The following is a 72089-nucleotide window of genomic DNA, read 5'->3' as shown; positions in this document are numbered from 1 at the left end:
CCCGTCTATTGCTCTTGCTACGGCTTGGAAATTGCAGTTTCAAAAGTTGGTCTTTGATTATGAATATGGTACACATCCTTATTATTAGCCAACCGTAAAGAATAAGAAGAATCTCTGACTGCACAGAATTCTTTTTTTAAGCTCTGATAGGTCTATGGGAAATTAGGAGCTAGTATCCTTAACTACAACGCTTACGGAGGCAGCAGAAAAGGTCTATGCAAGTCTACTCATGCTACAATATTAAACTGAGGTTTTCTGTTACAACCTGAGTCTCTTGTATTCTATAATGAAAACATAGAACCAATTTTCATCAAAGAAATTACAACTAAAATATTTATCAATTGGACAGAAAAGTTCAATTATAATCTAGTGGCTGGTAAGTAAAGGTAAACAGTGCCTGAAGCTTTAAAAAAAAATTATAATTTCTTTAGCATGAATCTTGCACATGAATCTTACACAAATAATAGTCATGTAATTGCAGCTTTAACGGAAAATTATTTAATTGTTAGTGAAATCACTTACCTCCAGTGCATGTTTTAAAATAATTGATTTAAAATAAATAATAAATATGTTGCTTTATTTGAAATGTAGTTTCCATATAATTTGTCACATGAGATAAATTGAAGACTTACAATTATTCACTGAAAAAATACAAAACAAATAATAGGGCTTATACATTTTTAAACTATTATTTGGAAGCACTTTGGTTCTCCCATAAAAAAGTATTTTGGCTTTTTTATACAACAGCCTCTATTTTGTTTCAGGCAGCAAACCTGAAAATGAAGGGTTGCTGCTTTAAGAAGTCCATCCATGATCTGACTTTCAAATCAACTGCAACTTTTTTTTGAGGCTCAAGTGGAATTTGTGTCCCACATAAACACTTCTGAATAATTTCTGAAGCACTCAGAGCCCTGACAAATAAATGCCCAAATTAGAAAAGCATCATTAAACCTCCTGTCACTCCAAAATCAGACGTTTCCCTTCCAGAGTTCTTTAACATTTTGTTGCCAGATACAAAGCCCATTGTTATACCTTCTGAACTTGGAAACCAAGATGTCACTGCAGCAAATTAAAACTTTGAAGGAAAAGTTCTTTGTTGCTTTGAATAGGGAGCCTCCATCATACTATTTATGGATGTAGTTTGTTCATTCTTCCACATCAACATAAGTTTTATCTGAAATAAAATCATAAACAGCTATTCTATTTCTATTCCCACATTTTGAAAAGAAATTACTAAGCATCATGTAATAACTACATTATCTGAAATGGAGCATATTATAAAATTAGGCTTACACCCTATGTAAATAAAATCACACTAAATTAAAATTAAAATAACAATATGTAGGTAGAGTTTTAAAAGTAACATAGGCTACTCCTGGATTTAAAACCATTTTTTTACTGACCATTTGAAGTTACAATGGCACTGGAAAAAAGTGAAATGACAATTTCTCACACAACATCCCCATAGTCCAGGGGTGGGCAAACTTGCCTCTTCTGTGACTTATGGTCTTCAAATCCCAGAATTCCTGAGCCAATCATGCTAACTCAGGAATTCTGGGAGTTTAAGTCCACATATCATAGAAGGGCCAAGTTTGCCTACCCCTACCATAGTCAACTGATCAAAATTTGGATGCCTGGCAACTGGAAGAGCCAATTTGGTCTAGCAGTTAAGGCACAGGCTAAACAGCAGGAGATTCTTAACTTCAAATCCTGCCTTAATGCATGAAAGTCAGCTGGGTGACTGAGCCAGTCTGTCAGTCCAACTCATCTCACAGGATTGTTGTTGTGGAGAAAATAGGGAGGATGAGGATGTGTTGGTTATGTTTGCTGCCTTGAGTTATGTCTAAAAATAATAAAGGCAGAATCCACACAAACAGGCATGTATTTATGAAATTGCAGTGTATTGGGGTCATGTGATCACCCTTTTGTAAATTTCTGGCAACAAAAGTCTGATTCACTTAACCATGTTACTAACTTAGCAATAACTCTTAATATAGTATACTGCTTCACTGGCAGTCAGCAGAACTAGCATGAAATACTGCATTCTAATCACTGCACCACCATGGCTCTTACTGTAATAACTACAGTAATTCACTTAACAACTATGGCTAGAAAGGTCATAAAATGAGGCACAACTCACTTGACAACTGTCATGTTTAGTAATGTAAATTTTAGATTCAACTGTGGTCGTAGGTTGAGGACAACCTATACTCGGAATATATAGTTTTACCTTTACTTATGAAAAAGCCTGCTTATTCTACATTGTACTGTATTCTATAAATCCAGAAAATAGAGGAAACACATCTAAAAAGCAAGGCAAATTTAAAAAAAGGACTACAGAGAAAGCCAGTGGTGCCTCCTTTTAAATTTTTTTTCAACAACTTCACAAAAACATCCATACACATGCCATATATCATATATATATATATAATTATGCATTACTATCCAATATACCATAAGCAAACTTCCTAATTTTACACATTTTGTACTTTTTGCCAGTGTTTTCTCTCAATATTTCATACTATTCCCTTCCCCTTTTCACCCTTTATATCTCTCTTCTCTCTTCTTCTCTCCCTCTTTCTTACTTCTCTCCACTCCTCCTCTCCCCTTGTGCTTCCTCTTTCTTTCTCTTGCCCCTTCCTTGAGTACATCTAATCATAATCCATTTTATGGTAAACAGACAGGTAACTCAAATCCCCAACTTCATTCCATCATTGGTGCTACTCTTAAACTTGTGTTTATATATAAACTTATATATATATATACATATATATACATATACATATATATATATATATATATATATAATATTCTTCTAGGTATATTTACTATTATTCTAATGTTGCCTCCTTGCCACCTCTTTTTGTTGCCTAGGTCTACCACCTTTAATTTTCAATTTTCTCCCAATTAATCGCTATAGTTTATCTTCCATACATATTGTCTCTCGTACTTCCTTATTTATCCTTCAAATCTATCTAGTTTTATATTTTTTTCATTTTTGACATTACTCCTCCCTTTCCTCAATTTATATCTTTATTCATTTTACTTCTATCATTTCTAAATGCCCTAAATTTCTAATCTCTTTTATCTTTTCAGAACTCCCTTTCACCTTTTTACTCAATTTCTTATTTTAACTCATCCTCAATATTTAAACAAAATCAAATCTTATCACTACACATCCATTGATTGGTTGGTTAAATTACCACCTTCCCAATATACAAAATCTAAAATCTGTTCAACATTTATAAATTATAGAATCTTATATTAAGAACCTTTTAAGAATAATAGTTATTCAGATCTCATATCATTCTGACAATTTCAATAATTGCCAAAATTCTTTTCAACATTAAATCAGATTTATAAATTATACAGATTTTATATAAAAACCTTTTAACAATGATTATTCAATTTTTATAACCTTCCAACAATTCACTTATTGTCTAATTTATTTCCATCACTAAAATTTAAAACCTTATTTAAAACTGCATATTTTATCACATTCCAACAATTTCAGTTACTATAATATAGCTTTATCGATATTCATAAATATGTCATCAAACACTCTCACAAAAAACCCTTATACCATAATTAATTATACACAAGTAATGCCATTAATACAAATAAAACTCTTTAACCCATGCCATCCCTCTTCCATTCCATTAACCTCCCCATTTCATCCATTCTCCTTTGGTCTCTCAGAAACTCCATTCCTTGTGAGTTTTTTCCCCTTTCCCCCCCTTTTTCTTTCTTTTATTTATATATATATAAATTCTTTTTTTCTGAATTCATTTTCTTCCATTTAAGTAAATTATTTGTTGAACTTCCCTGACAGTTCTACCTAGTTTCTTATTACTTCCTCCATCTTTGGATTTGTTCTTTGATACTCTGATACTCGCCCCCCTTTAATCTTATCATTGTAAATGCCAGTGAAATCATCTTGTTTTTTATTAGCAATCTTTTTTCTTCAATATGCTATTTGTTTCTCATTATTTTCCAGTACTATTGATTTTAAATGTTCTATATTTTCCATCTTCATTTGTTTTATTACCTGTAATTTCCAAGATATGTTTTTATATCTTCATGAATATAGTTTAATAGTCCAATCAATTCTTTGAACACACTCTTCCATAGTTAAATCTCTCTTAATTAAAGTTTAAATCACATAGTCTCCTTATATTTCAATATTCTGATATCCTCTTTTAATGTTTTTCATTCCAGTTCACAGTCTTGTTATCTTCCATCACCATAAGTTAAGATCAAACATCAATGCTCAGGGTACACTTCTCTCAAATTCTCACTGTTCCAACGTTATCTTTTGTTGTAAACAAAATCAATCCTCACAGCTGTTGGTTTCTTTATCTTCTCCACAAGTTGTTGCACCATTTCTTCCAACCAGCAGATGGCATTACCGGATTTCCAACGCAATACAATTATTTTACAAAACTCTCCAAAACATTTTAAATCCACATATGGGATATTTTCTTCAAATTCTTTATTCTTTTTCAATCGCTTTAACTTCCACCAAATCCAATTATAGAAATATCCTCAAATTTCTTGGGCTTTTAAAACTCTGTTCCTCTAAGTCTCTCTATGGTATTTCCAATTTCTAGATAGCCGCTAGCTCCCCTCTAGAATAGCTTTTAGTCTCCTTTTATATTTCTTCGTTTAATCATTACATTGGTCAAATACTGACCCAGCTTCAATACTTTGACTTCTTTACTGCTTAGATCTTGTCTCCCTAGCAATCAAACCATCTCTCGGTTCCTACCATTCCGAATCATGGCCATCCCAGCTAATGGTGAAAGAGTTGTCTTCTACAAACTCCCTGGGGGGGTTGCCAGATCTCCAGTACCACCGAGTGGTGCTTTTCCTCATCACCCCTCCAGTGCGGCTCCAACCAGTTCCCAGTCCGGTTTCAAGTCCCCAAGCAGCTGGGACTCAGTTTCCCTCACAGCGAGGAAATACCCATGTCGCTGCAACTTTTGGCCATGCCCCTCTCCCTTCTTTCATTATTTTATTATTTTATTTATTTAATTGGATTTGTATGCCGCCCCTCTCCGAGGACTCGGGGCGGCTCACAGCATGTACAAAAAAACAAGAAACAATAATAGCAATCCAATTAATACATTAAAAAACAGTGTTTAAAATTCTAATTAAAAAAAGAAAAACCATCAATATTCATTCAACAATCAAACTAAAGCATTCATTGGTCAGGGGAAAAGATATAAGGAACCCCAGGCCTGGCGGCAAAGATGAGTTTTTAAACTCTTCCGGAAGGTGAGGAGGGTGGGGGCAATGCGAATCTCCGGAGGGAGCTGATTCCAGAGGGCCGGGGCCCCCAAAGAGAAGGCTCTTCCGCCAGCTGACAATGTTTGGTCGACGGGACCCTAAGGAGACCAACTCTGTGGGAGCTCACCGGTCGCTGGGATTCGTGCGGCAGAAGGCAGTCTCAGAGATAGTCTGGTCCTGTGCCATGTAGGGCTTTATAGGTTTTATTATTCTTAATCATTTCATTATTCTTTTTCAGTGGAATGTTGAGTATTGTTTCTCATGCTGAACACTTGTCAAAAATAAATGTAGTTGCCTAGTTTACACTCACCAGACAACTGGCATTCTTAAACCACTCTGGCCAAAGCCACACAGGCTGTACATTTTGGACAGTGGTTTTGCTGTAGAGCTCTTGGTTCTCTCTGAGCTGGCTTGTTTGCAGACATTTTATTTCCTGATAAGATAACATCCTAAATGCTAGTGGGTGTGGGGTTTGCTCCCTGTTTATAGAAGTTTGTCCTGCTTTAGTCACTGTCGGTGGAGTGTGTGTTTTTTCTTTCTTTAGTGTATCCTTGATTAGTGTACACTTTTCTGCTTGATTGACTAGTGTTAACCCCTGCCTATCCGGATGTTGGCAGATGGAGAGGATGTGTGTCTAGCCTTTGTTTGCTTCTTAGCTTTTGTTTTGTTTCACCATTTTTTATCTGATTCACTTGGTTAAAGGAGTTGGGGAGAGAATTGATGTTTTGCCAATTCACAAGGTAGAATATTCTACATGGCCTTAGCATGAGATTCAGGAAGATATACTTCAACAAAAAAAAATTGTATTATTTAATATCCACCCTTCCCAGTATCCTTTCCCTCTTGCTTACTCAGATGTATCTTTGTGCACCACAGTTTCTTGAACATCACAATGCTTCCTCAAGCTTTCATCAAGGGCATATATTGCTGCTAAAATAGATTCATACAATCGTTCAGCATGTCTTTTAAGCATATCCGAATGTTTTGCAATCAAGCCAAGAGTTTTCTGTAAAACTATTAAGCAAAGAGTAGGGTACAAGTTATACCATGAAACAGCTGAGTCGCAGGATATAAGCAAGCTTTTCTAAATGCGTATAATAGGGTTACAAGAATGGTTCATTTCTGTGTCGCGCTTTAGATCATATCACTAATCTGTTTATCAAAATTTGTGTAACGCAAGATTGAAATCCTGTATCAAATTACTAGAAATAAGTCATACTGACAAATACCCTAAGTCAGTGAGGGCGAACCTATGGCACGGGTGCCACAGGTGGCACGTGGAGTCATATCTGCTGGCTCACGAGCCATTGCCCTAGCTCAGCTCCAATGTGCATGTGTGTGCCGGCCAGCTGATTTTTGGCTCGCACAGAGGCTCTGGGAGGGCATTTTTGGCTTCCAGAGAGCCTCCTGGGGAATGGGGGAGGGTGTTTTTACCTTCCCCCGGCTCCAGGGAAGCCTTTGGAGTCTAGGGAGGGTGAAACACGAAACTACTGGGCCCACCAGAAGTTGGAAAATAGGCTATTTCTGGTCTCCGGAGGGCCTCTGGGGGATGGGGAAAGCTGTTTTGCCCTCCCCAGGCATTGAATTATGGGTGTGAGAACCCACGCATGCACAATTGTGTGTGTGTGTGTGTGTGTGCATACTCTTTTGGCACCTGAGGATAAAAAGGTTCGCCATCACTGCCCTAAGTCTAAAATCCAACTTGCCACTTTCAGGCTTTTCTAAATGCCTATACTAGGGTCATTATTTCCAAAACAAGAGAACTAGAAATTCTAGTGTTTTAAAATATATCTATATAACCGTTTTCCTTAACAATGACTCATTCAGCATTCACATTTGAATTTATGATGGCATTTGAATGAGCACTACTATCAATCTTTGAAATTCTGGCTACTGTAGCATCCCTACGGAATGACAAATGCACCCAGATAACAAATGCAGCTCATAGCATCCAACAGTCATGTGATCACTATTTGTTCCTTTCTGGGGAAGCCAATAAGAAGTCAAAAATGGTGACTACATGCAATCCTTCCTTAGCAAACCTTAATGATAGCAATTGGAATGGCTGGAATTTCGGTAACTAAACTACTTGCTTAGCAACAGAAATTCCAGCCCCACTTACAGTTGTTTAGTGAAGTCTACTTATATTTTCAAACTCCTATATGTAATTGTTTCCTTACCTGGTGAATTTGTTGACATGCATTTAAGAAGATTTTCACCCTCATGCAGCACACTTTCAGTCAGTGCCTGGTGCTCATCTAAATCTTGTTTGAATTCCTGTCAAGAAATGTTGTGAAATGTAATGCACAAAGCATGAAATATCATAGTAATATGGATGCTTACCTACATCAGGTTCCATTCACAAGAATTAACTGACTTGTTTAACAGAATTTATGTGGCAATGGATCTTTTTTAAAAAGATCTAACAAATTATTCAAACTAGAAGATACTTAAGTTCAAAAAAAGTGAGTGAAACCCACTGGGAGCTTTAAATGAAATAGATTTATTTTGTCATACAACTCTCACAATCTTCTCTGAAGAGCCAGAAAATGCACTAATGCAGGTTTGGTGAATGACATTGGACAGAGCAAAGGAAAGAGCAAAGGTCACTGTATAGATTTCTTAAGAATTTTAGATAACAGTGACTGTTAGCCATATACATTTGTAAGTTATAACATGGGCTTCATAAAAATGCGCTAAACATTAATTTTTGATATTTCAGTGTATTAATGAAGATTAATAAAAACCCTACTTTTGCTAGCAAGTACAGTGATCCCTCGAGTATCGCGAGGGTTACGTTCCAAGACCCCTCGCGATACTCGATTTTTCACGATATAGTGGTGCGGAAGTAAAAACACCATCTGCGCATGCGTGCCCTTTTTCCATGGCCGCGCATGCGCAGATGGTGGAGTTTGCGTGGGCGGCGGGGAAGACCCAGGGAAGGTTTCTTCGGCCGCCCAGCAGCTGATCTGCTCGGCAGCGCCGCAGCAGCGAGGAGCCGAAGATCGGGGTTTCCCCTTTGCGTGGGCGGCGGGGAAGACCCAGGGAAGGTTTCTTCGGCCGCCCAGCAGCTGATCTGCTTGGCAGCGCCGCAGCAGTGAGGAGCCGAAGATCGGGTTTTCCCCGCCGCCCACGCAAAGGGGAAACCCCGATCTTTGGCTCCTCGCTGCTGCCCACCCGCCGCTCGCCCGCCCACCGCCCGAGAGCAAGAGGGGGAGAGATAGAGAAAGAGAGAGAAGGAAAGAAAGAGATGAGAGAGGGAGGAAGAGAGTGTGAGAGAGGAAGAAGCAAGAGAGAGAAAGAGAGAGAGAAAGAAAGATGAGAAAGGAAGAGAGTGACGTCATCGGGTGGGAAAAATCGCGATATAGCGTTTCGCAAAGATCGAGATCGCGAAAATCGAGGGATCACTGTATGTCCTCTTGAAATGAAAGAACCCTCTCAATCTGTATAGGATTGCACTGCGCAAGCTTGCTTGCTTATTTATTTACTTGTTTGATTGTTTGTTTGTTTGTTATTTCAATTTCTAAGCTGCCCTTCTTCGGAGACTCAGGGCAGCTTACAAATATTCCCCACACCACAACCTAGTACTGTAGTTAGCAGTCAGAACAATTAGCAACTTAGTTCAGCATAGTTATCCTTCAGTTAAGTACAAAGGGCCGGACATTCAAGAACTACAACACAGATTCCTTTGCTGGTTTACATTTTGAGGTACAGTACTCCATGTTTATTTGGGAGAACTTATAAACTTCAGGCAAAACATAAAATAAGTAGCTCATTTGAACTGAAATACTGGCCTGGCTCACAAAAAAGAAGAAGGAAAGAATGGGAAAATAATGAAAAATAATCAGGGTGTGCCTATACCTAAGTTTTTGCTATTTCTACCCAAAGACACTTCGGAGCCTTTATGTAAAATGAAGAAGAAAAAAAGTCAAATTCATGCTTTTAGTAATCTTGTTGCTTAATTAGTGAAAGTTTCTTAAGGGAATTTTTTTCTCTGTGCAAGTCACCAAGAGTTGTTTTGATTAAGTTAGTACAGTGGTACCTCAAGATACGAACCCCTCGTCTTACGAACAACTCAAGATACGAACCCGGGGTTCAGAAAAAATTTGCCTCTTCTTACGAACTTTTTTCGTATTACGAACGCCAAACCCGAACTTCCGGGTTCGGCGTTCGGGAGGCTGCTGGGAAGCCGCCCGGCTGTTTTAAAAGGTGACAGCTGGGCTGGGGGGCTTCCCAGCAACACCCCGAACCCGGAGGTTCAGCAAAAGTTCGGGGTTCGGGAGGCTGCTGGGAAGCCCCCCAGCCCGGCTGTCACCTTTTAAAACAGCCGGGCGGCTTCCCAGCAGCCTCCCAAAGCCGAACGCCAAACCCGAACTTCCGCGTTCGGAGGCTGCTGGGAAGCCCCACCACCCAGCTGTCACCTTTTTAAAAAGCCTGGGGGCTTCTCGGCGGCCTCCCGAACGCCGAACCCGGAAGTTCGGGTTTGGTGTTCGGGAGGTCGCTGAGAAGCCCCCAGGCTGTTTTAAAAGGTGACAGCCGGGCGGCAGCGGTTTTTTTGCGGGGGGTTTTTTTTTGGTTGCACGGATTAATTGACTTTACATTGTTTCCTATGGGAAACAATGTTTCGTCTTACGAACCTTTCGTCTTACGAACCTCCCCCTGGAACCAATTAGGTTCGTAAGACGAGGTATGACTGTATAGGAATAGGTGTAATATATGATGAAAGTAAACCTCTTCAAAATTTATAGTCAGAGAGCAGTAGTTTTGTCCAGTTACTGTCTAAACGCTAAGTGGCTTCATGTTATAGAATGAAGTAGTTTTGCACATTTTGTTTATATTTTAATTCGTTCAACAACTATTGTTCTCTCTGTAGACACATCTAGAATTAGAACCAGCATCTAAAATAATGTATGTAACAGATCAATAAAACATTATCATCATTGGCAGTAAGATTCCGCAAAGGAATTCCATTATTTACTTATTTTTATTTTGTGTATGTGCCTCTCAGTCAGTGGAACCCTGGTGTCTTGCTCAGACTGGTCTTTACAATTTTCTTGACAAGGTTTTCAGAACTGGTTTGTCCTTGCCTCCCCAAAAATCATTCATTTGTTTTGTGCCTAAAGCAGAACTAGAACTCATGGTCTCTAAGTTTCTAGTCTAGTACCAAATTCTAGTCTGCAACAAATTGACTCTTACAAATTCCATACAGGGCATTAAAGGAGACCAGTATTTATCTATGTGGATTAAGAACTTAACTGAAGACATTTAATTCAAATCATTTTACAGCTATCACTCTGCCACTTTCAAGCATCAATTCTGTCCATGCCCAGCCAACGAAGCGGTGGAAGTGATGTGCCGGTGCCTGGAGGCTGTTGGGGCCTGGATGGGTGTCAACAGACTCAAGCTCAACCCGGATAAGACGGAGTGGCTGTGGGTTTTGCCTCCCAAGGACAACTCCATCTGTCCGTCCATCACCCTGGGGGGGGGGGGGAATTATTGACCCCCTCAGAGAGGGTCCGCAACTTGGGCGTCCTCCTCGATCCACAGCTCACATTAGAAAAACATCTCTCAGCTGTGGCGAGGGGGGCGTTTGCCCAGGTTCGCCTGGTGCACCAGTTGCGGCCCTATCTGGACTGGGACTCATTGCTCACAGTCACTCATGCCCTCATCACCTCGAGGTTCGACTACTGTAATGCTCTCTACATGGGGCTACCTTTGAAAAGTGTTCGGAAACTTCAGATCGAGGTTCGAGGTTCGACTACTGTAATGCTCTCTACATGGGGCTACCTTTGAAAAGTGTTCGGAAACTTCAGATCGTGCAGAATGCAGCTGCGAGAGCAGTCATGGGCTTACCTAGGTATGCCCATGTTTCACCATCACTCCGCAGTCTGCATTGGCTGCCGATCAGTTTCCGGTCACAATTCAAAGTGTTGGTTATGACCTTTAAAGCCCTTCATGGCATTGGACCAGAATATCTCCGAGACCGCCTCCTGCCGCACGAATCCCAGCGACCGATTAGGTCCCACAGAGTGGGCCTTCTCCGGGTCCCGTCAACTAAACAATGTCGGTTGGCGGGCCCCAGGGGAATAGCCTTCTCTGTGGCGGCACCAGCCCTCTGGAACCAACTCCCCCCGGAGATTAGAACTGCCCCTACTCTTCCTGCCTTCCGTAAACTCCTTAAAACCCACCTTTGCCGTCAGGCATGGGGGAACTGAAACATCTTCCCCTGGGCATGTCTAATTTATGTATGGTATGCCTGTGTGTATGTCTGTTAGTATATGGGGTCTTTTTTAAATCTTTTAATATTTTAAATTGTCAGATTATTTATGATTTGTTTCCACGTGTTGTGAGCCGCCCCGAGTCTTCGGAGAGGGGCGGCATACAAATCTAAGCAATAAATAAATAAATAAATAAATAAATAAATAAATAAATACATGTGGTGACTTAGCATGTCTTTCCAATGTCTTCTACAAAGGGCTGCAAGAAAAGATTAGCAATTATATGGCTGCATATTATCCAGGCTGCATAAATATATAAGTATTACAAGTGTAATAAAAATGAACTCCACTATTGAAATTCAAGAAGAGAATGCAGTTAGTTACCAGGTAGTTTTGAAACGATGATTTAACACTTTCAATGTCTGGCTTGGGAGGAATCCACTGATCTATAACTTCTGCCACTTTATGCAACCAACGAATGAGCTCTTCCAACTGACAGCAAAACACCTATACAGATAATTCAGAAAAAAAATATTCATTAAGATACATTCAGATTTGGAACCAGTGGATTTGATCGGCTTAAACTGCACTATTGCAGATTATTTTATGTATCAATTGCAAGGAAATATAATATTTACCAAGGGTATTACAAAGTTTGCAAGACTCTAGAGTGCTAGCGGGGGCTATTTCAAATTTCTGTCAAGAACTCTTTTTACTGAAAAACCATAAGGGAAATTATGGGGAAACATCAGTGGATTCCTAATTACAGCTGAAAGCATTGAAGTTGGCTGCCCTTCATACATTCAAAGTTCAGAAATGAGGCATACTGGTAGGATCAAATGGTACAAAGTGAAAATGGTTGGTGACAAACAAGAGAACCACAAAATTATTCAGGGCAGGGTAACAAGAGTGTCATTTTGTAAATGTTATCAGCAGGACTGGGCAATTCATTCAAAGCAATATTTTGTACAGGGTATTGATGCAGAGAACTTCTTTGAAGGCTTGGGAGCTTGGAAGTTCAATGCAGCTACTTGGCACTCTGCACATTTATCAACAATGTTCTGTGATATTACCTCCAAAATACATACCGTATTTTTCAGATTATAAGACACACCAAGATTTTGAAGAAATAGGAGCACTCTGCAGGCCTCCCAAACCCTCTGCGTGCTCTGATTTTCGCTAGATGGGTGAAAAACTGGTCCATTTTGCATAAAAATTGGGTGCACAGAAGGTTTGGGAAGCCTGCAGAGTGCTTCTGGGAGCTGGGGAAAGGTAAAAACACCCCCATTCTCCATTGTAGGTGGAGCCGGCATTCAGGATGGGTTGTCCTCATCCACTCAGAATGAGGACCCAAGTCTGTTACTTTTTGCAGGATCTGCCCTCCTAGGACCCAGCCTCAACTCGGTCCTCAGACTGGACGGACGTGGTTACTTGGTTCTACCTTCCTGAATGTGTACTTTCCTCTCTCCTCTGTATACAATTTGGGTTGTTTCTTCGTATCGTGAGTCTTTGCCAAGGCCTCAGCGACATTCAAGGTGCTTGGGCATTTCGCCAGTTGAGCTTCGGCTCCTGCCTTGACAGCAGCAGCCGAGCCTTTTGACATAGACCGTGCACTGTGTACAGAAAATATGCTACCTTTTCATGATTCCTTACACAGCTCTGTTTATTATATTGTCATATTAATTTGTGGTAAACTAAGGATATAGAAGATTCCAAAATTTATCAATGGAGAAAATCCTCAAATTAAAAGAACAGGATTTGGACAGAATGTAATAAACACTTGAACTTCTTGCTAGAATCCATGAATTTATATCCCTGGGAACTCAAAAGGTATTACAATACTGAATAGTAAAATGTTCCTATTTAAACTAAAGGTAAAAGAATATATGAAGGTCAAAGAAGTAAAGGGTTTGTTGCCCAGCAGACAAGGTGAGATGTTAATGTATAGTAGTATGAAAATTTATTTATTTATTTATTTTATTCAATTTTTATGCTGCCCTTCTCCTTAGACTCAGGGCGGCTTACAACATGTTAGCAATAGCACTTTTTTAACAGAGCTAGGCTATTGCCCCCACAATCCGGATCCTCATTTTACCCACCTCGGAAGGATGGAAGGCTGAGTCAACCTTGAGCCAGTGATGAGATTTGAACCGCTGACCTTCAGATCTACAAGTCAGCTTCAGTGGCCTGCAGTACAGCACTCTACCTGCTGCGCCACCCTGGCTCTTATTAAAAGAGCTTATTAATTCTTCTGAACTATCTATATTCATGCAATTTGGTGATAGACAGTATGATTTGAGCTTCCACAAAGACAATAAACCCCAATGAAAACTTTAAATTATACATAGCATGTTCGATTTTTAAAAAATTACCTTAATACACTGCGCAAGAGAGTAATGGTCCTTCTTTTCCTTGATAGAAAGGAACTCTGGGCATCCCACTTCAAGAAAATCAGTGCTAGCAGTTTCTCTTGGCTCATCTTCCTGATGCTTGCTGGTCCGATCCCTTAGAACGTCCATCTCATCAGATTCTTGGAAATTACATGTATGGAAAGAGTCAGAATACAATTCCCACTGGCTCTCATTGCCATCGCTATCTCCTTGAACCTCTGGCAGATGCTGCTCCCCATTCACACTGATGCAGGGGAAGTTATCTTGTTCAGGTTTCTTTATAGTCAATGAAAGATCAGTTAGTTGCTGCGCCAACGTCTCTAACTCCTTGAGTCTTGGTGGCAAGGCGAGATATTCATCATCACTGGCACATTCTTTCTGTAAGAACAGTACACTTGTGGAGCGCAAGAAGTTTCCGCTAGCAGCTTTGCTCCTCAAAAGGCAGCTGTCTCTCTTTTTGTGGCATTGCTCTTCAATTACGAAAGTGGAATTAGATGGCTCAGGGCACCCGGGAGATAAACTAGGTGACATCCCTCCAGAAGTGCCAATTCCATCATCCGCCAGGGCCATTTTCCCATGGGGTGATATTCTGCAGTGAGAAACTGGAACAGAGCATTCAAGCTTTTTCAAGAAAGGACTTGAAAGTCTCTGTGCGGTAGGGCTCTCCCTAGTTTGGTGTTCTTGGTCCCACATACTCACAGACTTAAAGGTACCCTCGGGGGAAATGGAGAGGCTATCGAGATCAATTCCAGAATCATGGACAGTGGAATCTTTGAGATTTTTTGAAAGCTTGTATTTTGGTCGTAAAGGGTAAGTATAATCAAGCAAGTCTTCATATTCTTTATTAGGATTCCAAAGGGGGGACTGACGATCTGGCGACGGTGGTAGAGAATCAGGTATCGCACACGCCCAGTAATCAGCCTGAAAGGTAGACATCTTTCTCATTTGCCCCGCTACAGAACCGTTTCTTGCAGGTATTAGTTTCTGCATGCCCAGTTTGGGATTTTCTTCATAGTCAATCAGATTGCTTTGATACAAAGGAACAGGCATTTCATATAATGGACGGACCCCAGGAGCTGAAACATTTCTTGATTTTTTCAGTTCCTGGGGTTCAAAACCAGTGTCCTCCAGAGGTTGTAAGGAACTGAAACTTCTAGGCAATACAGACATTTTGGCACTGAAATGTGGGCTTTTTTTACCTGATGAATGCCTTGGAGTGGATGAATAAGGGATAACTAGTGCTTGTCTCCTACAGTCAGTATCAAGATTGCCAACAGATCTGGCGGCAGGACTAAGAAATGTAGCACCTGGAGTTTTTGTTGGGAGAACTGGAAATTCCAGCATACCGTGAAATGGCTTAGTTCCATCAAAGCATTTCATCATATCCCTCTGAACAGTTTGTTTCATAAAGGAGAAAACAAAAAAGAAATGTCATATTCTAGGACATTTAATTCAGAGTAGCTAACTGCTTTAGTTTAACTCACAAGAATTAAGTTGATGTTTACATGGATTTAAGCAGCGAGCTATGACAGCTATATCCATCAGTAGATGGGGTTTTATTTTATTTTATTAAACATATATGTCATCCAAACTCCAGAGATTCATAAGGTTTCATGTAAAATCTGCATTATTTTATCCTTCCTTATGATTTAAACACAGCACCAGTCTGCATATCATGTATGACAGAAAGCTAAGAAAATGCAAATATACCCACTCAAATCCTGTTTGACAAACCAGCTGCAGGAGTCATGCAACAAGGGACAAATTATTCTAAAGGACAAAGCATGATGCGCTTTCCTTAGCTAATGGCTTCCTTCTCTGGTACTTTCATGAAAAGGAAGTCTAGATCTGACACTTTCACACCATGCTTGGCTAATCAAAGCTTGTCAGCCATTCGGTCTCATTCAGAGCCATTCAACGCATTCTGGAACAGCATAGCTGTCTCCAAGGTGTCTTAGACCTGCAATAGTCTTGTAATCAAGGGCATTCTGGAGAAGGCTAATATCTTTTATTAAAACAGGAAATGGTACTTCTTCCATTTAAACATAAATTGAGATATTTTTTGTTATATTTCTGCATGCAACAGAAAACCCAAGAAGAAATAACCCTTGAAGAATCTAAAAGGATGACAGAAGGAGGGAGGCAAGGACAACCTGTGCTTTATATTAATTAAGCTTTCTTCATACAATGCGTCATTTAACCAAAGATTCAACTTGTCACAGGGAGGAGATATAAAATATACATGGCCATAACTATTACTTCAACTATTTACTCCAGGTATTCTATCAGGGAGTTTAGTGTTTGCTGTGATGGCAAACCTATGGCACACATGTTGAAAGTGGCACACAGAGCCATCTCTCCGGGTAGGCGGAACCATCGCCCGTAGCTCTTGCAAGTTCCGGCGCATCAGCCAGCTGGTTTTCATGCAAGTGGGAGTGCCAAAAACCGAAAGAGCAGTCACCTGGGTACAGATGCGTGCGGAGGAAAATGATCTTCCTGTTTCCAGCCTACAAATGCGCACTAGCCACTTGGCCTATTATCTGGTCAGCATGCATGCGCGAAAAACAATTCACAGGCCCAAAGATGGGTAGACAGGATCCTGGTGGTCACTTTCTAAGGGAGCAGAGTTATCAACCAGGGCCGGCCGGCTGGGGCTTCCTTCCCTCCCTGCCCAAGTGGTCTTCTTGTGTGGCCCCAGCCGTCCAGCCCACAGCGACATAGTCTGTTCGTAGTCCAGAGTGTTTGGCCGGCTCAGGCACCCCAGGAGAGACGCAGCAGCAGCGCTGCTTGTTCTTGTTCAGTTCTCCTCCAGAATCCCAGCCGCAAGCAGCAGGGGGAGAACTGCAGCAGTTCTCCTCCAGAACCTTTGCCACCATTGGCAGGGCGAGAACCGCTGCACAGCCCCTGCTGCTCTCCTGGGGTGGCGGGGCTCCACACAATTCTCACCTTGCTGCTTATGGCCGGGAGGAGAAATCCTGCCCTCTTCCAGCCACTGAGAACAAGCAGCCCTGCCACAGGAGAGGAGTCCATGCCAAAGGAACATCTGTAAGAGACGGGCCAGCTCCCTCGGAAGAAAGGGTAGGAGCGGGAGCTGCACTGGCATGTTCTCAGTGGCAAGCTGCGGGGGGGGGGGGGGGCACTTCATTGACACTCTTCGGGGGTTCCAGCAGCACTCCCCACCCACAGCCAGTTTTTGGTCCCAGGAGGCTTCAAGGAGGCTCGTCAGGCCCAAAATGGATGGTGAGGATGTGTGGTACACATGCATGTGGGGGAGTGCAGGAGGAGTCGCACACGCTTTCACGGGGTGAGCTCAGGGGGTTCATGCACGCGTGTGTGGGGAGCAATGGGATCACACACACAAGTGCAAGGAGGCAAGGGGAGCAAAGGGGAGTTGCACACGCATATGCGGGGGGCATTGCATTATGGGTATGGGCACACACGCAACCCCTTCCCCGCTCCTCTTGCTTTTGGCACGTAAAGGCAGAAAGGTTAGCCCTCACTGCTCTATACATTATACCAGTAGCAATAACATTTAATTTTTTTAATCCATGTTCTTTTGCAGTAATTTGATTAACATAATTAAAAGAAAAAAAAATACTCTTACCTGCTGCTTTTCAGAGTATGAATCACTTCTGCTACAATGCCGCATGTCACTGCCATTAAGGATTTTGTCAATCACTAGCTTTCTATGTTTCCTTCTGTACAATCTGTTAAAAGGTATCAAAAATAGTTATGCTTTTGATTCCTTACAAAAACACCAGAAAATAGTGCAGTTTCTTCTATAGCTATGGAGTTTTTGTACTCCATTCTTTTACAGGTAGCTCTTGCTTAATCATTCAAGCTTCTGACAGATTTCCCCCCTCGTTCCCTCCCAGAAAAGTTACTTATGATCTGGTTCTGGAGTTCTGATAAGATCCCTCCACGGACACATGATTGCATTTTGGGCTCTTGGCAATTGGCTTACATTTACAGCATCTGTTGGCAGCATCCCACAATCATTTGACTGCAATGTCTGGCATTTACCTCGTGTGCCTGGCAAAAAAGTGCTCATCAGATAAAATAGATCCATTTAAAGACCATAGCATTTGTTAAGGGCCACTGCAAAAAAGCTTGTAAAACTAGTCACGGTCTCATGGTGACTTGCGAGGCCTAATTATTCCAGGCCTAATTAAGAGTTATAAATTGGGGAAATACTTTTGCATCCAAGAGTTAATGACTTTTCCTAATGAACTGAAGACAACACAAGTCTAGTCCCGCATGAGGGACATCACACCTAACCCTCATACAGCCTCTAAAGGAGGCTTTTAAACCTCTGAAGTCAACGATAAAACAGATCGGTTTAATTTCAGTACCTAAATCAGAAATTTGAAACAATGACATAAAAGTCAAAATAAATTATTTCCCAAGCACAAAGCTTGTATTGTTATGCCCTCTCCTAGGTGCTATCTTCAGTGGGACTGAACTTCATGTGATGACCCAGCTTGATTTTAAACTGGATGCATGTTCACATGGGATGAAGTTCTGGATGGACAGGAGAGAGAGGGGTGGAAGGAGAGAGAGAGAAAAGAGAGAGGAAAAGGAAGTTGTTATGGAGGAGCATGAATTGATTATTTTAGAGCTGATTTCACCAATTTTTAACTAATGCTGTTAAGGCCTGGCTTAGCACAAACATCCCTTTGAAACAGAGACCAAAATCTGATGAACCTTGTGCTAGTCACATAAGGATTTTATCAGACATTCACTGAATCCAGCATATGTGAAAGTCCTCGGAGAGGGTGGCATACAAATCTAATAATAATAATAATAATAATAATAATAATAATAATAATAATAAATCATAACTATTCTAAATACATAGTGTAAATATAATGCGTGGTTTAGTATAGTGATGGTGAACCTATGGCATGCATGCCACAGGTGGCACACAGAGCCATATCTGAAGGTATGTGAGGCGTTGCCCTATGTCAGCTCCAACTGATTTTTGCCCTTCTTTTCGGACTTCTGGGATGGTGAAAAACAGCCCAACCAGAAGTCTGGAGGCTTCAGTGAGGCCTGTGCGCATGTGCAGAAGGGGGCAGCGTGTGTGTGTGTGTGTTGTGCACATATGGGGTTTCTACAATGCACCAGGGGTGAGGAAATTGCATTATAGCTGTGGGCACATGCATGCGCAGTATCGTACACATGCGCACCCTTTTGGCACCTGAGCCAAAAAAGCTTCACCATCACTGGTTTAATGCAAAGGCTGATCACAGATTATTCCTTAAAAATTACCTGTGTTAACACCAGTTCCAAGCTGACTAATGTTTTCTCTGAGCTGATGTCCATATCACCACCACACTGGTGCCAAAAACCACACCAGCAGCCTTCAAACCTTTTCCATGCTTCCGCTTCCAAGTTGTAGGAACATCCTCTACTTTATCTGCCATCTCCTGTTACATTGTCATCAGACAGGAAACACTTGCTTCCATGTTTTTTGACAGGGGCAAAACAGGCAACCAAAGGAAAAGGAAGGATGCAGAGAAAGGGAGACAACAATTGGAGATACTCAAAAAGAAACAAAGGAATTGACACTTGCCAAAAAAACACAACCAATCACATTTTCTGGTTGAAATTAAATGATTCACTTCCGTGGGCTGTAGTTTTAAATGTTTCTTAAGAAAAAATGAACAGCTATTATTCTGGAGCTTAAGGATGAACAAAATACTGCTCAGTCATAGACTTATTTCCAGGGAGACTATTGTGCGGGATCCCCACTAATCAGAGAACAGTATACATATCACCAGTGTAGTCAAAGGCAGAGATTAGAAACAAAAGGCCTGGATTTCATCACAGGTAAATATCGTCCAATGTATTTTTTTATGTTTGACTTCTGAAAAAGCGAATCTATCAGGACGTGTTAAATACAGGATAATTCCTCACGCAAACAGCCTCTTTTAACATGAGCATTTATATTTTATTTCAAGCTATCTTCATGTCCTGCCTATGCACAATCAAAGTTGCAGTATTAAAGCCTACCAGGTTCCACATTACATACAGTGCAACCTATTGTTGCTTACTGCAACAATGATCTGCCTCACTATCACATAACACATCTAAGGTAGCTGGCAACTAAACAGTGCTCATGCCAGCCCTGCTTATAAAGCTACCCAGCCTTCAAAGACACCTCTGCTTCCTGTAGGACTAGGCAGGCATCCAATCTAAAGCTCCCACAGGCCTTTGGCATTAGCCAAGCTGCGTCCTGGGAGGCATCAGAACGCTCAGATCTATGTTAAGTTGATGCAGGCCACATGGACTCCATTTAATCCCCCGGGACGAGTCTGCGGAGAGGGGCGGCATACAAATCAAATAAATAAATAAATAAACAAACAAACAAACAAACAAACTTCACCAAACAACCTCTCGGCACCTACTCTCAATTATTATGCACCTCAAGGCAATGTTTTGTCTTTCCTGATATGAGAAGTAACAATGAGTCTTTCTGAACAACAACCTCCTCTTTATGCCCATTCCTGGGAGTAAGAACAAGGGTAACAAACAGCTCAAATGCTAACCGGAGATTAGCATCCTGTGAAAAGTTCAATTCACACTTGGAAAGAGTTGGCAAATGAGCTCTCTGGGGAAAGACACCGGGCAGTGCTGCCTTGTTTCAAAAGAAGGACCCCCTTGTATTAAGGCTGGAGGAAGCTGTCCAGATTCTAGACCCTTTGCCCTCTGCTTCTTCCTCCTACGAATGCAAAGCACTGAATTGAAGGGAATGCACCCTAGGCACTCAACTAGGCTTTTGCTTTGCATCAGCAATTAAAACAGAGTTGTAAAAGGAGACTCCCACAGCCATGGGGGGTGGGGACAAACTCAGTGACTCTATTTAACTTTCTATAAAAGGCAATACATACTGCTCAAAAAAAATAAAGGGAACACTCAAATAACACATCCCAGATCTGAATGAATGAAATATTCTCATTGAATACTTCATTCTGTACAAAGATGAATGTGCACAACAGCATGTGAAATTGATTGTCAATCAGTGTTGCTTCCTAAGTGGACAGTTTGATTCCACAGACGTTTGATTTACTTGGAGATATATTGTGTTGTTTAAGTGTTCCCTTTATTTTTTTGAGCAGTGTATATTATGGTAGCAGTTGCAGAATAGAAGATGCAAGATTTTGTTCAGTTTGTAAATCTTCTAAGGACTTCTATTTAACCATTATCAGAGCCAATGGTACGATGGATGATGTGAGATCCTTTGAAATGCCTCAACAGGCCAGTCCTCCCATTATCAGCTTTGCCTACTCACAATGATAGTTATACAGAATATTTTGGGACTTTCCTTATGATACACTTTAAAAGAACAGAATCTAGATACTTCATTATGATATGATAAGTTTTCTTGGGATCTTTTCAGTAGTGATCTTCAAGGACCAAAGCCACCAGAAAAAGCATCTGATGAAGGCAGCCCTTCTATTTTTGTTCTACTCTATCTCAAGTGCACAGCTATGACCCCCCAAAGCTGCACGATAGATTCCATGTAGACTCAAGACAGTAAACAAGATAACTGGAAGAAAGTCAGCACTGAGAATTGAAACATGACGGGGAAAGATGATTTTTGAATCTCCATTGGAGATTTTATAAGGAGGCAAAATATGTTCACAAGAAGGTGCATGTGCTGTTTTGATACTCTGCGCTGGCAGGCATGGAAAATGACAGAGGATGGGTCAAGGCTGGGAGAACTGCTTGGCTACTTTGGGATGACAATTCATTCCTGATCTCTCCTCCCTCCACCCATATCCAGCCCCAGTCAAGGGCAATGTTAGTAAGATTACTCCTTTTGCCCTCCATAATAGCACTGACTAAATGATGTAATAATATAATCATGAAGATAATATAATTTCCAAGTGGCTTTTTAGAAACAAATTGCACACTGCAATCCTAATATTTACAAAAGATAAATGCAGATGAAATGCTTCAAGTATTTTGCATTGTTTGCACAATAAATCTAATGTTCAGCTTAAAGAGGTGGTGGTGCCAAAGGAATCAGAAAGTTGCAACTCCCAATGGTGGCAATCATCTAAAAGTGCAAACAAAAGTAAAGTAAGCATTTACCTTTGTCAAAAGCAAGAAACATTAATTCCATCTGAATTGGCCCCAATATTATGTTTGTTTGCTTATTCAACTTCCATGCAACTTCCACCCAATCCCGAAGGACTCAGGACAGCTTACAACAATATAAAAATACAATTTACAATGCAGTATAAAAGAAGTCAAATATAAATTAAATCATAAATTAAAACAATAACCCCAGTTACAACCCGCGTCTCAATGTTCAATGCCCTTTTCCAACTATATATTATTTGAGCATCTGGTACTCCACTATTGTGGGAGCTCAGGATAGTCCAAGGATAGAATTACAATTAGAAAGAATTATTTTTTATATTCATTCAAGAATATAAAGTGGAACACAAGATGTTAATAATTATTAGTAACAAGTACTGTTTTTTTCTCCTGTATTCTTAAAACTACAACTGGTTTCTGTTTATTAATCATATTATGCCATCACAGCCAAAACTACACTTAAATGCTGAAGGGGGAAAAACTTCATAAAAATATGTTCATCTACATAGACATTTTATAAATTTTAATGAAAATTATAATTTAAACTGCTCTGGAACCCTATACAAAACTCAGTTGTCCATTCATTCTGAATCAACCCACCATTATAAATTGCCTTCTCAGTCCTGGATTCACAAATGTAGTTTTGTTTTGTAAACTGAACATGAACACACACACACACACACAATAAGATGTGGAATAGAAATACAGTAGCTTCATACTGCTGAAATGTGAATTTTGCTTACTGAAAAAAGTGACTTACAACCCTTGTAGCATCTCCATGGTCATGCGATCAAAATTTGGGCATTTGGCAAATGGCATGTACAATATTTACAATGTGTGCAACCTTCTGGGTTACATGTCATTTTCAATCTTTCCAGCCAGCTTCCAACAAGCAAGGTCAATGGACGAAGCTGGTTTCGCTTAACAATTGCAGCGATTTGCTTAACATAATGGAAAAGGTTGTATAATCGGATGTGATTTACTTAACAACTGTTCCAATTGTGGTCACAGGTGCCAGATGCTAAACCAAATGCTAGCATATAAGTGTTATTTCAGATTCAAATGTTTTGATGTACTAGGTTTTCCTTTAAAGAATAAAAGCAGCTTCAGAGATTCCTGCAATGAGCCTCTGAAGAATTCTAGAGTATTTTTTTAGAAACTTAGCTACTATTCAGCATTAAGTGATAGCTTGTGTCTTACACAGCACAAATATACAAACAGATATCTAATAAACAAATAAATTCATAACACTTACAGACGTTCATAATATTTCCATCATGATCCAAATGATTTCCATCTAAAAGTTATACCCCATTTTATGACCTTTCTTGACATGGTTATTAAGTGAATCACTGCAATTGCTAATACTGTAATACTATAATAGTTATTTAGTGAATGTTGTTTTTCCATTGACTTTACTTATCAGAAGATTATGGAGGATGAACACATATGCAACCGTCATAAATATGAATCCATTGCCAAGCATCTGAATTTTAATTACATGGCCAAACGGATGTCCAATGGTTCTTAGTGTAAAAAATGGTCACAAGTCACTTTTTTCAGTGCCTATGTAATTTTGAATGGTCACTAAATGAACTGTTGTAACTCGAGGACTACCTGTATTTCCACTTTTGGGGGAGATAATCAATTTTGCACCTATCCAAAGCTATAACAACTTACCAACATATAAAGAGTTTAAAATTAACAGCTGCATTTTACATGGTTTGAAAAGCCTTAAGATCTGCTTTTGTTCCTTTGTCAATTATTGTCAGGCAGATTTAGAAAGGGTTTTACTGTATATTGTACAATTTGCTTGTCTATAGACTTTTTCCATGCGCCAATCAATAGTCTAAATGTGCATAAGCCAACCACATTTTCCAGTTTAACTCCACATTTTGAGCCAGGATGAATAGTTCCTGCAAACTTTTAAACCTCCTTATTACAGTGGTACCTTTATCTAAGAACACCTCTACTTAAGAACTTTTCTAGATAAGAACTGGGTGTTCAAGATTTTTTTGCCTCTTCTTAAGAACCATTTTCTTAAGAATCGGAGCCTGGGAAAAATTTCCCAGGAAATTTGAGAGCGGCACAAAGGCCCAGCCAGTTTCCTGCCATTCCCCCTGGGTTTCTCTCTCTGGCGCAGTGTATGAGAGGCAGCCTCACGCTGGGTGTATGACCTCAGAGTCCCTCTTTTTTAAAAAAAGCCTTAAAGTTTTGGATTTTTTTGATTCCCCTCACCTCACCTTCTTCCTTCAGCAGCGACTGTCCTCCTCCTCCTCTTCTTCCTCCTCTTCCTCCCACCCAAATTCCGAGCTTTTATTTCTTTCCTAATGGGTTTGCACCCATTATTTGCTTTTACATTGATTCCTATGGGGAAAAATTGCTTCTAGTTACAGTACAAACTTTTCTACTTAAGAACCTGGTCAGGGAACAAATTAAGTTTTTAAGTAAACACTGTATTTGGGTTCATAAAATATCAGCTTAATACCTTGTTGGAGTTCATTTTTCTAGAATTCTCTAGCGTGATAAACAGAAGTCTTTCTTTCTTTCCTTCTTTTTTCCATCCTTCCTCCTTTTTCCTTCCTTCCCTCCATCATTCCTAGCTAACCACCAACCATCTTTCTTTCTTTCTCTTTTTTCCATCCATCCATCCATCCTCTCTTCTTTCTTTCTTTCTCTTTCATCGTTCAACCAGGATAGGTTGCGGGGGAGCGAAGAGAAGAAAAGAAACCCCTTTGCTTTACAACGAGTCTTGTTTTATTTTTTTCCTTTGCGAATAGAATCGAGCTGCCAATCATTCCCACCCAACTAACCAAGCCCTTTGGATTCGTAGCGTTCTCGGCATTTCGGGAGATCTTTGACCGCCGTCGGAGGAATTTCTGTTTCTCGGTGAAGCTATTATGCTCCACAGGCGGTCAGACCGCACGGTCCGGACTGCCCTCGAAGAGACCGCCGGCCCTTAAAACAAATGTAACACAAGACTCGGCCGACAAAGAAGAACGGGATACAGACGTGGGTGTGAGCCGTACATGCATGCCGTACGCAATTTTTATTAAAGCAAAATCATATCAAGTCAGGCGGAAAACCAGAAGTTCCCCCCTCGCTCCCTTTTCCACGTATCGCCCACCTGCTGCTTCTTTACAACTTGCAAACGGTTTTTAGATGGTCCCAAACCGAAGCAAAGAAGGCAGGACTGCAAAAACAAAGGCAACCATCCAGTTGCTATCAACTTGCAAGAGTTGCTAATGCTATACCGTTTCCCGCTCGAAATAACCAGAGGAGGCGTCGGTAAAAGGAAAGCCCGCCTTGCCGCCCCCCCCCCCCCCAGCATACAGACGACCCATATAACTCGGATGTGCTGGGCCCGATTCTGTCCTCGCAAGATAAAGAGAGTCACGCAGTCGCTACAAACCACAATACAGTATCAGGCCCAGCAAAAACTGCTTTGCACCCGAGCCGGAAAGCTGAGGAAGAGGGGAAATAAGCACCATATCTTTTACCCGGGAGGTTGATGAAGAGGCTGCGAGCGTAGGTCGCTTCTTTCACTCCTCCGCCTCGGAAAGGCTCCGCCAACGGCCAAAAAAAACCAGCTCCCCCCTCCAGCGGCAACAATAAAACGCTGCTTCGCCCGTGCCGATGTTGTGCGCACGCGCACTCCCCGTCCTCCACGGAGCGCTTCCTTTCCCAATCGGCTCCTTCGGCGCTGAAATTGGATATGCGGAGAGCAGGCGGGAAAACCGCAGCCTCGGCCAATGGAGAGTCGGCTCCCTTGGTTCAGACGGGGCGGGTTGTTTGCAAACTCTTAAGACTGCTAAGCTCGGGTCTGGCCGCGAGAAGGTTTTGGTCTGGGGCCCAGGGGTAGGCAAAGTTTCCTCTTCTATGACGGGGGACTTCAATTCCCAGAATTCCTGAGGTAATCATGCTAGCTGAGGAATTCTGGGAGTTGTAGTTCACGTTTCTGAGGGGCGTGATCCTTCGCGCCACGAAAGGGAACGAGCGACACCCCCCCCACACACACACACACACGTTAGCTGATGAAGAAAAAAGGAGGAGGAGGAGACGCCGCGAGAGGGAGGACATGCATGCTCCAAGCGTCACTCCGCCGCCTCCAATTTTTCTGTTTTGTATAGTGAAGGGAAGGGACACAGACTGATCCGTCAGGATGTTGTGAAGGCCGAAAGATAGTTGTTGTGTTCGCATTTACTATACACTTGTACTGTTTTGGGTGCAACGAAATGTAACAATCAGCGTGTAGCAAAAAGTAAACAAAATGAAAAAAAACCCCACATTCATAGTAAGAACCCCTCAAATGAGGAGAAGTCAATTAATCATACTTTTCAAATCTGCATGACAATCTACAGGGTCTCAAATTTCATTTCGGGTCATATAGACCCGAGCATAGGAGCAGGGTTAAAGTTGCCAAGTTTGAAGACCTCTGCTTTAAACTTTTGCCCCTTGGCTGGAGCCAGGAATAAATGGTGGAACTGGCCCGGGGCATGTTGAGTAGGCTACAAGGCATGCCCCCTCTCCACCTCGAAAGCCAAGCCTCCTCTGACTGGGAGGTTTTTTAATACCCTTAATAATAAAACATCCATATCCATTCAGCCAGGGCAAGATGGTATAGTTCACTAGTCCCAGGCCATCAGGCAAAACCATGTTTTCCAGCGTTTCGGAAGGCCAGGAGGATGGGGATCGTGCAAATTTCCATAGAGCCAGAGCTGGATTTGCACCACTCAGGTGACCCTGATAACACAGATAGACCGCCATGTGACCTTAAGGACTCTAAAAGAATGCAAATGACCAGCTGTCTGCAAGGAGTATACTGTAAATCCTTCCATTCCCCACCATCCAGTCAGAGCTGAAGAAGCTGCTTGAATGAGAAGTGAACATCTTCAAAGAAAAATCAGAAAGTCCACTTGCCTCTTGAAAAAGCACCTTTGGGACAACCATGACCTGGATGACTGAGTATCTCCTAGACTCTGAGCTTTCTTGTTATGTTGCACATGTTTCCTTACCCAAATTAGGTAACATCCTCAGTGCTAGTGAGGAGTGGGGTTTGCTGACAGTTTATATTCTAATGGCTTGCGTGTTGGTGTTGGTGGGGATGGTTTTAACAGATTCTTTTGGGAGCACCAAGGACCTCTCACAATCCTTTAATCCAGCAATCTTGGCTCCCACAGTGGTGGGTTCCAAAAGAATAAGGTCTTTTGCGCAAGTCTCCCTATCTTTCCAATGGGTTTTCTAGGAAAGGATCTGTGCTGTTCTTTGAAACAGCAAAGGACCATCCCACAGTGATTCTAACAGCGAGAATAGAACTTGGGAGGGCCATGTGTGGCTCTCATGAGGTCTGTTTTCACTGGCAGAGAGTTGCAGGAGGCCAGGGCAGCTGAAAAGAGCTCAGGGGCCTATTTTTGCTGGCAGAGCTCCTGGCCACCACAGGCACCTCTGACATGAATGACACTGAATTGGCCATGTCCAGTCCCCAGAGGTCAAACAACCCTGATGCAGCTGTCAATGAAATAGAGTTTGACATTCCTGATCTAAATGCTTGCATTGGCGCTGTGTGGAAGCATCTGGTCCTTCAGCGCAAAAAGAACCCCTGCAAACACAATTTGAAGCAAAACAATTGTCACTTAAGGACAAATTATTTCACATTGATTCACTTAATTCTTGTCCTTCATTCTTTGTTTCTTGTAACTCATTATAGTAATAGAGTTCTAATGCTGGCTTTCCAGAATCAGGGTAGCTTTGCTGTTCACTTTCCCAGAAACATGTTTCTCTTTTCAGTTCACCATGGAAAAAAGCAGGATGAATGTAAGAGAGGAACTGAGGTGGATGCTTAATATTGAATTTTATACTGTCCATTTGATCTGCTAGAAGGAGTCCTAGTCAGTTTTTCTGATGTATCAAGCATAAGTAGTTTAGATTCTGAAGTGGTTTAGAGATTCTGGGGAGTGAAAAATGGTGGTTAAGCCAAGAATGTAAACACAACTGTTAAATTAGCAGTACTATGCACTGATTGCTGATTTTATTGTGATTAATATTTGATTCTAAATTATAAGAGTACATATTACTCTGTCAGGGATTCCCACACATTCACCTCTTGTTTAATGTTAAGAGGGGTATTTATTAATTAATTTGTCAAGATTTTGCTTCAATCTTTGCTAGCCATTCTGCCATTTTTTTCTCCATCCAGTTTCTACACCACACAGAATAAAACATTGGAAAAAGAAAACCGCTATAAAGCATGATTAGGAAATAGATGCCAGTGTTCATGGACTCTTGTTTGCATGTTTTGTATTTGCCCTCTGGAAAGACAATAGTAGAATTGTACTTTCTCTCTCCAGCCACAAGGTGGAGCACATACTCCAAGTTGTTTAGTAATAATAAATTGTGGCTGTTTCTTCAGTGGAAGTTTGACAGATTTGGAAAGGACCTTAATGGTCTTCTAGGGCTAGGCCAATCCCTTATTCAGGCAGGAATCCTTATATCATTTTAGACAAATGCTTGTCCTATGTCTTCTTAAAAACGCTGCAGGAGGCAGCCCAGAGGAGCCAAACCAGTCCCACGGGTGGGGATGAGTGTGAATCTGCTTCTTGCTTGCTCTCACTTTTGCTCTCCCAGCCGGGAGCGGGCACTCTTTTGATTGGGAGGGAGACAGTGAGTGATGGCAAATGAGAGGCGGGTACTTGCATACCTCTGGCAGAATTATGCAATAGAAACATAGAAACATAGAAGACTGACGGCAGAAAAAGAACTCATGATCCATCTAGTCTGCCCTTATACTATTTTTTGTATTTTATCTTAGGATGGATATATGTTTATCCCAGGCATGTTTAAATTCAGTTACTGTGGATTTACCAACCACGTCTGCTGGAAGTTTGTTCCAAGGATCTACTACTCTTTCAGTAAAATAATATTTTCTCATGTTGCTTTTGATCTTTCCCCCAACTAACTTCAGATTGTGTCCCCTTGTTCTTGTGTTCACTTTCCTATTATAAACACTTCCCTCTTGAACCTTATTTAATCCTTTGACATACTTAAATGTTTCGATCATGTCCCCCCTTTTCCTTCTGTCCTCCAGACTATACATACAGACTATACATGCAATGTGCTCATGCCAGCAAGTAGGCCTTGAGGCAGGGATCAATGCTTGCCTCCTCTTCCTCGCAGGCAGGAGCATGTTTCAAATTGCCATACACAGAGCCAGAGGAGGTGAGCTAGTCCCACGGGGTGTGCACGCACGCACCCACCTCTCTCTTACTCTTGCTTTCCCCCTTCCGGCCAAGAGTGCCTGCTGCAAATAGAGCAGCTCTTGGCATGTCACCCCATTTTGCCTGAAAGTAGTGGGAAGGGCTTATTGGTGGGGCTTATTTCAGTGCATGCACTGAAAAGCCTGATTGGCCTTATTATGGGGACATGTATTATTTTTGGAGAAACATGGTAGAATCATCCTTTCATTGTATAGCCCTAGAAAGCTTTTCTTCATGCTATTACATTGGCACAGTAATGACTGGATTATACTGTGAGATCTATAAATCACTAGCAAGGAAATACCCCAAGTGCCTGTAACACTGTTATGAGTTATTTTGGTATTCAAGCTCTTTTTTCTATAGCCACAGAATACAATTTTATTTATTTTTAGTTAGTTTTAAGTCCTGCTGGGCTTAACCCCAGATAAATAGGCCTAGCAATGCAGTCTTAAAAGTGTTAGACATTTACCCAGGGCAAGAAGGTTTTCGGTTAAAACTGACAATTTAATTTTCTGAGCTTTAGCTAAAGAAATTGACTCTGAAGGCCCACCCAGCTCACTTCCCTGAAAGGTGGAGGCAATACCTGGAATTATTCTCCAGTACAATTAAATTCTAAAACTCTGAAGGATTTCACAGCCACTTCCTTTCATGTTCCATCACTCTCACCCTCTTCTCCAATTGCACAAACTCACATTCTCTCTTGTATTGACTGTGAAGCTCAAAATCAACTAACTAGTTCAAAACTAGTGTCACAATTTTGAAAAGGGCTATTATATACATAAATATAATAAACTATATTTTAGCCTTTGTGTATTGTGTAATGCCAGCCCATCTAATTAAAATGTGCTACAGATCCAGAAAATTGAGTTAACTTTCATTAACCAAGAATTCAATTCAGCTGAATTCTATTCTGGCTGTAGGCAATCTCTCTGTTCATTCTCCATATACTTTTAAAGGCAAAACTAATTCCCAAATCTTGCCAATATCCAAGCAGTTACCAGGAATCAAGGCACACAAGCTCAGGTAAATTTGCAGTTGTTATTGTTTTATTCTGACTTGGCTATGCTAATTCATAATAGGATAAATTATCTCTTTGTATGTCTTCTATGATTTCAAGGTGTCACGAGAGTGGGCATGTTTAGAGACAATTGCAGTTGGTGATTTGGGGGACTTATATGGTAGAAGAGTACCTGGTATTGGAAAAAGTCAACTAATTCTATTTTGGCATGGATTCCCAACCTAAGAAACTTAAGCATTCCAGTTTGAAGTAGAAGAGTCAATTCCTGATCATGAATGTCATCATCTATGTCATGTTCTGGTTCAAGCACCACCTTTTCATATTTGCGTTGTGATTTTGTATAGAAATATATATAGGGTAGAACATATATTTCAACAGTTATCCCCCAGCAGATGCCTTTACCTTGAGATTTAATATTCAGCTGTATCCTGAAGGTAGTGGTATCCTATTTTGATCCAGTTGGTTTACAGGCTACTAGAGCCAATGTGCAAAAAGCATAAACTTATTTTGCCTGTTAAACTCAAATTTTCTTTTGTTCTAACTAATATATGCTAACTTACAGTTTAGGAAATGGTTAACCACCGAACCCCCCCCCCCCATTCCTGTTAATGGGAAATTTTAGGGGCCTTCCATTCAAAGACTGTTTCCTCAAAAGCATTTCCCCATTTTGATACTGAAAGCTATCTTCTATCTCCCTTACAAAAAACATAGCTGAAGAAAATATATTATTATATATCTTAAGGGGCTTTTTGAAGATTTTTTCCTGTTTATTACAATAGCAATAACAGAGATACCCTTATAGTAATAACATTTTAACACGACAATCAATACTAGTACAATACTAATAAAAGCCCACTTAATGTATTTTTATCTGCTATTGCAGGAAAGATTCCATTATCCCTCTTTTAATAAAAGGAAGTTTCCCTTTATATTAGGTTTTTTCTTTATTATTATGATATGCAACAGCATTTCCTGTAACGATTCTAGGAAAAATGTATATACTGTATTTCCAGCTCTTGTTCCTTTTGTGCCTGCCAATGATAAAATTTCATATCCAAATTTTTTTTGCTCAATGTCAAAAGAGCCAGGTTCTGCAGCAACTGAGTTCTGCAGCAACTGAGCTATATGAACATTAATTACAATCCAGTTGAATAAATGTTGCAGATAGTGTAGAATGCATGCAAAGACCTCTTCCTTGCCAGAACTCACTGATAGTTTGGTGGACAGAACGAACCTTATTATGTCCAGTCCTCCATATGCTGCATTTAGACCACAATTCCAGGGTATAATTTAGCTGCATTTAATTCCCAGTTTCAATTAACAGCTTGCCAAGTGGCTTGTAAACATCAGTAAATGCAACTTTTGCTATCATTAAGAACGCTCCTTTACACTCCCAAAGTCAGATTACTGACTCTTCTATTTATTTTTGATGAATTTATTTATTGTATTGACTTGTCAAACATGTATAAGATAACAGATGTAAGTATAAACATGAATATTTATACAGGATAAGGATACAAATAAATGGGGACAGTATGACAGGGATGGTAGGCAGGTTGGTGCGCTTATGCACACCCCTTACAAACTTCTTAGGAATGGGGTGAGGTCAACAGTAGACAGTTTAAGGTTAAAATTATGGGGGTTTGGGGAAGTAACTACAGAGGCAGGTAGTGCATCCAGGCATTGACCACTCTCTGGCTGAAGTCATATTTTCTGCAATCATGTTCGGAGGTTAACCTTAAATTTGTATCTATTGTGTGCTTGTAAAAATATTACTGTATTTTTCAGACAATAAGACACACTTCCCATACACACGAAAAAAAGAGAGTGGAAATGTCTCTGTCTTACAGAGTGAATATTGTGGTGGGGAGGGGGCTAGTGTGGTGCGGATCAGTTGTTTTTGGTGATGACAGCTTAGAAAAGTTGATCGGTGGTATTCCAGGAGGCAAATCCAATCACCAATCAGTTGCTTGGCAGCGAAGGTTCCAGTGTTCCCTGGTAGCAACAGCAGCTCAGCTCTGCTGTTATGCCCACTGCCAGCTCAGTTGACTGATAGTAGGTGCAACAGAACGGAGCCCCGATGAGCCACCTGCTGGGGCTGCAATAACATGCTGAAGTTGAAGCTGGCTGTTTGCTGCAAGGATGCTAGCCAGATGAATACCAGATGGATGCTGGAAGGCAGCAGCAAATTTCTTTTTTCTTTTTTTCTTCTTCTAAAGCTAATGTACATCTTATAGTCCGGAGTTTCTTATAATCCGAAAAATGCGATACTTACTTATAGCTGGCTTGACTAAGGCAGTTATATTCTTACAAGTCACCTTCTATACAAAAGATAAATCTGAGATTCTATAGTGATAAAAGCCTACTCACAATGCTGACTCTGTCCCTTTGTGCAGAGATGGGTTATTTGTATTGCACCCCATTGTGGCTCCTAGCAACACCCAGAGTTGACTAGATAAATATCCATTATCACAGCTCCGATTATGAAAATGTCGTAATGTTATAAGAATACAGGCAATCCTTGACTTGCAACCATTCATTTAGTGACTAAGTTAGAATGGTACTGAAAAAAAGACTTCTGTTTTTCACACGATCATTGCAACATCCCCATACTCATGTGATCAAAATTAGGAAGTTTGGAAACTGGCATGTATTTATGATGTTCCAAGATTATGTGACCACCTTTTGTGACCTGATGAACAAAGTTAATGGAAATCCAGATTCATTTAAAAACTGGCCCCCAAAAAAGATGATAAAATATGCAAATCTCACTTAACAACTGCTGAGTCTACCAATGGAAATTTTGGGTTTAATTGAGACTCTAAAGCAAGGACTACCTGTAATGTTACACAATGCAATGCATATTCTTTTTCAAATAATGACAAATGTTCATTCAGTCTAAAGGGTTTTTATTTCAGATTTAGAAAACCTGTGAATAATTAACACAAGATTCATTGTATTTCGAGTTACAAAATAATTAAACATAATTCTCTGCATTGCTTTCCACCAAAACAACTACCGTGTTTTCCTGAAAATAAGACCCTGTCTTATTTTTATTTTATTTTTGAACCATGAAATAAGCACTTGGCCTTATTGTCACTCAAGAGTCAGATTGGTCTTAATATCAGTGGATGTCTTATTTTGGGGGAAACGGTAGGAACAGTTGGGGTTTTTTAGAAGTGGAAAAACAGTATATCAACTCTATAGTCACATTAATTTTCATTTTTTAAATATACATATACACATTTGATCCTTGGTGATGATGATGACCTTACAGAGCTGCATGATCAAAATTAGGAACATGCAAAATGTTTCAAATTTGAACTACTTCGTCAAAATTTCCATCTCGAATGAAATGAGTTATTTTCATTATTTTCAATACAAATTTTGGAAATTGGAAAGAACCGTTGAACTTACCTGAACCGTCTTCTCGATGCACTGCAAGGAGAGTCCTATGTGGGTTATTCTCTAGTCTCATTGGTAGGGACTGAGTTCAATTTGAATATTAGGCAGGCCCCGCCCCCTAGTACCTCAGTCTTTGAGAAGATGGGATATGTTCTGTTTGTTTCTTTGGAACAGTAAACAAAACTCCAGGTGGAACTGCGTTGGCTGCGTTATCCATCTGCTTCCCCTCTCCCGCTTGTTCAATGGTCTGTTTGGCCTTATTTAGAAGAATTCTGAATAGAGAGTTCTTAAAAAGGCCCGAAAAGGCGGGAGGTTCTGGTGGCTGGTCATCACCAGATAAATCATTATCAGCATCGCTGTCATCATCTTGGAAGGACATGGGTTCCCCCAGGGACTCTGGTGCTGACTGAGGGGCTGGAGCTGACCATAGATCTCTGCTTTTAGATGCGGTAGCTGTCGGTGGAGCATAATTTATTTATTTATTTATTATTTAGATTTGTATGCCACCCCTCTCCGCGGACTCCCGCAGCTATGCCTTGTGAATAGGCATTTGCTATGAGATCTTGTAAGGAAGAGGGAAGTTCTGCCATGTATCTTGAGAATTGCGAAATCCTGCAGCAGAAGATGTAAAGGTTGCTGCAGGTATATGTCCAAACTGTGGTAGATTGGTCATGTGGATATTAGGGGAATAATTAGGCCAGTTAGGTATCTGTCTAAGAGTATCGTTGGGATCAGGCCTCAATACAGATGTCAGGACAGTAGGCCGCTCTGGAGACCAATCTTTATCTGTAGCCGAGCCTACTACCCTTTCACTATTCATGGGGAAGGCCGGTGGAAGAGTAAACCCTGGAATTGTGGTAGTTGGTAACAGTTGTTTTTGTGCCTCTAATTGTTTTTCCAGTGCCCTGATTTTTTTTCTCTGCCTCTCTTAGTGAAGATGCCTGAGAGGTCTTGGATTTCCCCTTTTCAGCTAAGGGTTTCCCTACTGGTGTAACAGGCTTAGCTGAAGTTGATCCTTCTGTTATGGGGATCATCGGATCTGCCATTATTCTTTATAAAACTCCTTGTTTTCACCACTCACTGTTAAATGTAAAAGGGAGTAGATTTTCCCTCACAGCCAATATCATCCGCTATCTGTGCTCAGATTAGTAGGCTTCAACACGCATGCGTGTTGCCTGGGCAGAATTTACCCTTTCATTGCTGAGCTGATCTATAAATAGGGCAAAAAAATGGCGTTCGTAGCCATAGTTGCCATAGTAACCAGTGAGGTTTCTTGCGTAGCCTTGCTCTGCTTAACTAATAGTAAACAAAATGGCCGTGCCTCGTTGTCTAGGCAACCTTTTGGCAACAATATGTGAGAAGATAAATGGGCTCCCTATCCCATCAGACTGGCATCTGTTGTTATAGCCAGAGGAACAACGTTCTGGAAAGAGGAACCGAATAGCTTCCCCCCATGGAAAGGTGAGGCTGCTAAGGACCACTTTGATTTTATATCGGCCTGCCAGCTCCGCAGCCAAATTAACCTGCGTGAGGACACTGACGAAGGCATTGCCCTGGAAGCAAACTTCGCTGCGTTCACTGTGGCATCCGCGGAATACTCTGTAGCAGCCAGAAGCTTTTTCAGGTCCTGGCGGAGGCGAACATCATTTGGGTCCACTGTAGCCTGTATCTCTTGAATCTATAATATCGTGGCCCTATTAAAAAAAAGAGGCAGCTGAAGCAGCTCGCAGAGCCCACGCCGCCATCTGATGAGTCTTCCTCACCACGTTCTCAGCCCTCTTGTCCTCGGCCTTGAGACCATCGGAAACCTCAGAGGGAACCAAGGCAGTAGACACTCGTTGTCTAGGCAACCTTTTGGCAACAATAGTAAACTGAAGATCCTCTTGGCTGGCTGCCCGATCTGAGGCTCAGCTAAACATTTTGAGCTGATAGCCCCGCCCTCCGTCCTCTCGGCTCTGCAGTCCTTCTCCTGAAGCTTTTAAATTGGGCCTGCCATCTCTTTTAAGGGCCTCCGATGTGTCATCCGGCTGGCAGTATATTCAACGGAGCGGCGGACCCCTCCGATGTCAATCGCCTCTGTCTCTCCGGGCGAGACCACGGAGGTCAGCAACCTGGAGGCTCTCTCCCGCCCTCATTATTCCAATCTTCAAGAAGTGAGTTGAGGGCTTCATGGGGGAGGAGCAGTAGTTTTGAGGGCGACCCCACGGAGGGTGTCAGCCCCCTTCTACCTTAGTTGCTTGAAGGTCTTGCCTGTTAAACAGAAGAAAGAAGAAAAATCATTTTATTGTATATTAAATATGTGTTAAATTAACAAAATTATTGAGAGAAGAAACTCAAAGTCCCTATACTGCGACTAAGTTTTTTTGACTGAGGTACTAGGGGGCGGGGCCTGCCTAATATTCAAATTGAACTCAGTCCCTACCAATGAGACTAGAGAATAACCCACATTGGACTCTCCTTGCAAGTGCATTGGAGAATACAATATTTCCAAAACAACTGAACAATCTCATTTTGCATTATTTTGAATCTTTCACATTTGACGTGGGATGCTCCAAAGTCAAAATGATTTGAATTTGAAATATTCTGCATGCCCACAAACAAAATACATATTGAGAACATTACATTTGGAGACATAAAACAATACTTAGAAAATGGAGTGGTTAGCTGTGGCTGACATATTATTCTACTATCCTGATAAAGCTTTATCTCATTTCAGATTTGAAACCTAACATTTATATTCCTGTAAAATATATCAGAACAATGTTTTCTCAGGAATTCAGACCCAGAGCTAAACTATGCATCTAACTAAGGATCTTGAGAAGAAATACATGAGATGAACAGCACTGTGAATAAAACACAGGTAAAGCAGCACTTTAGGTGCAACACAATAAGGCAGGTGGTGTCATCGCTCGTGTCTAAAATCAGAGTGTAGATTTCCTTATCCTACACAGATTCCAGATTGTTCACAATCTCCACCTTTGTATTATGCAGCTACTCATTTTCATTACAGTAAAGCACGTCCACATTCTACTTGACTTGAAAACTTCAGTACAGAAAGACACAAGTGGCATTGTATAATCTATCGCTAGCATTTGAACTGAAGAGCATCGTAAGAGGCAGAGTTTAAAGATACATATTAATGAAAGCTAATCAGAAGAGCTCACTGTAACTGTAAATACAGAACCATATTTCTCCTCATTAACAGACAGCTTAGTTGCTCTAAATGATCCCATTAATTGGGGGGAAGGGCTGGTGTTGAATATTAAGGTAAGCTAAAAGTATATTAGCCAATGTAATGTGATAACCGTTCCACCTGGTTGTAAAAGTTTTATTCAGATCTCAGTAGAAGCTGACATTCAGCTGTGCCAGTGAGAAAAATAAGAAAGCTTCTCAACATTGTAAAAAAAAAAATCCTGTTTGATGATTCCTCATATGAGGTAATCTCTTCTAGCATTAAACTGAGCAATCAGAGCATTTCTGCACCTAGTTTTGGCACCATTGCCACAGCAATACTATTCTCCTTGTTTTCACAGGGATATTTTTCTTCGACAATTCAGCCAGTGTTCTTTTACGAAGTTCTCCAAAATCTCAAATCAACAACTTATTTGCCATGGAACCGAAGGGGTAGATAGCTTAGGCCCACCACCCAAACTTTTGCTCTCTATTTGCTCTCAAGCAACTACAGGAAAAGGCAAAGATGGCAGTGGGAATCTAATATTGGAATAGCAGCTGGGGGTTTTTTTAAAGAAGGTTTTTGTTGGAGGGAGCATTCTCAATAGAAAAGGGAAAGCACTGATGATTCAGTGTAAATTCTGGGAATGGCAGCATGAGAATAAACACAACAAAGATTGAACACAAAGTCTAATTAGAGCAATATCCTTTTTTACCCAACCCCAAAAATGAAATGGCAGGAGGAAAAAACACAAGCTGATAGCCTATTTTTAATTATAACGTTAAAATGGAATTTGGGAGGAGGATGAAAACTGTCACTAGGGCTGAACACTACCACAACAAAATCTGCTGTGCAGCATCTGCGCCTAGAATGTCAGGATTGTTTTAAAAAGCTGATCACCCAGTTCAAAAATATGTAATTATTTTCCACCTTTGTTTCACCTGTTCATACTAACTTGAAACACAGTCTAAAAGTCCCCATGTCATTCCTGCTTATAGTCAGCATGTTCTACAATTTTCAACAGCCCAATTTCAAAATTCCTAAAATGCTGCACAACAGATTTTTAAACCTTTAATCAATCCTCTGCTTTATTTTCAAATTTTGACTGACTTCCACATTTCCCATATAGATAAATTAATGAACATTTCATTCTAGTGGTTTAAACTCATCTGAATGAAATGAGGGGGGGGGGGGACCCAGAAAAGTGAAATATCAAACACTGCAATGGACACCTGAAAAACTAGAATTTGTACACTGCAAGTGCTGATATTATACATTAAGAAGGAACAGTTTAAATGGTCAAGATTGCTGGCATCCTTTGAAGTAACTTTTATGCCATTGAACTCAATCAGAGATGCATCAAAACTCAATAGTATAGCATATGTTTTACCCACAAAAAGTCTATAGGTAAATTCCTGATGTCTCTCAATTTAAAGTAATAATAATAATAATAATAATAATAATAATAATAATAATAATAATAATGTGTTCTACACAATATAAATTCTTACATAGTCTGTCATTTTGCTTTATAGGCATTATTTTTTAGCTGTTACTGAGTTTCAAGCCATATGACATTTCGACCTGAAGATAGATATATCATCCATATGCAAAAAAACCAGTTATGTTTACTCGTTAACAGAGTACAAAAGGACAGATTTCTCAATGGGAACAGGACAGGGACAGGAAGGATATGCTAACCTTGGATTTGGTCCAGGAATTGTCCAAAAGCTAACAAAAAAAAATAGTAATGTGAAATACCTGTTCTACTCAGTTGCCTGCTCTTTGCCATCTTGATTTTCCTCCAGATCCCCCTAAACCCCCACTTTTTGTACCATTAGTAAAGAATCTGATAAAAGAAATGGCAATATTATTTTATAAAATAAACCAGGGGTAGAACATTGGTTCATTCTCTGTAATTATGCTGGTATTGAGCCAAGATCTGAACTGAGGAGGCTATTGAGAAACACCTGCTTTCTCTCTTTTCTTTTTCTGGCTACTATTGTCAATAAGTTGCTGTCAAAGCAATCTTCTGTTCAGTCACTGTAAAAATATGAAAAAAATAGCTTTACTATACATAAAAGAGATCCCCAATGGCATTCATACTCTAAGTAATAATCTAAGCTCTCAACCATTCTGACTTTTCCATTTGGTAGGAGAATTTGCTACTTAAATCCCTCACACTGGCACTGTACTATATATTCATGCTTAATACTTTATATATTAGGTAGGTCACATTTCTGGTGGTAGCACCCAAGAGCACCTTTGATTAGAGAGCTTCCTAATCTTTCTGGTCATTAATGGCAAGTTGTATTTTGAGAGACAGGCAGGTTGTACTGTCAATCAAGGCTCACAGATATTTTTCTTTCCCTACTTTCCCTACTCTTGCTGGAGCAATGGTCTGGTTGACTCATTAATCACTGGGATAACATTATTTAAAATCCCTTAAATAAAATATTACTAATCTTCTAGAGAAGACATTATTAGTAGTCTCCAATGTATATTTTTTATATAGCAGGTTTTTTTAAAAAAATGTGCTCAATTAGAATCATTAAGAGTATATTCTTAATGATTGTTGGGTATATTATTTTAGTGAGAGCTAAAATTACATATCTGCACTTGCAACTCCTTTTTCCACTTCGTACTCAATTTCTGCTTTCCATTACCTAAGCCTGGAATATTGTGTAGTTTACAGTCATGCCTCCTCAAAAGTTACATAAAAATGACAGAAAAAGTTGAACAAGAATTCCTTTCTCTATAGAGAAAAAAATAATTGTGCCTGGAGTTTTACAGCTTAAGAAAAAAGCTTAAGGAGGAAAGGCATGAAAACGTTACAAAACTATTCCACAGTGGAATAAGTGAACAGGGATACATTTCACTTGCCTTACACAATACTGAAAACAATACTTCCATCTAATTAAAGTAAAAATTGGGAGGCTCAAGATCCACAGTTCACTTTACTGATTTTGAAACCCTGCACAAACATTGTTACTGCTGCTCAAAGTGTGCTAAATCGGTTGCAGGAAGCAAATCAGTATTCTATGTGCTGACTAATTATTTCCTGCACACCTATGCAAGTGGGCAAGGTGGAATATAATATACAAATTCCAAAACAAGATGCAAAATGATGCCAAGATAGAGAGAAATATTTTCTTTCTCTATGAGCAAATCCTCTAGAACAGTATTTTTCACATTTGGGAACTTTAAAGTGTGTGGACTTCAATTCCCAGAATTCCCTAACCAGCTGGCTAAGGAATTCTGGGAGCTGGAGTTCACACATCTTAAAAATTCCCAAATGTGAAAAACACTGCTGTAAAGAAGCCTAAGTGTTTTTCTACCACTAAAAGTCAATGTAATCAGCCAGCTCCAAGTTTTTCTTTTTTAAGAACGCCTTTTTCCTGAAAATGTACACTCAGCAACTGAAACAAAGAATAGATGCAATCTTATGACTTAATGATTATCTAACTGAAAAGTAATAGGATTATCTAGATTATGACTCTGTTGCAAGAGGACCTGGCATTCTGACTGGCAGCACTACAAACAGGTCAGGTTTAAATGACTGGCCTGCCCAAAGGATAGTGATTCCTGTGTCAGCATTTTACTACATCAATTGGTAAGAATGCTTCATAATGTGTTTGCCTGGTTAATATGGGAAGAGAAAAGATACTACCATATTTATTATGCGCTCACACTGAAAGAAGAAGAGGTACAGTGGGATAAACATATAATCCATTCTAAAGGCTTCCTTTTCAGTTACATAAAGTTGCTTTATAATTTATGAGGACAAAAGTTGCTGTTCCTGGAAATGTAAATATTTATCAAAATAATATTTTGCCCTTCAACCAAAGGTGTTTATGATTAAAATCTGACTCCTGTTTTTTTTTAAAAAAAAATTCAGATTCATCCCATTTACTTTACTGTATATTCTAAATTTGGAGTTCGCCAGACTTAAAAAGGCAAATTGGGACAAATGGCATAACATGTTAAGAATTCTGGGAACTGGAGTTTTGGCCCATTTGGGAAGCACCGGGGGGAGTTGTCTTTTCCTGCCCCAGGGCTTTAAGGTTAATTTTGCAGGGAGAAAATTACAACATATTATATCCTTTTGAAAAAGGTTTTCATACAGGGACAAGGACAGGCAATATTCCAAACAACTTTAAATAATGGAATTGAATTTCTGACAGCCAGAAAAAAATGTCTGAAAAGTATCTCTTATGCAAGGAGAGTTATCGTAAAGGCCAGAATTACTTGTCAACCCATATCCTCTTGAAAGCAATGGTGGAGCGAGGGAAAAAGCAACAAATGAAGCTACATGATTATTACAGGCCACATTTAAGCACCCACTTAAATGTACTTTTATGTAGGCTTTTTGAAGCTTAAAACTGCCTGTTCTATATACGTTTTCTACCCAATATGATTTTATTTATTATGCATAACAAATCATTATGTCACCAGGCACTAAATAAGCATGGAGGTAATTTGTTCCGGAATTGATAGAAACACATTCCATATATTTCTTGGTTTTGGGGAAATAGGTACCATATCAGATGTAACCTGTCCTTTTGATAAACAATTTGTTTTTAGGACCAGTTATAGATTCTCAAAAACATCATTCTAGATGCAATGTCCACAATGTGTATTGGGCCTACAACTCTGAAAATTCTAGCCAGCCTTCCATTGCCAATGGAGAGTCCCAATTTGGGACAGTTCTAAGCAGAAAACATTAAAAGCCATAAGCCATACAATATGCTGATCCAGAAAAAAGGTAATTTCTTGCAGCAGCACCACCAGCAGACGTGACATCAAACTAGGAAACTTAAATAAATCCCTGCTTTGTGGCAGTAGTAGCACATATTCATGCTGGCTGCTCATTCATATTTCTTTCCAGGAACAACAAACAAGCATTAATATAGATTGCTGAGAGTGTCTGAAAAGCAATTTAAGCTTCCTGTGTGAGAAACAAATATGAAGGTTGCAACCCAACCTTTGAAGAGAAAGGCAATGATTCAACTTCTTGCTTTCTTTTTTGGTCCAGTAAGGTTTGACATACAAGTGCTTGGTTCAGGGAGAGAGCAATAAATTATAATTGTCCTTTTTAGACTAAACTGGACTGGTGACTCTTAGCTACTGTATATTGTTCTGATAATGTATTAGTTTAATTCTATTCTTCAAAAGGGTTTGCTTCTCTGATTTATCAAACTAGAACAAAGAGCCATAGTTTGGTTAGGTCCCACAAACTATGTCATTCAATCAAAACAAACTGCTCCCTTAAGAATACCTTTCAAACATAGTCATATAGGCTCAATGCAGTAAAGTTACAAGAAACTCCATTTCATTCCTGTATAACTTCAGTTAACAAGACATTCCCAAAATCTCAGAAATTTCATAGTCTATCTTACAAAGTGGGCTTCAAATTTAATTTCATAGCAAGAAGATTTTTTTTTAGGATGGCTATCATTCACTTACTACATTTGTCTTGCATATGTTACTCATATACACATAAGGATGCAGCAGCACTTTTTGTACCAACTAAAGTTTTCATTCTTGTCTCTCTCACACACAAACACACATATAGAAGCTTGCACGTATTTTGTAGTCTGTGGTTGTTACCACTGTGTTCTGTGCCATCAGAATGGAAGAGGACATGCCTGCTTAAACTCAGGGGAGTATACAGACTCTATTCAACAAGTACTTTCTAAATTACAGTGCCCATAAAGTGCCCTCCACTCTTTTATATTCATAGAACTGATTCATTAGATGTTGGATCTTGAGAACTAGATGGTGGAGGGGTGACGGGTTGAACCTTGTGTGTTACCAGAGGTGATGTTTCCCCATCAGCCTTGGTGTTTGGAATGGCTTCCACCTGGACATCGTTAAGCTCTGTGTCTTTCTCCTTCATTTCTTTTGGATTCAGATAATCAAGAATACCTGCTCCAAAAGCATCACCTTCAACGTTGACAACTGTTGTGGTCCGGTCCCTGATCAATAGAGAAAACATGGAAAACATTTTCACTGGTTTTAATGAAATGCATTTGTAAACATTTGCAGAGGCTCTGGTTATCTTTAAAAGCAATAGGTTTGAGAAGCATTCATCTGCCACCCTCTAAATTAAGAGTGATCTGTGTTCAAGACTAAAGATATCAAAAAGCATAGCAGGCAAATATGCTTTTTAAAAAGCTTTGCCCTATTCTTCATAAGCAACAATTAAGATCAGGTGCTCTGCCTGAATAGTTTGCTGAAGGAGAATGTAGTACCATCTTGTATCCATCAGTCAGTCATTTTTCCTAGCCAGCAAGATGGGTGTTTCCTTTTTGCTGGAGTTCATGACTGTAAAATTGGGGACTGAAACCAAGACAACTCCTTTTGAGCCTCTGCCTCCAATTTTAAACATACCCTACCAAGTTTTTTTTACTATCTTTCTGAAGAAAAAGAACCTAAACAAATATTACATCATCCTTGGGAAGTTTTGATGTTTCAAAAGTTTTCTTGAAGCAAAACTGTTTCTTGTTTACCATAATTCTATCCATTCTTTTCCTGACATGAGGAACATTAACATTCCTTACATTTAATTGGAATGTAGTTTTTACAGCAGTTATGGCTAATATAGTATCTCAAAATGCAACTTCTCTTTTGCCTCAGGCTAACGCCCAAAAAAACCTACTGCAAAATCTTTCTCCCCAAGAAGGAGGAAGTAATTTTTATATCATGGGATGCATAGTTTTTAATAGCTAATTTCCCCTGCTTATCCCCTTTCAACTTCAGATGGCTTTTGTGATCAGAATGTAAAAAAGATGCAAATCAAAAATTTAGAGCAGTTAGTTTCTTACTCCCTTTGGCAGCTATCAACAAATTCTGCTGTGTGGTTTGCAATTGCTCTCAATAAGAGTACTTTTATTAAAAAGTACTTTTTAAAGGTTGCCCCTACAAAGTCCTTCATACTTTGACAACCACCATATCTGAAGACCCAACATGCACACATGTGTATACTTACACAATCCAGTCCACAGCTAATATGAGAGAGATGTCATTTGTAGGAAGTCCAATAGCCTCCAAGATAATAGCTATGGTTAGAACTCCTCCAGCTGGAATCCCAGCAGCTCCCACACTGGAAGCAGTGGCAGTAACCCTGTCAATAAAATTATTTTTAGCTAGGCTGAAATTTTATATACGTATTAAAATAACACAGAATCATATGCAAAGTTTGTTTTCTGTACTCGGGAATCTTCCTTTCATTCAATACACTGATACTGCCCATTGGAGATAACTGTTTGTACAACTTGCCACTGCACATCCTGCAAATCAGCTTAACTATAGTTACATCAAGTTTAGGATCAAGATCGAAATTACTAAAATGATTCAGAAGTTACTTAATGACATATCTACTTGCTGCTTTCTTTTGCATTGCCAAACCCAGCACTGTCAAGCTGTGTTATCCACTTAAGCTCTTATTCTCTACATCAGCGTTTCCCAACCGGTGTGCCGCGGCACAATAGTGTGCCGCGAGACACTGCCAGGTGTGCCGCAGAGCTACGGAAGCTCCAGCTGGGCGGGGCGCTGCCGGTGCCGACCTGGAGCGCCCGCTCGCAGCTGTCCCCCGGCTCCTGCCCGATGCCGCGGTTTCCGGCGCTCTCCTGCTGAGCCCCAAAGAAGGAAGGCAGGAAGAAGAAGGAGAGCTTCGTTCCTCGCGCCTTTTCCCCGCCTTCCTTCTTTGGGGCCCAGCAGGAGAGCGCCGGAAACCACGACATCGGGCAGGAGAGGACAGGAGAGAGCGCAGGCCGGGCGGGGGCGCAGAGGCGGGCCGGGGCTGGGGAGCGCGCGGGGGTTGCCCTTTTGGTTTGCGGCTGCAAGCGCGGCTCTCCGAGGCAGGCGGGCAGGCAGCTTCCCTCCCTGCGCCTTTCCCAGCTGCAGCCGCACCCCCCCCGGTCCCCCCGCCAGTGCCCTCCCGCCGGGCCCTGGCGTCGGCGGCAAGTGTCCTTTGGGGCCCGGCGGGAGGGCACTGGCGGGGGGAGCGGGGTGGTGGTGGCTGCAGTGGCCGCAGGCAGTCGCGGGGAGATGGCGGCGGCGAGAGGGAGCTCCAGGCGGCGGGAGCTCTCTCTCTCTCTCTCTCTCTCAGCTGACTGCAAGTGGGAGCCCTGACGGTGGCGATTGGACGTGCTGCTGGACGCCGTACTGCTGGCGCTGCGGGCTTGGCATATACGGCGTCCAACAGCACGTCCAGCTGCCGTCAGGGCTCCCGCTTGCAGTCAGCTGAGAGAGAGAGAGAGAAAGAAAGAGAGACATATAAGAGAGGCAGAGAGAGAGACAGCAAGAGAGGCAGAGAAAGAGACAGAGAGAGAAAGAGAGGCAGCAAGAGAGGCAGAGAAAGAGAGACATAGCAAGAGCGGCAGAGAGAGAGAGAAAGAAAGAGAGACATAGCAAGAGAGGCAGAGAGAGAGAGAGAAAGAAAGAGAGACATAGCAAGAGAGAAAGAGAGACATAGCAAGAGAGGCAGAGAGAGAAAGAGAAAGAAAGAGACATAGCAAGAGAGGCAGAGAGAGAAAGAGAAAGAAAGAGAGACATAGCAAGAGAGAAAGAGAGACATAGCAAGAGAGGCAGAGAGAGAAAGAGAAAGAAAGAGAGACATAGCAAGAGAGGCAGAGAGAGAAAGAGAAAGAAAGAGAGACATAGCAAGAGAGAAAGAGAGACATAGCAAGTGAGGCAGAGAGATAGCAAGAGAGGCAAAGAAAGAGACATATAGCAAGAGACAGTGAAAGAGAGAGAGAGAGCAAGAAAGAGAGAAAAAAGCAAGAAAAAGATAGCAAGAGAGAGAGAAAGACAGAGGAAGGGAAGGAGGGAGAGAAAGAGCAAAAAAGAGAGGAAGAAAGAAAGAGGGATGGAGAGAGAGAAAGAAGGGAAGGAAGGAAAAGAGAGAAAGAGGGAGAAATAGAGCGAAAGGGAGGAAGAGAGAGGTTTTTTTTGTCCAAACTTTTCTTTAGCCCACCCCCCACCCACCCCTTTCAATGTTCCCCAGGATTTTGAAAATATGAATAATGTGCCGCGGCTCAAAAAAGGTTGGGAAACACTGCTCTACATCACAATAAAGTATAATCTCCTAAGAAGGAGAAAAGCGTGGCTGCTTTTAGCATTTCCCTGAAGGATATAATTTGTGAATGATGCTTCAACCAAAGTGCAATGTGGCAGGCTAGAAAGAGACAAATTATTTATCTAATTTTTCCGAAGCACCTGATCAGCTGACAGTATCACTTACAGAATGGTAAAGATCTGTCCAATATTGAGGTCGACGTTGTTCAGTTGAGCAATAAAGACAGCAGCTACACACTGGAAAATAGCAGCTCCATCCATATTCACAGTAGCCCCAATAGGCAGGATGAATCTACTAATCCTTTTGTCTACTTTATTGTTATCTTCAATGCATTTGATCATTGATGGAAGAGTTGCAGAGCTAGATGTGATCAAGGAAGAAGCACAAGAACGTCAAGTCCAGCAATGTTCCTGCAGTCCAAAATATATGCATTTGTCTGTCAGCCTAAATAGATAATTTAACATTCCAGATACGTGCTGTTCCTGAAAATTAGGACAAAAGACTCTACTTTATTCATTTCCAAAACAAATGCCTGAATCTTATGAGAAAAAATATAAAGGGAGTTTTATTATACATTTTTATTATTATGTCCATTTCAAGTTCTATTATGTCTGGTTTAAGGAAACATTTTTATAGTCAAGCACCTTATTATTCTCAAATTGTCTCTCTCCCCACCCTGCAAGATACAATAATACAGCCATTAAAACCTTTGCCATCAAGCCATATTTTACCATATAGCGACACAGACTATCTACACTCCATTCTGAAAGTCTCCCTTACATTTGAATAAATGCAGAGTCCCTTGTTTTACAAGAAAAGCCGATTTACAAATTCTAAATTTGAACGATATCAGAAATAGAAGCAAAAATCTACCAACCTGGAACACGTAGCAAATGCTGTGGTGAAAGGAGTTATAAGTCCTAACAGAAAAGTGAAAGGGTTTCTGCGTGTAACTGCAAAATAAATAAGTGGTAAAATAATCCCTCCATGAATAACATGGCCAAGAATTGATGCAAAGATGTATTTCCCAAGGCTTGTCACCAGCAGCATAATGTTATCCATTTCCACAATCTTGCTTCCAACTAGAAATGTAATGCCAATTGGTACGTACCTGAAAAGAAAGCATTGAGTATTACATTGAATGCTAAATAAAATTCTAATTTTTGACGGAATGAAAATGTTAGTGATTTTTGAAACATACACTAAAAGCCTCAATAAAGAATAGGCATCAGATTTTCATACAAAATTTCCTTCAATAAATTGAATCTTTATCTCTTTTTCTGTTATGGGACATCCATCGGCACATTTCCTACTACTACCTTTGAGAGAATCAATTAATTGAATGAATTAAAGAATCTGCAGTGAGCACAACAAACGTATTTCATATTCAAAGGATAATGCTGTGAATGAGGGCTATTTTCATAACGATTTAAGTAATATGTTAGGATGAGCAGATAAGTGGATGGTATAAAAAATGATCCAGACATTTGGATGAGATGTCAACAGCATCTTCGTATGCCAAAGACAATGTAAAGTTTGACCGGCCCCAGGGGAAGAGCCTTCTCTGTGGCGGCCCCGGCCCTCTGGAATCAACTCCCTCCTCTTTGTCTTTCGCAAGTTACTCAAGACCCACCTATATCGCCAGGCATGGGGGAAGTAAGACCTCTCCCCCAGGCTTTTTTTTATATTTTATGTTTGGTATGTATGTGCTGTATGGTTTTTAATTGTTGGGGGGTTTTATATATTTTTTATTATTAGATTTGTTCCATTGTTATACTGTTTTTATTACTGTTGTGAGCCGCCCCAAGTCTTCAGAGAGGGGTGGCATACAAATCTAATAAATAATAATAATTATTATTATTATTATTATTATTATTGTTATTATTGTTGTTGTTGTTATTATTATTATTATTATTATTATTATTATTATTATTATTATTATTATTATTATTATTATAGTTGGCATATCAAGCAACTTTATATCACACTCCAAATGTCCCAAAAATCACTTCTGTGCCACTTCACAGGACATGCCATTGGGTCAATCTGGCACACCCCACAATTGACTGAATGAGCAGAACCACTACAAAACAGGGCCTGCAGATTCTTATGCACCAGCCGGTAAGATATGGCTGATTGCATTGAAAGCCATTGCTTGCAGAGTTTTCCAAAGTCTTCCATTTTTTACTAAAGCAGACTTTTTAATCAGCATTCAGCAATTTCAAGTATTATGCAAGTGCTCTCAGTATTAAGCCAATGTCAAAAATCTTAAGTAGTTAAAATAAAAAATAAATAAAAGGTGGCTAATTTAAACAAATCTTCCAACCCAATTTAAAAGGGAAAAAAAGATATCCATATGGCAATAGCCACAGAAGATCGGATTTAAAAAATTTCACTTTTCTATCCCACTCACGAAAGCAGAAAACTTTTTTTTATAAAGCAACACTTGAAGATCTCTCTTAAAGTGGTACGGCATGAAGTGGAGTGAATTTGCCAGAGTCCCAAGGGTATCTTCTTGCAGAATTTCAGCTTCCATGATTCTTTCATTCTATAGAGGTTTTGTAGGACAAACTGCAAGTCCTGCCTATGAGCTGGCCTTTTCAATTCCAATATTGAATCAGAAAAGAAAAAGCTGCCATGTGCTAAATATTCAGGTCAGCTGCACAAGGGATATGAGAGAAATCCAGGCCTTGACCGGTCAATAACCTATCTACAATCCTCTTGAGTCAATATATATCAAGTGGGGGCAGCAGTTGATTTAGGCTGCTCATTTTTCCATATCAACTTTCCATGTCACGCTGGCAGAAGGAAGTTAGAATTAGCTGATTCGGCAGAACAGGGTATATATCCTTCTTAGAAACAATAGTTTTAATGCCCAACTGGTACTTCTGTAAAATTTCATGACAATAGTGTTGTACATATTACATACGCAACAAATGGGTAATTCTAAATGCCTTTGTTAAGAAACAAATGCTACTGAATACAGTAAGAGTATTGAATAAGCACGTTTAGACTTGCACAATTAAAACCCCAAAGATTATTAATATAGCCACACACCCACTGGAGGTACAAATGAAATCCAACTGTTGAAAATACCAACCGGGATTTTAATAACTGAATATTTATGTCCCATGTAACGCAACCAGCAGGGATCTCTCCTACATTTCTGAGCATTCTTTTCAATGAAGAATTTAATTTCCAGGTGACATAAAGAAGTATCTGAACTTTCCCCACAAGAAAAGGCTTACCTGATATTTGATTACGTAGTTTTTATGACACTACTCTTCTCAAGTACTAAATTACTAAATAGAATACCATATTTTTTGGAGCATAAGATGCACATTAGTTTTTGGGGAAGAAAACAAGAAAAATAATTCTGCCTTTCCCTAACAGCATCCATCGGTATTCATCTGGCTAGCGTCCTTGCAGCAAACAGCATGGTCAGCTTCAGCAGGTTATCGCATCCTGATTCAACATGAGCAGATGATTGGCAGTTGGATCAGCCCCTTGGAATAGCTGTTCCAGGCTATGGGGATCACTATATCCCATCAGCGCCTCCGTGCGTCGTGATCTTTTGCCTCCATGCATCCCATTTTTGGCCTCTGCATGCTCGGTTTTAGACCTGTTCCAGGCTGCAGGGATTGCCACAGCACATTGCTGCCAATCGCTGCCTCTGTGTGTAACATTTTCGACCTCTGCTGATCGCATTTTTGGCCTCCACGCACCCAGTTATTGGCCTCTGCATTGCATTTTCAGTCTCTTCCAGGCAGCGGGGATTACCGCCTGCTGCCTGGAACAGGCCAAAAACATGATGGGCAGAGGTAAAAAATGTGCAGAGGCAGCGATTGGCAGTGATGGGCTGTGGCGATCCCTGCAGCCTAGAATGGGCCGTAAATGGGTCATGCACGACATGTGGAGGCTAAAAATGCCGAAAGGAGGGGGCTGGCAGGTGGGTGGGGCTTCAGTAACATTCCTTGTATAGGACACACAGACATTTCCACCCATATATATATATATTCTTGTATTCTGAAAAAAATATGGTAATTCATACCCCATGCCTGATAAAGGGAGGTACATAATAAACATGGTGAATGTTCTCCTTAACCTATTGCATATGCCACCTTCTATCCAATCTTAGATTCTGCTAGACAGTCAATCAGCTGATAAGAGAATGTAGTGTGTGCAGTACTGGGAAGTTTTTCAGATTGCAATACTATTATGAACACTCACCACATAATCCAAGACACCAAGACCATGGTTGCCTCATTGAAAGAATTAAAAAAACGAATGAGTTCTTCTCCTTCAGGTCCAAGTTTTTTGAAAGCTACTCCCAAAACCAGAGAAAAGAGCACAAGCCCCAGAATATTCATTCCTTCAATTTCAGTGCCAACAGGGAACTGTGAATGAGATACATATAGGCATGCTGTTAAATGTTTTAATGTGGTGTGCCAATTATAAGACGCTAGATCTCCCTATTGATAATTGCAATTAACAAATGAATGGAAGTAGCACTCTATGACAAAAGAGAAACCCACTAGAAATAATCTCTTCTCTGAATGCAGATGTAATCTTACGACATAAGAGATAATTTTAATAAGAGTCTTCAGAATGAAGATGTTAGATCCTCATTATTTACCATGTTGACATAGAGCTAAAAGCATTATGTATTTAAGATTAGTACATTATTTGTACTTATAATACAAGATTTTTACAATACTGTACAAGGAACATTTCAATTTGATCGGCTTGGAAGGAGGAAATATCATTTACCTAAACTACTTGTTTATTCAAACTGGCCCTTGATACCCTCGTGTTATCTTCAAATACTTTGTGCAGACTACAAAGGCAAATAATTATTTCCACATCATTTTATGGGCAGGAGAAAGATATCACATATATTTGCTGACTGAGGATAGGCTTGGGGAATTTGAACTAAAGGAACTGACACACATACCCCTCTTTTATACATTTAAGATCATAGCTAAATAGAACCTAGGAATATAAAATTCATACAGTTTGAGAGTGGTAGGGAGAAGTATCTTTATTCCACATTCCTCTCAACATTTATATTGTCTATCAAGTCAACAGAGATAATGAACTGTAAGAATAACCATTTGTATGCCGCCCCGAGTCTTCAGAGAGGGGCGGCATACAAATCTAAGTAATAAATAAATAAATAAAATATATAGTTTGATTAATTTGTTAATGGGAATTAAAGGGATAGCATTGAATAGCTATCCAAAAGACTATTTTTAAAAAGAGAAAAAAGCAAGTAGCCAAGACAAAGAACGACTGTATACAATGTTTATGTTATTGTTTATGTTATTATGTTATGTTATTACTAAATGAAATATATCTTTAAGTTTCTCTTCCAGTGTTTGTATCACAAGTGACTATTGTCCGTGTGCTATAAGACAAATCAAATGCATGCAATTGTCATGATAGATTTCAATTGTTCAATCTAGGCTGATTCTAGTATTGTTCAACCATGATATAATATTCTTTCTACCGAGATCCTGTTCAGACCTATCAACTTAATTGAGAAATATATTGTCTTTCAACTATATAAACAAATGATGTTTATAAAACATTCAAAAGCCTTTAGAATAATAAACTTGTGAAGAAGATAGAGTGTTAAAGGAAGAGCTTTAATCCAAACATTTTAACATTACAATAAAATATGAAGAAACTTTACTTTGGGACACCTGTAAGCACAACTTCTCAGATTCTCTTAATCATGGAGAGGCCAAAGATGCTTTCAATTTTTCTGTCCATGCAAGAAGGAATTCCTTCTGATTGCTCCTCCGAAAAACCCAGAAAAATGTAGAAATTGTTTTTTTGGACTAGCAACATTCTAGAACCTGTCTCTGACTTTGAATGTACAGTGATACCTCGTCTTACAAACCCTCGTCATACAAACTTTTTGAGATACAAACCCGGGGTTTAAGATTTTTTTGCCTCTTCTTCCAAACTATTTTCACCTTACAAACCCAAGCCACCGCCACTGAGATGCCCCGCTTCCAGACTTCTGTTGCCAGCGAAGCGCCCATTTTGGGCTGCTGGGATTCCCCTGAGGCTCTCCTCCATGGGAAACACCACCTCTGGACTTCTGTGTTTTTGCGATGCTGCAGGGGAATCCCAGCAGCGCAAAAACGGGCGCTTCGCTGGCAAGGGAAGTCCGGAGGTGGGGTTTCAAAGACTTACATGTTTTTGCGATGCTGCAATTTCGCTGAGGCTCCTCTCGCTGGGAAACTCCACCTCCGGACTTCCATTGCCAGCGAAGCACCCATTTTTGCACTGCTGGGATTCCCCTGCAGCATCACAAAAACACGGAAGTCTGGAGGTGGGGTTTCCCATGGAGGGGAGCCTCAGGAGAATCCCAGCAGCGCAAAAATGGGTGCTTTGGCTGGCAAAAGGGGTGAGTTTTGGGCTTGCACGCATTAATCACTTTTCAATTGATTCCTATGGGAAACATTGTTTCATCTTACAAACCTCATCCCGGAACCAATTAAGTTCATAAGACGAGGTGTCACTGTATTTACTTTTCGCTGTGGCTGTCTGTCTTTAGCAATGACTGATGTGAAAAGGAGTAAAGCTCTTCAGTTAAAAGCTCCTCATCTCTGAAGACTTGAGGTAATGAGCCATCTTTCTCATCTTGCAGAAAATGGTTGACAACACCACAATCTTCAGTAATTTAGAGTATAGTATAGTATAGTATTAGTATAGTATAAATAGAATAGAATAGGATTTTCTATTGGCCAAGTGTGATTGGACACACAAGGAATTTGTCTTGGTGCGTATGTTCTCAGTGTACATAAAAGAAAAGTTCATCAAGAATCATAAAGTAGAATACTTAAGGATAGTCCAGCTACAAATAAGCAATCCAATCACATTAGGAATTATTTGTATAAATCGTAATGATACAAGTTACAGTCATATAGTCATTTGTAGGAGAAGATGGGTAATGAGAACGATGAGAAGATTAATAGTAGTGCAGACTTAATAAATAGTTTGACAGTGTTGAGGGAATTATTTGTTTAGCAGAGTGATGGCGTTTGGGAATAAACTGTTCTTGTGTCTAGTTGTTCTGGTGTGCAGTGCTCTATAGTGTCGTTTTGAGGGCAGGGATTGAAGCAGTTTATGTCCAGGATGTGAGGGGTCTGTAAATATTTTCACGGCCCTCTTTTTGACTTGTGCGGTATATGGGTCCTCAATGGAAGGCAGTTGGCAGCAATTGTTTTTTCTGCAGTTCTGATTATCCTCTGAAGTCTGTGTCTGCCTTGTTGGATTGCAGAACCAAACCAGACAGTATAGTTTATTAAGAAGAATGGGTCCTTGATATGATAAGTCAAGGGATCCTATAAGTCCTGAAGTTAGTTCAGTGTTAGTGGGCATTAATTCCTGTTATGATTGTAGGACTTCTGTAAATAGTGTTGTAATGGAAAGAACCAGGGATTTTCTCTCCACGTTAGTAAAATAAACATAAGCTATGGTGTGGTACAATGTTATACAAATGTAAGCTAATATTCCTAAGAAAGATATAAAAATATCTGGTTCCTAACAATACTACCAACAAGAATCTGCAAAAATAGAGATTCCCCAAGTAGAAATGGGAGAGATCCTGTTACTTCTTCTTCAATGATCAAGCTGTTTTCCAAGCCACCTGAAGGCCAGAGAAGGAAGAATGGATGGAAACTGAACAAGGGGAAATAAGGAAGAATTTTCTGACAGTGAAATCAACCAATGGAACAAAATTTGTCTCCAGAAGTTGTAGGAGCTTCATTGGAAGCTTTCAAGAAGAGACTGGACTGTCAGAAATGGTGTAGGATCTCCTACTTAGGCAGGGGGTTGGACTAGATGACCTACAAGCTCTCTTCAACCTCTGTTAGTCTATTAGAAGGAGACAAGACTCAGATTATGCCACTCAGTCAAGTGGAGAGGACTAGAACTATTCCCCCACTTCTGACTTCAATATCACTGAAAGTGACATTGTTCAGAATACAGTAGTACCTCTAGATACGAGCTGCTTCATATGCGAGCATTCCAAGTTACAAGCCGCGACGCGAGCAAAATTTCTGTTCAACACCCGAGCTCAAATTCGGGATACGAGCCGAGCTTTCAGTAGGTGGCGCAAGAATCTCCTTGCTTCCGGTTATCTCGGCACGATAAACAAAGTCTAAAGGCATTCATTCGAGATGCGAGTTGATCGACTTACGAGCTCGGGTCTGGAACGAATTAAACTCGTATGTTGAGGTACCACTGTATCCACAAGTTCAAACATATACTGTATACACTAGGGAGAAAAACTGTTCTCAAGCAGGCAACAGCAACCCAGGATTCAAGGGCAGCTTAGCAATATCATGCTATGTTTCTGAGCTATCCAGATAATTTCATATAGCAATGCCACGCTAGTTGCCAAAATGAGAGAATTACACATTGTTAAACATCCAAAGGCTACAAGGCACTCTTATGAGAGAAAATAAAAAGAGAACAATTGTTCCATATTAGTGCTACAGGTTGGGGGCCTAGTTAATATATCCCATCACAGTTCCATAGTTAATAACTCCAAGCTTTTGCAAGAAGAGCTGTTGATGGGGGTTCTCGGAGGCATGATTTGACATAATAATGTGAATAAGCAAGAACCATGCTGTTCAAGTTAGAGCTACAAAGCATAGGTAACCAGATTGTAACCTGAAGGAAGATCTAATTTCACAGATGTCCTCATGGATTATATATTGGGGAAATGGATGAGTGAGAAAGCCTGAACTCTCCACAAGTGGTTTCTGGTGCTCTGTGAAGGATGAAACAAGAAGTTATTCCTTCCTGCCTCAACTGTTGCATATTTTGAACTCTGGGGAAAGTACGGACTATACATGAATTGACACGACCCTTTCAAAGCTTCCATGAACTGGGAAAGTGTAGAATAGCTTCTGTCAGCTGGAATGACTCAACCTTCTGCATACTTTCCTCATTAAAAAAGATGCATACTGATGGAACTGGCAGAAGGACCACTTCATACTGCCTTTGTCAAGGAAAGCAACAGACAGCTGACAATTGTACATTAATGAGGGACTCTGGAGAGAAAAAATAGACCTTTTCTGCCTCCAAACCAGTGGTGGGTTGCTCCTGGTTTGGCCCGGTTCAGTGAACCAGTAGCAGCAGCGGCATTCTGTGCATGCACAGGAGTGCGCATGCATGAGCAAACCGGTAGCGACAGGATTTATAGCCCACTACTGCTCCAGGCTTATCTGATTCTGGATGGAACATTCGTTGATCTGGACTTTTTGTTTCCATGACATTTTCCCTCCATTGCAACTCATTGGCTAAAGCAACACAAGCGGAGAGTAACCACAATTATTTGGCCACTAAGCAGAACTGTAAGTTCTAGGCTGGCAAGGTTTTCAGTCTCGGAAAGGGCAAATGCCTTGATAAGGAAGCCTCCTGTTAATGGAGACAACAGGGATATGTTGAGATTTTGTGCAACTACAAGCCTCTGAAGATTTGTATGATCTTACCAGCAGAGGGCTGCCAAACTCTAATTGGAATGAAACTACCATCTATACCAGTCTAACTCTTCTTTACTCCAATACAAGAGAGAAGATGGGATATAATAGTAATATAATAAATAAAAAAGCATCCAAGGTCTCAAGATTGCGTGAATGATCTCAGTACACAATTCAGAGGTTGCCTCATTACATTTTTTCCTACTTTTTAAAATCTCCGTCTGGTTTGTTACTTGAATTGCATAACCCTAAAGTGAATAAAATAAAATAATCTCTTCCTTACCTTTTCAATGGTGGCATTCCCAAGGGAGGCATTTATTATTTCTTTATAATCAACAATGTACTGTTGATGAAAAATAATGTTTTGATTACATACATATCACCAGATTGTCTTGCTATATTCAAGAATAAGCAATTTATTTTACAAGTTAAAGTCTAGAACATGGTTGGCAAAGTGCTGTCTTCCCAATGTGGGACTACAACTCCCATAATCTCTCATCATTGGTTTTATTAGCTGGTGCTGATAGGATATGAAGTGGACTAATATTTGGAGTTTGCTACCCATTCCTATTGCCTAGACAATTTTCTTCTGTGCTTATTTTTTTCCAAGGGTTCTTGTCAACATTCCCATTCAACATTCAACAGTACAAAGCTGGGCATAATCATTGAAAAATATGGGATTTAATTCTGAACAAACAAACAAATAAACAAATAAAGGCAGTAAATCCTTTGTAATGATACTAAGGATTAATTCAAAAGCATGTATACTGAGTGATAACATAACTTTTACAAAATCATTACTTACCTTTTCAATAGTAACATTGCCAATGGTTGAATTTCTAACTATGGCTTTATAATCAGTAGCGTACTGTAAATGAAAAACATTGATATTGTTAATACTTGTGGCACACTTATAAACAAATATATAAGGTTAAAACTACATGACTTGTAAAATCTGTTTCTAGATTTTTTTAAAACGTGAAATTTTGAGGACTACATCTTTGATAAAAATTATAGATCAAATTTGGTCTCTTTTTTTGAACATAAAATGATTTTGCTTAGCAAAAACCTGTGCCTATGAACTCTTAAAGGCTTCCTACATATCTAAAGCATTTTGGTAGGATGAAGAAATAAAAGCATTCAATCATCAGGAACTGTCTCTTTACATCACAGCATTAAGATAGGAACAAAAGAACAGGCGGTAAAGAAATACTGCATTCAAATGCTGTAACACCAGCAAAAGTTCCTCCACAATGTATATCTGATTTTATTTTTAAAACACTTCTTGGCATTTTGGATTGCTGCTCATACAGCTAGTCAGAGAACAGAAGGATTTCCTATTACCAAAAATGGAATGGGATCAGTTGAGATTCAAGTGCCAGTTAAATTACAGATTAAGTGTGAGATTCCATAAGAAGATTGCAGCACTTCTTACAGAATTTGCAGCTGTCAGTGAAGATTGTAACATATATTTAGGCCTGTTAGATTTCCAACTTAATATTTCTAGGTCATAGTCTGACAAGCTAAATACAGTGGTACCTCTACCTAAGAACGCCTCTACTTATAACTTTTCTACATAAGAACAGGATGTTCAAGATTTTTTTGGCTCTTCTCAAGAACCATTTTCTACTTACAAACCCGAGTCTCTGAAACTGTAACCGGAAAAGACAGGGAGAAGCCTCTGTGGGGCCTCTCTAGGAATCTCCTGGGAGGAAATAAGGCCGAAAAAGGCGGGGAGAAGCCTCTGTGGGGCCTTTCTAGGAATCTCCTGGGAAGAAACGGGGCCAGAAAAGGCAGGGAGAAGCCTTTCTAGGAATCTCCTGGAAGGAAACAGGGCCTCCACTCTCCCTGTGGTTTCCCCAATCGTACACATTACAGTGATCCCCCGAGTTTCGCGATCTCGATCTTTGCGAAACGCTATATCGCGATTTTTCCACCCGATGACGTCACTCCCTTCCTTTCTCATCTTTCTTTCTCTCTCTTTTTCTCTATCTTGCTTCTTCCTCTCTCACACTCTCTTCCTCCCTCTCTCATCTTTCTTTCCTTCTCTCTCTTTCTCTATCTCTCCCCCTCTTGCTCTCGAGCGGCAAGCGAGCAGCCGGGCGGGCGGGTGAACGGGCAAGCGGAGCGGCCGGGCAGGCGGGCGAACGGGCAAGCGAGCGGCCGGGCCGGCGAATGGGCAAGCAGAGCGGCCGGGCGGGCGGGTGAACGGGCAAGCGAGCGGCCGGGCGGGCAAACGGGCAAGCGGAGCGGCCGGACGGGCGGGCGAACGGGCAAGCGAGTGGCCGGGCGGGCGGGTGAACGGGCAAGCGGAGGAGCTGAAGATGGGGTTTCCCCGTGCAACGGGGAAACCCCATCTTCGGCTCCTCGCTGCTGCCGCGCTGCGGAGCAGATCAGCTGTTGGGCGGCCGAAGGAACCTTCCCTGGCTCTTCCCCGCCGCCCACACACAAACTCCACCATCTGCGCATGTGCGGCCATGAAAAAAAAGGGCGCGCATGCGCAGATGGTGTTTTACTTCCGCACCGCTATATCGCGAAAAATCGAGTTTCGCGATATAGTCTTGGAACGGAACCCTCGCGAAACCCGAGGGATCACTGTATTTGCTTTTACATTGATTACTATGGGAAAAATTGTTTCTTCTTACAAACTTTTCTACTTAAGAACCTGGTCACGGAACAAATTACTATAAGTTTGTAAGTAGAGGTACACTATATTAGTCTTTGGAAGCCGTAATACAAAGGACTGTAGCTTATTATAGAATTAAATTTTACTTTCTAAAATAAATTTCAGCAAAATTTATGAAATTTATAAAGCAAAAGGCTTCCAAAGATTAATATTTAGCTTGTTAGACTATGACCCACAAATTTTTCTGGTCAGAGAAGTGGGTGCCTAAGAACCGCTGGCCGTTTAGGAAGACCACCATCTGGATGACACAATGAAATGTGAACAATTTACAAAGAGAGAAAGAGAAACACAATCTTAAGGAGTGTACAAACAGAGTAAATAGATGGCACTTTTATTAGTGGGATTAATATCTAATTATTAAGATTCTGTATAAAAAATACCATGGAATTTAAATCAAACAATAAAGAGGATGTGAATTGGCAGCAAAATATCCATATAAGTTGTCACTCAGAGCTTGTTTATATTTTACAATTCAATTAAGGGTTCTTATTTTAGCAAACATCTATGCTTTATTGCCTCCCTGTTTTATAGAAAATGCAGAGTTAAATCTTTGAAAGACATTAGAAATTGCTTGACTATTTTTGTATAGAAATATTTTGTTACATAGGTTGCATATTTTGTTCATATGGTTAAAAAGTTAAGTCGCCCCCCCCCCCAAAATGGGCAAATAAAAGGCACCATTAAAAAGTCATAAGGCCAGATTATTGCAAAATCAAGAGCTTCTTATCAAGGATTCAAGCACCATATTGCACAATCTTCCATTGCCCTTGTTCAATATTTTGAATTTCCTAATTATCCAAACTGTTAAGATCTCAATAAATATTGGAATATTAGATACTCTTATAATTCTGTGTAGATTGACTCTTGTAAAATATATTTTTGTACTACCTATATCCTGCAAAGGACTACATTATAGATAATCAAACTCTTCTTGACTGAAAACTCAGAGTCTAGAACAGATTTTTTAAAAAGAGATACACAGGATAATTACCGATCGAAAGGCTGCAGCAATGAGATTTGCTGGAAACAAATTTCTGAAAAAAACAAAAACAAAAATTAAAAGTTGATAATATCTTTTTTTTTAAATCTTTATTGAATTATCTACATTTAAAAAACAACAACAAACAAAACCCACAAACGAAAAAGACAAAAACTAACAAGTATTTATAAACAACAACAATAAATATCAATAGCTATAACAGTGATATTGAAGCTATATATATACAATTTATTTTTCCTTTATCCTATTATTAGTGTCTATAATTCATATCTTATTTGTCTTTTTAGAGGCATGAACATTTATGGATGTTTCTTAATTCATCATTGTCTTTATGACCAAATGTTTAAGTTTGGGTTTTGTTTTAACCGTTCATACATTTTATTCCATATTTCATAAAATTCCATGTCATCTTTACCATGAATCTCCATCGTCAATTTACACATTTCTGAATACTCTAATCACCATAGAGGAGGTTGATATATTTTCTGATTTCCAATTCTGGCTGCTGTGGTTATATGTAGAATTAAGTGTCTTTCCTCTTTTGTTTTTCCCCCCAATTTTTAAAATCTTTCTCCACATTCAACGTACAACTTCATATACTGTACCTTCAATACAACTTAATATGCATATGCATTTCTCAAGTACAATAAACTAACCACATTCCAATTTTGCTTTATATTGTTTCATCTGTATCCATCTTTCTCCTCTCCACTTTCCTCTTTCTATCTCAGGCAGCTATTCCACCTCTACTACCTACTTTCTTCCTCCTTCTTCCTCCTTCTACTACACTTCCCTTCCCTTCTCCTTTCTCCTTCTTTCTCCTACTCTTCCTCTACTCTCTGCCCTTTCTCTCCTTCATTCCTATTTCCCACCCACCCTCAAAACCCTTCCCTAAGTTGGATAATTCTATTACAAATACATGACAGACTAGAATGCTTCTCTAGATTTTACCCTTCATAATCCTCCCTCTTATTTCTAAATCTCATATATATTATATTTAAATCTTAACTTTCGGTATATGTATTTTAACTTGTGCTACTTCCTTTTACCTAGTTTTGTCTCCTGGGTCTACCCCCAACCAATTCAATTTTTATTCCAGATTAGTTGCTATAGCTGGATTTTACAATTTTAGATTCTTTTGTGCTTCTTAGTTTTAGGCCTTCTCATTCCTTCTTTAATATCTTAGCTCATCTTTTGTTTTGTTTTTCTCCAACCATTTCTAAACACTCAATAAAAAAATCAAAATATAAATATCAACTTATCCTGTGGTTTCATATTAACAATAGTACTATTCTCTTGTATCTTATTTTACATATTATCATCAATATTATTGTAGTTCTTACATTGTGGTTTACTCACATGTATAGATTATTCAGATCCTGTATCAGGAAAACTTTATATGTGAACACCTTAACTGTATAATTTGTGCTTACTTCCCACAATTATATTATAAATTCCCTTAATAGAAATACATCTATCTGCTATGAAATATGAGATTGAATAAACAATCCCTTTTTTATCCCATAATCATATTTATCTAATCCAAATTTATGCCTCCTAAATCCAATCATATTAGATCCTCTTCCCTACTGATAATATTTATAAACAATGTTATATATCATAATACCAACATCAAAAAAGGAAATAGAAAATATACAAATAATCATCTTATTGTTGATTTGCTATAATCCATACTCATCAGAAATTGTAGTTTCTTCCAATTTATAACTTCATGTACTACAGCCAATCCTTCAAATCACTGCTCTGTCAATTAAATCTTATTCACTATTCATAATAATTATAGCAATATAATATATCATAAAAACATTGAGAAGCTACAGGTAAAGAAATATATTTCCTTTCTTTATTAAATCATCCATTTTCATGTTTCCATCTCACTTTTCTTAACTTTCCCCCCTTTTCTTCTTTTTACATTTATATCTCCATCTTCTTTTCCTCCAAACTTTTTCCCTCCTCTTAAAATAGTACTTGCCCAATTCTACCTTCAATTTTCCCCCTCTCCTCTTTGTTACCCTTTTTTTTAATTGTTTCATTCAGTGCCAATATTTTCTCCCAATTCTCCTTTGATTACTATAAATCCCAGTAAAATCATCATGAATTACAATATAGTTGTCAATTTACAATATCTTTTTTCTTTTTATCATTATAGCTTTCATTCTTTTATTTATTTTATTTTATCAAGTACGTATTGGTAATATACATAGATATAACACTGTTTCTATAGAATTTTCTTCCTTATCTTCCTTATTTTCATCATTACAAATGTTATTAACCTCTAATTTATTCTTAAAGTCATTGTTACCCTTTAATTCTTTTTCTCTTTTCTTTCCAGTTTGCAGTCCAAAAAAGTTTCTTTTGTGTCTTTTATTTCCTCATGAAGGTCTTTTAAAAATACAGTACCACCAATTCTTCATAATTGCTTATTTCCATGCCATCAATATCAAGAAATCATTAATGCTACAAAATGCAGCTGTTAGCAGGTATCTGTTTTCACAGCCTTTTTGGTATCTCAGTCTATACCTTAACAGTTCCAATCTCTTATTCTTTTCAGCATTAAAGTTTGTTCGAATATAAATCTGATTCAGACAGATCCAAATGGTCTTTCATTAAAATAACATATTATTTTATAGTTTCCCTGTTGAAGGTCAATAATTGTACAAACATCCATGAAGATTTACCACCATTGCAATTATTCCTCCAGTCTGTAGATGGCACCCTTGCTTCCAAATCTCCTTTTTATTCCATAGTATTCATCTGTATTTTTAATCAGTTCAATATTTTCACTGAAAAAACTTCTTTGCCAAACTATTAGACGACCACTTCAATAACAAAGTTCCAGATTCTCAAGGGTTAGAGACATCAGTTCAATTTCACCTCTTTTTTCTCCCCAATTTCTCTATGGTCCTCTGTTGGCTAGATAGCTGCTTTTAAAATTTCCTGTCCTTTTGTTCCCCTTTAATTTTTTTTAAACAGTCTGTTTTGGGCTTCTATCAGCAAAAAAACGTTCACCAATTTACTACCTTCTTCTCACTCTCCAGCACGCTCTTGTATCTTCCTTCCCAGGTGACCTCAATCATCAACAACAATCAATCAAGACATTCATGGCTTCCGCAACTGGAACAATGATGACATTTTCCTTTGTGGGAGGCTGAGAAAACTTTGTGGGCTCCATGGGGGGGTTGCCATTTGCCCAGCTTGCCGGCAGGTGCTTCTCTTTTCCCCCACCCCTACAGGGCAGTTCTGGTCCGGTTCCAATTGAGCCAGACCTCCTAGCGACGGGGATATTGGGGTTCCCCATTGGAGCGTGGGGAACACCCATCTCAGCATGTGCGTTTGGCCATGCCCTCTTTTCCTCTTTTGTATATCTTGAAGCATCCCCAATAAGAACAATTCCTGTTTTAGATCTTTCTGTTAAAATTTTGCCTATTTCTTTCTGTTAAAACTTCTTATTCTTTTCCAAAAGACTCTAATTTGGGGTCAAGTCCACCATTAAATTCCTTTCTCTTTTTTACATTTTCAACATTTCGGCGAGGTCATTGGAAACATCTTTGCCAGAGGCGCTGGAGGGAGGTGCCAATGATAAAACATTTTATAAATGTTTTCTTTATATAAGGCCATCAATGTATTTTTTGTAGTTTGTTTCCCATATTTTATCCCATTCTGCCAATGCGATTGGATAACAAAAATGTTGTCCCGAAGCAATCATGTTTCCTTTCACTACTAATTGATGCTACTTGGAATAGAAATAGAATCTTGGGCAGGATGTTCATTTTTATGATGGCAATCTTCCCTAGGAGTGATAATTTAGTCCAACTTTCTAGTTTCCTCTGTATTTTTTGTGTTACTATCTTATAACCTCAATTAGCTTGCATATTGGTATAAAATAATCTCTGTTTTAGGATTTAGCATTAGTTCATCATTAACAAGGCAGTAACAAATACTGCATCAGCATTTTTAAGGCCTTAATAGACATACTTGTCTCAACAGTACATTTCAAAGAATTTACAAATAATTAACAATGTTATTAATAACTGTTTTCTTCAGCGGCTGCGTGAAAATTCCAACAAAATATACCAAACTGCAGAAAGTGCAATCCATGGGCAGTAATAGTTAAAAAAAAAAAAAGTAAATCGGAGAATGATTCCAATTAAAAATGCAAAATAATCTTAATTTCATAATTTAGTCAGAAATATTTGTTTTCCCTATTTTATTTTTGGGAATCTTTTTAAAAAAAGAGTGAGTACTTAAATATTGCTAAGTACATCAAACATATTTCTAATAGATATTCTATTCTATACTATTTTAAGGTACAATGGCAACAGCTCACATGCCAGTATAAAAGGCTCCGCATGCCACCCGTGGCACCTGTGCCATAGGTTCGCCATCACTTATTTCAGGGTTCAAAAAAATATAAGACAGGGGAAACACAGTAACTACATTGAAAGTATTGTTTGAATAGAGCCAATCTGTTCAAGTCCTGTAAGGCAGGATTAGGAAATAACCCTTGACTATGTCAATAATTGTAAAGTGTACCACTACAGAAATACTTCATAGAAAACCATGGTATAACATAACAGAAAATACTGGACAGAGGGAGAATAAAACTCATCAGAGAGATTTAACTCAGTTCTGTTATCTATCAATTTCCAAATATAATTTCTGAATTAAAAACTGATTTACTTAAGAGTAGGAGGCATACAGAAAACTCCTGAAAAGAATAAAAGGACAGCCATTAGTGCACTCCAAGAGCAAGCTGAATATTTTGCCCTGTTTTAACTTCAAATCAGCCCCCATGCACCCGAAACATCACAGAAAAGGCACCTGCAGAATAAACAGCTCTAATCTGGTGTCAAGTCTGTATCAAAGGTTAGACACTAATTCTATAAACACTGCTGGGAATAGAAGCTTTCAGATCTATTGTACTCAGGATAAAGGGAACCAGAAAGATTGGTGAAACAAAAAGAGCATTCATTGTCTGAAGCACAGTTAAGCTGCCTGATCTTCCGTTCTATACTCAATTCATGCTATATGAACTTTCCAATAACCATTAGGAAATGCTAAAGTCTACAACTGTCTAGACAATTGCATTTATCAGCAATTTTTAACTTTACTGATGTTTTTACATCTATTAATAATGAATAGATAATTTAGATTTTCTAAAAGATAATGCTTTCTTGTAGACTTCATTTTTGTTCCATGGTATTAAAATTAGACCATTCCTATTATTCTTAGAAAATTTAACATCTTTGATTACAATTTCTGCCAATATCCTAAGCCAGTGTTTCCCAACCTTGGCAACTTGAAGATATTTGGACTTCAACTCCCAGAATTCCCCTGCCAGGTTGGGAAACACTGTCCTAAGCAAATCTGTAAAAAATATTTTAGCAATGTCTTATCTTCATATTGATATCTTTTGATTTAAAAAAATGATTACTTGATTTATTTTTGCTTCATTTACTGTACATAAAACTATATACAGTAGCATTAACCTCAAGGCCATATTTGCTGAAAGTATGTTTGACTAAAGAAAATACATGTGATGATGAACCTATGGCACATGTGCCACAGGTAGCATGCAGAGTCATATCTGCTGGCATAAGAGGTGTTGTCCTAGCTCAGCTCCAGTGCGCATGTGCACGCTGACCAGCTAATTTTTGGCTTGTGCAGCTCTGGAGCTTAGGGAGGGCGAAAAACAGGCCTACAAGAAGTCGGGAAACGAGGAAGCGGATAAGGGGGGGGTGTCGTGTGCGCATGCATGGGGGGCAGGGCAGCGGGGGCTCATGTATGCATATGTAGGTGGGTGAGACGTGTGGGGGCATTGAATTATGGGTATGGGCACACATGTACTGCATCGGAGGGAAGAAAGGTTCACCATCGCTGTTCTATATAATTCTGTAGACCAGAGATCCAGAGATCTAGATACAGGCAAGGTCTGGTCTCTTTCAGCCTTGTGCAAATCAGAACAGCAAAGTTTCCCATGTCTCCTATTTATTTGCCTACACTTGTATCCTTGACAAAAGAATTCATCAAAACTCACGTAGTTTTTACACAAGGATCATTCTTTGCAAGAGACTCAGCTTATGGGGAAGGATACAATTAAATAACTCAAAGATTTTGGGTTCTTCAATTCGTTTTCTCAATTAAATTTCTCTTAAAAGTTATTTGTTGAACAGATAAAAATATCACAAGTCCACTTTTGCACCAAGACAACTCTAAGTATTTTTTTCTCATAAACTAATGCAATCTTTTTCCTCCCTTTGAATTGTTTTATTCTATTATTGTAATGTGCAGTAGTACATAGGGTTTAGCAAGCCGTGTTTTAAGTAAAAACAACTGATTGACCTCATTATTGGAAACCTTCAAGGTAACTGCAGGCCACTGAAGCTGACTTGTAGATCTGAAGGTCAACGGTTCAGATCTCATCACTGGCTCAAGGTTGACTCAGCCTTCCATCCTTCCGCGGTGGGTAAAATGAGGACCCAGATTGTGGGGGCAATAGCCTAGCTCTGTTTTAAAAAGTGCTATTGCTAACATGTTGTAAGCCGCCCTGAGTCTAAGGAGAAGGGCGGCATAAAAATTGAATAAATAAAATAAATAAAATAAAATAAATAACTGCAAATTAATTGGCTAGCAGTCACTTTGCAGAGAGAGATGGTCAGTATATAAATTTAATAAATACAAGTACAAGTACTGAAACACATAATATTAATAATAATAATAACAATAATAATAATAATAATAATAATAATAATTTATTAGATTTGTATGCCGCCCCTCTCCGAAGACATGTGCTCACAGAACTTTTTATTTGAAGAACATGCTTCCAACCAAATTAACTGGTGGTTAAATTAAGAGCTCATTTTGGGGAATAACAACTATTATTTATTAATTAAATTGTTCGCTGTGTATCTCGCTGTAATTTAGTGGGATGGGAACTAAATTAAATGTATCACCATGGAATGTGACTCCACCCCGATCAGGATCTAGTGGCAGAGATTCCATCCTCTTCTCACAACAAAATACCTTACTCCGCCAGACTTGAAATACTTCGATTAGACAACTTACAACTCCATCGTCTCCGTTCCAACTTAACTATAGTTCATAAAATCATATACCAAAATGTTCTACCTGTTAACGACTACTTCACCTTCAACCACAACAACACACAAGCACGAAATAGATTGAAACTAAATGTCAACCGCTCCAAACTAGACTGCAAAAAATACGACTTCAGCAACCGAGTAATCTCTACCTGACTCTAGGGTTTCTACTCCTAACTCCAAAACTTTTAACCTTAGACTATGTACAATCTACCTCTCCCCCTTTCTAAGAGGTCTGTAAGAGGCGTGCATAAGCGCACCATTGTGCCTACCGTCCCTGTCCTATTGTCTTCTATCACTTCTTTTTATCATTACTTATCTAATGTTTTATTTGAATAAATTAACACCCTATAATTGTTTGACAAAATAAATAAAAATAAATAAAATTCCCTCATCTCCATGTACTTAAAAGAAATGTAAAATGGGGGTGCCTCTAAAAGTGATTTGAAACTGTTGTACAAAATTCAGTGGCCAGGATGTGAACAGGAAAAGAGTTGCAAGTGCAATACTACTTTATTACCAACAATGATTTCTGGATCCAGTTCAAGCTTAGCTTCAAGGCTTCTTAACAACTACCTTAATTTAAAGTAGAGATGGGGGAACTGGATGGAGCTGGGCATTTAATGGCCAAGTGCCTTTCCGGATGCCTGGACTTTGCAGCAGGTATTTTTTATTTCTTTTCTTTCTCCTAGGATTAAACTCTCAACCTATTGAGTGAGAGAGGCAGGTGTCATCACCACCAGGCCACCATGACACCCAAAGTTCCTATTATATAAGAAGTAAAAAAACATGGACCCAAAGGGAATTCTACTCTGTAATGGCCTTGGTGGTATGAAATACCTGGGCTCTGCTGTTACGCCTGGTATGCCACCAACCAACCTTCCACAGGTGGGAACACTGTTTTGTTTAAACAGGTGTTTGGAGTATAATTTTTAACTTTGATATGATATTGTGACCTTGATCCAATTCATATCTAGGAGATGTTGGCACAAACAAGAGTTCTAATAAGGTTGGAGCTTGATGATAAAGGAGATGATATGTTGGGTCTCCAAAGGGAATAAGTCCTATCTCACTCTTTCTTCTCTCCCACAGGAAAATATAATTAGCTGAAATGTGAGGAATTTTGGTCACTATCCTCCCTTTCTGGTGACAGCAAATGAAACAAGGCAAGTAAATTCTGAGTAAAAAGATAAGGCATCCGGCATTTTGGGGGAGTAACTGATTTGTCCTGAGAGAAAGACTAGCAGAACAGATGTTAGTGGAGTTATCTAATTGCTACTGATACAGTTCCCAGTTTCAGCTGGTAATCCTGAATTATTAGGGGCTTTCAATTCTTGCACCAATTTTGTATCACAAAAATCAGGCAGACAACAGGCAACCTTATTCAGGTTGGAATCAAGCATCTGTTGAAAATAAAATAAAATGTCAACAAAATTAAATCCTGCTTATTATGATGATTGGTAATTGCTATATAATTGGTCATATTCTTTTTAACTTTTACTCTCTTCTAAGTTTTAAAGAGTAGGATAGAGATAAATTCATTAGTTTACATTTTGACATAAATTTATTAAACTTATATGCAGCATCCAGTATGAAACCCATAGTTATGTTTCCCTTTTTACTACTCTGAATTTTGTAGAGCAATTCTCTGACAAAGAATGAATTGAAAAATATACATATCATACCCAAGAATTTGAGGTCAAAAGTCCTGTGTGTTTTTAAATTTGATATTTACATAGTGAGCCATATATTGACAAGCAAATGGGATAAAAATTATTTGGCTTCAAAAAATTAAAATTTGTAAAAAAAATTAACATATTGGTCTTTAAACTTTTTTCTACAATGTACCTTAATTTCAACTATTTTGATATACAGAGGCTTCCCCACCCATTGTACAAATAAGTATTGACTGTTCTTTAAGTGCCAAAGAACAACAAAAGGTTTATTCTGGGTCAATACCATGTTTGCTAGTCATAATTTTACTAATTATGATAAAATCAAGCAAGATTTGATATCATTTTCCATTAAAATCTCATACTTAGCCAGCCTGAATGCAAAAGCTACACATTCTGAATCAGCAGTTTCTGAGCTGTTTTATGTACAAGGAGTAAGCTGTGCTCATATTGCTCCTACATTTTCCTGGTTGTGGTCTTTTTGTTAATTGGTTGGGAATAAGATACTCTAATAAATCAAATTAGCAAGGGATCCTCCATTAGATGCTTCTTCTCCCTAATCTAATGGTACATCCTCTTAGTAATTAAACAGACAGGCAACCCATAACATCTGAAGAGTAATTGAGTGATGAGTGATCTGAATGGGAGACCATATAAGAGCAGGACATACCGGTAAACACAATTTTGCTGAAATAAACTGAAGACTTTTCTCAACCCCCGAAAAAATTAAAGATTGTGCACAGCTTTTATAAGATTTGAGTTTTCTCAGATACAGTCAAAGTTTCTACAAAAGCCTAAATGAATTTGCATGTGGATACTTCTCTTACATGTACAGATAGTTAAGACATTTGCATAGAAATGTTACTGATGGTAGCAGATATAATCCCTTAGCTCTGAAAGACATCTGTTTATGTTTCTTTTTTCTCCCAATTCCTGTGCAGAAATCTGTAAATTGAAATTATGCCTATGCCTCACGAAATGGTCTCCAGGTCTTTAAACTTTATACAGTACCATAATGCATCTGTTAAGTAAACGTTGAAGAACCAAAACCTGCATTTAATTCAGAAAGAGGGAGGGAGGGAGAAAGAAAGAAGGAAGGAAGGAAGGAAGGAAGGGGGAAGAGGAAGGCAGAATGGAATGAAGGAAGGAAAGAAGGAAGGAAGGAAGGATGGAAGGAAGGAAGGGAAAGGAAGGAAGGAAGAGAAAGAAAGAAAGAAAGAAAGAAAGAAAGAAAGAAAGAAAGAAAGAAAGAAAGAAAGGTCTAAAAGCATCCAACAGATCTGGAGGTAAAAAAGTAAATAACAGAATTTTCAAAAGTCAAACTTTGTACGGTTTTATTGTAAGTTTTTAAGTGTTTTTAAACAGTCTCTCTTTTTAGATGTCTGAATTTTTAAATACTCTATGTCTTGTTCTTCTTTCTTGTGAGCCACCTTGGGGAGTTGGGCAGCATACAAATGGAACTAACTAAATATCTTAGTATCTACCCTGCAGGCGTTTTGGACCATAACTCCTACATACATAGTCTCAATATTAAGACTATGAAATTGCATTTCTAAAAGGGGGGAGGGAGAGGGTACCACCAGCATCCCTTGCCTCTCACTATGGAGCTAATGAGCAAGGTAGGAATCACCTCAGGCTCAGCCACCAAGTTCGCCTCTTGACCAGGAAGCTCAGGAAGGAAGCGCAACCTCCCCCACCCCCCAAAAAATCCCTTACCTTGCCAGGTCCAGGAAAGAGTCCACGGTCTCCTTGTTGGTGGGCATGGCGCCGTTCAAGCCCAAGTCTTTGCTATTGAGCTCCCCGGCGCCCACCCCGGGTTTGATGATGAAGGCCAGGGCGACGGCGAGCGCCGAGGCGATCAAGGTGGTAACCAAGAAGTAGGCGATGGCGATGCCACCCAGCTTGCCCAGGGACCGCGTGTCCAGGCTGGCCGCTCCGGAGACCAGGCTGCATACGACCAAGGGCAGGATGATCATCTTCAGCATGCGGAGCAGCATCTCTCCCGGGAAGGCCAAGTAGGTGACCTGAGCCCGGGTGAGCGGCGTCTGCCTCAACAGGGCGCCCATGGCCACCCCGGCCAGCACGCCCGTCACCGTCAAGATCACGATGCAGTTGTTCCTCAGGAACCGCCCGAAGCTCCGCAGCTGGAAAAGCTTCAGCCGGGGCTGCTTCACGCCTTCCTCGCCAGCCTCGAAACCCGTCAGCACCGTCGGCTCCAGGAAGCCATTCCGGCTCTCGGTCGGCTTCTCCATGCCGGTCGACGGGGACCGCTGCCCAACCCTTTTTTAATTCAGAAAAGGCGCGCAGACAAAAATGCGGTGATAAAGAGGGCTGCTTGGAGAAGAAGCCTTGATATTATTATTAGTATTATAAACGCTTCCCAGGGGCAGAGGGAGAGGTCCGCTCTTTCCAGGCGCCGCGTGCCACCCTCGCACCACCGAGCGCCTTTTATGCGCGACGTCGTTCCCGCGAGGAAGGCGGCTAGACGCAGCAGCAGTGGCGCCCTCCCTCTCTCCCACCCACTCGATAAGGCTGATGCAAGGCAAAGGCGCTCTGGGCTCAGCTCCGGCCATCCCCCCCCACTCCCCACTCCTCCAATCAGTCACTCCGGAGCGGCAGCCCCCCTCCTCTCTGAGAAGCCTCATCCAACTCAACGCGGGGGGTTTCTAGTGAAAGGGTAGGCGGGAGGAGTGCGAGGGAGGCGCGAACGGGCTAGGGCGGCGCGGGTGGGTGGGTGAGAGGGCTGTCATTCATCCACCTGAGAGAAAACGAGCGAGCAACTAAGCGGGGCGGGGAGGTGGGAGGGTTCCTTGGAGTTTTATTTCAGCAGGGGTCCCCTGCCGCCGCCCCCCGCCGATTTTGCCATAAATGGCGAGGCGACGACGGCGACAATCGATAAGAAAAGCGTTCGTTCCCGGGAGCGCGCGGGCTGGTTGGCAGAGCCCTCGATAATGGTACGCGCTCCGGACCGTACCACTTCGGGTTCGGAGGAGGAAGCGGTTCTGAACCGATTTTCTCCGCCTCAGACGTAGTGCTTTTTCCCCCCCGTTAAAAACAAAAAAAGCAAGTAAAAAAAAAAAGGTCACCTGCCGTATTGGCCTCGCCGAGCCTTAATCCAAGGCAAAAAAATGGCCCGTGGTGTTTTTCTGCCTCCCCGTGTTCTGAAATGGCGTTATCCCTTTGTAGGGAATCCTTCCATTCGGTGGACCTGTTTCATTCCTCTGAGGGAATGCGAAAACTCGATGAAACTGGATGCTGCCTTCTAAGCGGCAGCGGTAGCAGCCCGGCTATATACTCTAGCTCGGAGGACTGAAGCCACACTTGTGATTGACGACTAACGACCACAGCTAGAAAGAGTTCCCATTGACCCTCCAGAAGGGCAACCTCGGAAAGGCCTTCCATCTGGGAATAGGCTGCACAGTCGTGGGATGCTGGGGATAGGGGGACACAGTGGGGGTAGCGAAAATGGAGCTTACATATAGTAAATAATGTATAATGTGTATAATGTGCACTCATTATATACATTGTATAATCGGGTGGGCTGCTGCCCGGACGGGGCGGGGGGAGGGGAGGGAACGCAGTGGGGTAGCGAAAATAGAGCTCCAGCTCAGAGTACCCAATTTGCACTGAAAGATGTTGAAAGAAAATACAGGGTGTCCTGCATAAGCCACGCCCATAGTGCTGTAGTAAAAATATTGGTAACCCTTCACAGGGTATAATGTATATAATTAGTGCACATTATACACATTGAGTGTGTATAATATGTATGTACACATATGGCATATATACATATAGTATATTTTGGATGTTTAGTAATAGTAAATATCTTGTATCTCTTTGAGGCGATGCCAGGCACCCTAACCCAAACCTTTGACGTGAGTGATGTCAAGTTGCCCACCTTTAAGCCAGTCACATTTATTTTATTTATTTTATTGTATTTGTATGACCTTTAAGCCACCACCCCCCAGTCACATGATTGTCAAGCTACTACTCACCTGGTAACATGGCTGGCAAGCCACTCCTACCCAGTCACATGGTTGACAAGCCACCTCTATCTGGTCAAATGACTATCAAGCCACACCCACAAAATAAGCCACTCCCACAGTGCTGTAGTAGAGAAAATGGTGGTGCTTCACCGCCAAAGCAGGCAGATGTGCACCTGCTAGATGC

At 40.0% G+C, this 72089-nt stretch overlaps 2 protein-coding genes across 7 annotated transcripts; both read right to left on the bottom strand.

Annotated features, from left to right (window-relative positions):
• Window positions 1-556: 556 nt before the first annotated feature.
• CEP68 (centrosomal protein 68) lies at window positions 557-25907 on the bottom strand. 4 transcript variants are annotated; one of them, XM_070732559.1, is made up of 7 exons: window positions 25507-25860; window positions 17502-17604; window positions 13880-15286; window positions 11892-12014; window positions 7470-7566; window positions 6141-6303; window positions 557-1174 (listed from the first exon to the last, which is right to left on the bottom strand). In XM_070732559.1, the coding sequence occupies exons 2-7, from the start codon at window positions 17544-17546 to the stop codon at window positions 1171-1173; spliced, it is 1839 nt and encodes a 612-aa protein (XP_070588660.1). In that variant the 5' UTR covers window positions 17547-17604; window positions 25507-25860; the 3' UTR covers window positions 557-1170. The 4 variants fall into 4 exon arrangements, with proteins under 4 accessions (XP_070588660.1, XP_070588662.1, XP_070588663.1 ...); XM_070732561.1 differs by lacking the exon at window positions 6141-6303 and having other exon boundaries at window positions 25507-25907; XM_070732562.1 differs by lacking the exons at window positions 6141-6303; window positions 25507-25860 and adding an exon at window positions 19169-19358.
• Window positions 25908-38714: 12807 nt separating this feature from the next.
• Window positions 38715-70571, bottom strand: SLC1A4 (solute carrier family 1 member 4). 3 transcript variants are annotated; one of them, XM_070732557.1, is made up of 10 exons: window positions 69636-70571; window positions 59117-59159; window positions 56245-56307; window positions 55723-55782; window positions 50167-50333; window positions 46814-47047; window positions 46102-46296; window positions 43846-43980; window positions 42670-42832; window positions 38715-38897 (listed from the first exon to the last, which is right to left on the bottom strand). In XM_070732557.1, the coding sequence occupies exons 1-10, from the start codon at window positions 70169-70171 to the stop codon at window positions 38895-38897; spliced, it is 1599 nt and encodes a 532-aa protein (XP_070588658.1). In that variant the 5' UTR covers window positions 70172-70571; the 3' UTR covers window positions 38715-38894. The 3 variants fall into 3 exon arrangements, with proteins under 3 accessions (XP_070588658.1, XP_070588657.1, XP_070588659.1); XM_070732556.1 differs by lacking the exon at window positions 38715-38897 and having other exon boundaries at window positions 39240-42832; window positions 69636-70556; XM_070732558.1 differs by lacking the exons at window positions 38715-38897; window positions 55723-55782; window positions 56245-56307; window positions 59117-59159; window positions 69636-70571 and adding an exon at window positions 54628-54687 and having other exon boundaries at window positions 40226-42832.
• Window positions 70572-72089: the final 1518 nt, after the last annotated feature.

Source organism: Erythrolamprus reginae, chromosome 1 (assembly GCF_031021105.1).
Source record: "Erythrolamprus reginae isolate rEryReg1 chromosome 1, rEryReg1.hap1, whole genome shotgun sequence".
In the NCBI taxonomy this organism is placed as follows: Eukaryota; Metazoa; Chordata; class Lepidosauria; order Squamata; family Dipsadidae; genus Erythrolamprus; species Erythrolamprus reginae.
Note: the sequence above shows the minus strand (reverse complement) of the source record. Positions and strands in the feature narration are given on the sequence as shown.

What these genes read in the sequence shown, in the direction of transcription:
- CEP68 (XM_070732559.1), bottom strand. Translation starts at nt 17,546, where the DNA reads ATGCGGCATTGTAGCAGAAGTGATTCATACTCTGAAAAGCAGCAG. An exon ending in CTCTTGCGCAGTGTATTAAG is followed by an intron (nt 12,015 to 13,879) that starts GTAATTTTTTAA and finishes TTATCTGTATAG; the next exon opens with GTGTTTTGCTGTCAGTTGGA. An exon ending in CATCGTTTCAAAACTACCTG is followed by an intron (nt 7,567 to 11,891) that starts GTAACTAACTGC and finishes ATTTCTTGACAG; the next exon opens with GAATTCAAACAAGATTTAGA.
- SLC1A4 (XM_070732556.1), bottom strand. Translation starts at nt 70,171, where the DNA reads ATGGAGAAGCCGACCGAGAGCCGGAATGGCTTCCTGGAGCCGACGGTG. An exon ending in GCAATGTTACTATTGAAAAG is followed by an intron (nt 55,783 to 56,244) that starts GTAAGTAATGAT and finishes TTTCATCAACAG; the next exon opens with TACATTGTTGATTATAAAGA. An exon ending in GCATTTGCTACGTGTTCCAG is followed by an intron (nt 46,297 to 46,813) that starts GTTGGTAGATTT and finishes GATCACATCTAG; the next exon opens with CTCTGCAACTCTTCCATCAA.